Source organism: Nicotiana sylvestris, chromosome 6 (assembly GCF_000393655.2).
Source record: "Nicotiana sylvestris chromosome 6, ASM39365v2, whole genome shotgun sequence".
In the NCBI taxonomy this organism is placed as follows: Eukaryota; Viridiplantae; Streptophyta; class Magnoliopsida; order Solanales; family Solanaceae; genus Nicotiana; species Nicotiana sylvestris.
The window spans coordinates 209,370,822-209,442,485 of record NC_091062.1 but is presented as its reverse complement, the minus strand read 5'-3'; the positions used below and the strand labels follow the sequence as shown (position 1 = coordinate 209,442,485).

The following is a 71,664-nucleotide window of genomic DNA, read 5'->3' as shown; positions in this document are numbered from 1 at the left end:
TCTTAAACCGCCTTAGTGGGCCCCATAGAGAGGTGCTTGGCGCAGTCTCGCGAAAACGCGAATATCTCTCTACTCCGAGATCGTATCGATGAACGGTTTAATGCGTTGGAAACTAGACTCATAGATATTTAATTTGGTTGGTTGATCACCCCGTAATTCCTTGTAAATTATGAGAAAAGATTAGAAACATTTGACCTAATGTTTAAGTAAAATTATGAACCTAAGTTGCGACAACTTTTGTCGACTTTTGTTTCATAACTCGTTTGACTTCAAGACTTATGATACGGATATTATATGATTAAAATACCTTAATAAATGACCTCTTGAGTGTATTAAGCACCGCTAGATTACCTGAAAATACGAGTTACAACATCCTTGATTCGTTTAACTTCTAATACTGGTTAATCACCCTTATACACTCTTGTATCACTTAAGACCAATAGGATTGACTTCTTATCATCTCAAAGATAATTCCTTCTTGGATTTATGTTAACTAATATATGGCATGAACTAACACATGTGGATATGGGTTGTCACAGATACAGTTATATGGAAAGTATTTATTAATTTCAGTAGCTTATTATTTTGTTGGTTGTGCAGTAAAAATGAGCAAGTTGAACCACATGTACTCACTCAATTTCCCGAAGACAACATATTAAATCAGGATCTGGCAGATGCACAGAGTGAGGAAGAGAACAGTGATTACGACAACAATGCTGATGAATTTGGAGACGAGACACCATTTGCTCGTGAGGATGGTGATGAGGAGGATGAGATGAAGGACCTGATTCGGCCAAAGAGTATGCTCCACCCCCACCCCCCAGACAAAGTGTGTACGAGTCCCAAATGTCGTTTCATTCAAGGGAGATTCCTTACCTTGATAACTACCAAGCATACCGGATGTGGAAGCTCTCACAAGGTATTTTTATGAAATTCGGACAACAATGTGGGATGAGTCTAGACCAACGGTGCTGGCAAAGGGCATGCTTTTTCCTGATAAAGAGCGCGTAAGTAGGGCTTGTTAAATGTACAACGTAAAAGAGTGTCGTGAGATAACGGTATGGGAGTCAAGTCCGGTTATATACAAGGTTGTTTGTCGCAAGTGATTTTGGCCATGTCATTGGATGTTACGTGCGAGCAAGAAGAAGACAGGTCTGTGGAAAGTGGGTAAATACATTCCTACCCACACATGCGAAATGGACACATTCAATGGGAATCACTTCAACTTGGATATTGACTTGATTTCACTTGTCCTTATTCCACACATCAAAGCGTCCATAAGGTATAAAATCACATAGTGCATTACATCAGTCCACCAGGAATATAGCCATACCATTACCAAAATAAAGGCATATCTCAGGCGCAAACGAGCGTTTTAAATAGTCTATGGTAACTGGGATAAGTCATTTGTAGCTTTGCCCAGGTACATGGCCGCACTGCAGCACTTTAACCCCGGGATGGTTGTTGAGTGGAAGCTTGAACGGAGTTCGGGTAAACTAGAATATATATTCAATTACGTGTTCTGGGTATTTAAACCAACAATTGATGGTTTTTCGCATTGTCGGCCCGTAATATCCATAGACAACACTCATGTCTATGGAAAGTACGATATCAAGCTATTGATAGTCGTGGCAGTAGATGCTAATGGACAGATATTTCCTCTAGCTTTTGCTATTTGTTCCAATAAAAGCCAAGAGACGTGGACACTATTTTTGATCCACTTGAAAGAGCACGTTGTCAAACAGCGTTCCGGTATTTGTCTAAAATCTGATCGGCACGGTGGTATCTTAAGTTTTGTGGAAAACTTGCCTGCATGGCAAGAACCTTATGCCTACCACCGTTACTATGTGAGGCACTTTAAAGCCAATTTCCAGAAGGCATATCCCAACAAGGATCTGCATGATTTGATGTGGATGGCAGCAACAGACTACCAACAGTATAAATTTCGGAGGGACATGGAATTATTAGGCAAGAAGACGAGGCAGCCTATCGTTGGTTAATGCGACATGACCCTAAAAAGTGAACTTTGCATGCGGATGGTGGCAGACGTTGGGGAACTCTGACTACAAATGTGTCAGAGTCTTTCAACGGGTTATTGAAGTCAGCAAGAGGATTGCCTGTCACGGCCATGGTGTGGATGTCGTTCAAGCAGATAGCGGAGAGGTTTGTTGAGAGGTCTGCAGCTGCAACATCATTGATGGAAAGGGGTATTGAATTTATGCCAGTGCCGATGAAGAGATTTGATAAATACAGACGGCGAGCACATTAGCATTCATTTTTGCAGTATGATAACAAAAGAAATGTTTTTGAAGTTCGCACCGCTATCCATCGAAATCGGGGGAATAATGTACATACTGTAAATGAATCTACAAAGTTATGCTCTTGTGGGAAATGGTCCATCTACCACATGCCTTGCTCACATGCCATCAAGTGTTTTCAAAAAGTTGGTTTAGGTATAACCAACTATGTTGATCAACAATATAGTGTTGCGAAGTACCTAAACACATATAGTGGGCAGTTGCAGCCAGTGGGTACTGAGCATTATTGGCCGCCTGAGCCATTTAAAATGGTGTGTAACAAGTCCTATTTGCGTCGAATACAAGTACAGAAGAGAACGCGTATACGGAACCAAATGGATGTTAGTGATACCATTTATGCGCGCAGATGTGGTATATGCTCGCAAAGAGGACACGACCATCGAAAATGTTCTTTGGGTGGTAATAGTAATCAAGCTCGTGGTGAGAGTTCTTCTATTGTGCCTAAATATCAATGAGTTTATGTTGTAATATTTAGTTGTTTTGTTTATGTTGCAAGATTTATAAAATAAAATTATGTTTGTTAATTATGAGTTGAACTTTTCCATTTCAGTTTTGTTAATGATAATTAAAAAAAATTATATATTCGGAAGAACTTGAAACAACATTGAAATTTCATAAAGCTGATTATTTAATGTTAATTATGTTTGTTATTTTATTTATATGTGTTTGTCTTGTCGAACTGAAAAAGCTGCCAAACTAACATAAAGTTGTCTCGTACCCGTCAGAACCTTTAACACGCAAAGCATAACGCGGTCAAATACTATGTTATGTGTATATATAGAGCGGTGAAATAATATGTTATATGTGTTGACTTGTCAAATTGAAAAAGCTTCCCAACTGACATAAAATTGTTTCGTACTCGTCAGAACCTTTAACACGCAAGGCATAGGCGGTCAAATACTATGTTATGCGTATATATAGAACTGTGAAATAATACGTTATATGTGTTGTCTTGTCAAACTGAAAAAGCTACCCAACTGACATAAAGTTGTTTCGTACCGTCAGAACCTTTAACACGCAAAGCATAGCGTGATCAAATACTATGTTATGTGTATATATATAAAGCGGTGAAATAATACGTTATATGTGTTGTCTTGCCTATAAATAGTGGGCTCATTCTAGTTATTTTATGCACTCAAAAATAACTAAAAGCAAGTTTTTTTTAACGCACAAATGTCTCAACCTCTTTATGTACCAAGGTGCAAGTGTGGAAAAATGCCAGATTTGAAGTTGTTGGGATAATGGTGAAGCTGGACGCCGCTACTGGGAATGTTTGAACAAGTTTTATAAGGTTCCCGGCGAACCTATTTGCGATTTTGAGGTATGGATTGATGAACCATATTATCAGGAATACTACAAAGAATTATTGAACGATCTTAATGATTTGTGTTTAAAACAGTGGGAACGTGAAAAAGAACATAAAAGAGAGGTTGTGAAGTTGAAAGCGAAACTTAAAGAGGTAGAAGAAGAAAAAAAGAAGCTGGAAGAACAATTTAAGTGGTTGGAGCAGAAAATAATGGGCGGCAGTGACTAAATATTGACATGTGTGTGTTTAGTGTATCACTTTATCTTTATGTTTCTTGTGTCGTGTATTTTTATTAGTTATATTGAATTTTAATTATGTTAAGTTGCTATGTTTGTGTTTGTATTGTAGTATTAGACTAAATTAGTTGTAATGAACTTTATTTTTATTAATTGTAGTGGAATTTAAGTGTTTGTGTTGTAGTACGAAACTAACTAATGAACGGAGAATTATAAAAGTAATGCGCATATTATATAAAAATTGTTGTTAATGTATATACAAAAATATTATTTATATCAAAAAGATAAAACAAGGAAAGAAAAGCAATGTGTCCCGCATCCAGTGTGCTCCAACGCAGCCACTGGCCTGAGGTGCATCCCATCCCGCCTGGGTACGCTATCGGGATCGTCATCATCAAGTCGCCTCCTAATAGCCGGATGCGCCGCATCATGACCATCAGTGGTGTTGACAGGATCAGTAAAAGGGGCTGCCAGTCTAGTAGAAACCTACATAAGAATAGAAAGCGCGGGATAGCAAAGTATAAAATAAGTCACAACAATTTAAATTGTCTTACCACTATATCGTTGGGCTCCTGAATGTAATCATCTATCGCAGTCATATCAGCATCGCGTTCAACCTTAAAAAGGAAATTAATAATTTTATGAAAAATAAAGACAAATTATAATTCAATACTAAGAAAATCATACATGCGCCTGTGATGATGAACCATAACTCAACCGGCGCCCACTATGTAAATCTCGGGTCTGCCGGTCCTCAGCAACAGTAGACGGGCCTGGAAAGTATGTATCCCTATCGACTCTAGAAAGGTCCGTGCCCGTGATCAATAATTGACTTGACGGGGTCACCTGCGAAGTCCCTAGAGTGAGATCCATCCCAAGGTTATATGACGGCATGTTCGTCTCATGTAGGCTACCGGCAGATCGGCAGCAACATCATTAGCAAGGGCCTCAACGCCCCCTTGCTGGGGACCACCTCCTCTCCGCCCACCGCCACGTCGTCCGGCACCCCCGCCTCGTCGGAAACCACCACCTCGTCGGGCACCACCACCTCGTGCCACACCAAGGCCTCGCTCGTACTGCTCTAGCTCCACATAATCAGGCATGTGTGTCAAGTGCTGATCCTCCCGGGCTTGCTGCAGTGTCCGGGAAGCCAACTCTACAAATCGACGGTTGTAAGTGCAAAGCGGCCGCAGGATAGCCTACATAATCCTGTATCTGCAGTCCCATCTGATAGACTATGTATGGTCCAATAGCCTGCACAACGTATAAAATATAAACTACATACATTGCACTAAGTTACAGTTATATAATTAATAATAACAGAAAATATACCAGGGTCTCGTGTCGCCCGGCATATGGAACGTACCGACCGCCAGCCTGATGAATAGGGTTCCCGATAAAAAGTCGGGTAACCTGGCGGTACCAGGACAGATACCCCTCATTAGCCACCTCCTGGATCTGTGTAGGTGGGGGCGGAATCATCCGATCCCACTGGTCCCAAATATGGATCTGCCCCGCTAACAATGCCATAAATGCGTCGTCCGCCCTGCAACGATCATCCCTCTGATAATGTCTGGGGTCCCATAGGCCCCCTCGATATATACTGCGGGCGGCCAAACTGGCGAAGTACCCGCTTCGAGGCATGATGCTCCATAATATCGAGGCATATGAGCGGGGCAGAAGTGCTTCAAATCAATCGGTCAGCCCAGCAATAAGCTGGCAAGCCATCAATCAAATCATCATTGTATGTCGTCTAGATGAACTAATCAAATAAGAACACAAAACGTGAGTATGCCCAACACTAAGTTAATCTATACCAGGTAAGTTTAGGCACATATTTACCTGTGTGCCCTCCAGCAGATCCAACACATCCCTGCAGAGGGGGAGATTATGATGAGCATCATACTCTCGAGTGTACGGCGGAGAACCCACCTCTTGGCTAGAGGGAGTTCCGAAAGTGCTATATTTGGAGGTAATTGTGGTAGAGGTGGCTGAAACTGCAAGAACCGCTCCCAGGCCCAAACCTAACATAGAAAATTAACGTTAGGTTTAAGATAAATTCTAACTAGGTAGAGTTGGAACTGATGAACAGATTATTCGAATATGTTGTCACATGTAGAAGCGGCAGACAACCACAAACATCTCTCTGAGTGCCCATGCTCGCCCGGCACATACTCCTGTACATGTAGGCGAGAACAGCAGCACCCCAACTATAATAGGGTAATTCATCTAGCAGCTGAATATGATGAAGAAATCTCAGGCTGACTAGGTTCCCCAAAGTGTTCGGGAACAAAACCCCTCCAAATAGAAGAAGCAACAACAACCTCGTATACCGGGTAATATGTACCTCCTATGTATCGTCGGTGATAATGGGGTGGAGTACCTCCAGATACTGTCTAATAGGGGTCAAAGACAACCGACTAGCACCCGACGAAAATGTCTCGTCCTGTGGCCTGAAACCCGTGAGCTCCTGCAGCATGTCTCAATAATCATTGCGTGACATAGATCTCATAGCAATAGGCAGTGAAACGGGCATGCCATCAACGGGCAGGCCATATAAAACCTCCATGTTCTGCAGCGTAATGGTGGCCTCGCCAATGGGCAGGTGAAAGGTGTGTGTCTCCGGTCGCTACCGCTTAATCAACGCCGTGATCAAAGCACAGTCGAGCTGCATCAGTCCGATCTCAATAATCCTATAAAACCCCGTATCCTGTAGGCGCTGGACTACACGTTCGTGGAGATCTCTGGGCCTCAAAAAATCCCACAGGTCGTCAACTCTCCTAGCGCGGAGAGTCTGGGACAGTAACTCCTCGTCCCATATATGGGCGGACCTATGATCGCCCTGTAGAACTAATATCTCACGAGAGTAAGGGCCAGGATGTATAGGCGGTGCGTCCATGTCGTCAACTATAAATTAAATAACATTAATTGTATGTTTAATTATTTAATTGTACAAAGTATATATACCTATTGGGTTCCATGCTCGATATTTGAGGCCCAGTAGCACCAAACTATCATTAATAATTATGTGTGTCAAATTCAATATTTTGATTATTTTGTGTGTGTTTGTTTTAAAAATTTAAATTCTTAATTTTTAATTATTTAATTGTACAAAGCATATATTTTCATCTACCAATATAAGCAATACTTAAAATAGGGATTCTATGCTAAAATACTCTACAATTTACTATGCTAACAGGTTCTACAATTTACTACGCTAATAAATAATCTAAACTAAATATAAACAACAAATACATTTTAATCACATAACATTCACAAAAATACATATAACATACTAGTTTCGCAAAAATAAAACACAAACCGGCATGGAAACAGTAATATCTAAATCCTTATATTAATAGAAAAAATTATTTCTCAATTTTACATTTTTTAGAACACTAATATTTAAGTCCGGATAAATATGACATACTAGTTTCGCAAATAAAACACAAAACGGCATGGAAACACATTCAATCAACTAATAAATATGCATTATTATATAAGTTTCAACATAAAATAAATCGAAATACCTCGATGTAGTGTTTTGTGTGAAAATTTGAGTCCAAAAGAGTGAAACCACAACAATACGATGCTCTACTACGATGTGGGACCCACGTTCTTAACATTTTCTATGACGGGTGGGGCCCACATTTTTTTTAAAGAAGACGCTAGGAGGAGGGACCAGAAATTACTTCAAAGTAAAAAAATGGGGGAGGGATCGTTTCTGGTCGGGGAAGAAGACGAAGGGGATTATTTAATTAGGGGTATAGCGTGTTGTATTTTCACGCTATATATAGCGTGAAAATACAGCACGCTATATCTGTGTCAGTAAATGTCAGTACATATAACGCAAAAATACATCACGTTATACCTTAACGGTAAAAGTTACCGTTAAAGTATAGCGTGATGTGTTTTGACGTTAGATATATAAATGTAACTTCTTCTTTATTACACTTATTTACGTATCTTTTGCCAAAAAAAGACAACAAAAAGGTTCTAGACTCCAAATAATAATACACTGACAAGACAAAGCACTTAGTGGCAGATTCTCAAAAATGTCATATCTGAAATTTGGAGACGTGACCTAAAATTACTTTTGAACTCCATTTCCACGTTATTACTAGAACTTTTCCTCTTTATAAGGGAGTTCAATGGTTTATAACAAAAAATTCTTTAAATGAGTTTGAGTTACAACGCAAAAGATAATTACATAACATTGTTTTGCAATGCGAAATATATTTACATAATCATGTTTACGCAATAAACATAAAAAGAAGTTGAATGGTTGATCAAATACATTAAATATTTAAAAAAATACTATTGTATATATAACTTAGTACATATTTTTTTTTCCTAAGATCGGATAAGAGCCAAAATCCTGGGATGAATTTCCAAGTGGTTGAACCATGGGGTCCACTTGGTTTTAAAACCGATCTCACTAACATAAAAGCCGAAATTTTCCTGATATTTTTCAACATGATTATTTGCTTTACCTCCTTAAATTATAATTACTCCGGTCCACAATAAGGGACTAATTTGCTTTTTTATTTTGATCCAAAATAAATGTCCATTTATATAATTTATTTTTCCAAAATTACATTTATGTACGTATCCCTAAAACGTCATTTACTCCTCACATTTGAGAATAGAAGTAAGTGCTACTATAACTACGCTGCAATATTTAATCAAGGATAATTTAGTCACACTAATTATTTTTATCTAGAATTTAGTATTTTCTTAATGCGTGTGCCCAAGGTAAATTGGTCACTTATTGTAGACCGGAGGGAATAACATCAACATATATGAACAATTTTAACCATATAGCTGTGGAAATAAATGCAAACATCTAAAATTGAGCGCGCCCTGGATAATTGTATTGTTATAACTTCATTGTAATTCTCTTAGTTCCATAATATTATAAGCCTCCAATTGATGATATACCACTAGACAGTCCACACCCTTGGATACATTGATGATATCTGCATTTTATAATGAGTTGATGACCCTTTGTTATCTTAAGAAGGCTCGGGTTAGCAATGGAGTTATTTAACTTAAAAGAAAGTTATCTTATAGGATTGTGGTGGAGTGGTTAGTACTCCTTCATCCTTAATTAGAGGTTTCGGGTTCAAGTCCCTATCTCCCTGGATATGAAATCGATTTGTTAGGAAGCGCTTTAACACCCAACGTGAGGCTTCCCGACACGAAATTTATGTGACTTAGTTCAACCTATGTGTTTAAGTGGCAGAATTTGACTTTTTGAAGTTGAAATATAAAGTTTGGATCATATGGTAAAATAATTCCAAGTAAAGAATAAATTGTATATAAAACTCGTTTACAGTTACCAAAAAAAAAAATTAAAAAAATTATCAGATGCTCCCATTAACCTCCATGCTCAAAAGGAAAGAGGGAAAATGACAATGTCCTGGTATTATCATGCCCAAAAGAAACATGCTCAGACCAAATATAAAATATGTATCATATCAAATAGAAACATTTTTCAGACTAAAGAGAACATCTTTTTTGTGGTCCTAGCTAGCAATTCATGTTTTTGCACATTCCATGTTATCTGTTTTTAGGTCTATATGTTATAACACATTAAAGCATATTAAGATAGAGATTACATTTTGCCCGTGTTTAAGTTTTCATATCATGTACAACAGTTAGATTATACCAACAATTAAATAGTTTTGTGGTGTTTAACCTATACATTAGAAATCATATTTCACCTTTGTTGATGACCGGTCATGCCTCCATCAACAGTATGCTCGTTTCCCTACAGCATTCTTTTCTCACCAGACAACATTATGTTCTCCAAAACAAATCCGCGCCAATTCCTTAAAATTGACAACAACAATCGACAAAGGAGGCAATATATCATCTTAATCCTTTCATTTGAGACCTATAATACCAAAAACGACAGTCATGAGTTAGCATTTCTAGAGAAACACAACAAGAAGCACAAGTAACTACGATATTTTTGTTGTTAGACAGAACTTCAAATCATATATTACCAGCAGCCAACAGCAAATTAATTCTAGGAAAAACCAAGCAACTCCCATTGTCAAGAAATTAGTTTTACATCAATTGAGGTTTAAGGGGTATCCATTAAGGCCCCATTCTCTGGGATGTAGAAGGTTGTTAGGTGGATTAGTCGAGATATGTGCAAGAAAACTCGGTTGGACAAATCATATTAAATAGGAGTAATTGTTTTAAGAAAGTCTCCACTATTTACATTAACCCTTACTTCGATTTATTAGTTTCTTCTAAACTAGAAAAGGTGGAACTGTTTTGACATGAAAGACAGTTAATTCAAGTTGTACCATGAATTTTCACCTCGGATCCTTTCTATCTCTTAATTAAATTACGCTGGGTATAGGATACTTGAAATCATGTTTGAAAGATATAAAGTAACTAATAGATTATCCTAGTTGATAACTTCAAACTGATTCTTTCACATTCCTGCAACTAGAAATAAAGGCTCTCCTAATCTTCACGTAGATCTCTATTTCTCAAAGGTACACTAGTCCACCTAAGCATGCACTGCAAAAGCTTCATTTTTCTAGTTCACTATCATGTATAATGGTCCTTGAGCCGAGGATCTATCGAAAACAACATTTCTATCTTCTTACAGTAGGGATAAGGTCGGCGTTGGGATTACACTGAGTTTGTTGTTGTCATTGTACTGTCATGGATAATGGATACAACTTTGCAGCAGTACAGTACATTTCTGCTAAAGATGAGACCAACACTCATAACAAACATATGCAGAATATTCCAGCAAAAAAGGACTCATCAAAGATGACTTTTGACAAAAGCTGTTTGCAGTTTCAGACTACTGGAATATTCAATTATCCTCCTACTCTCCCATTGCATAAAAGCTCATCAAAAGCAACAGCATAATTACAGAGAAATTAGATATTTCAAAATCATGTTATATATAAGAATCTCAATGAGTTCTAAATCATTCATAGGAGTCATACATGCTACTAAATGGCAGTCTGGTGCACTAAGCTCCCGCTATACGAGGGGTTCGGGAAAGTCCCGGACCACAAGGGTCTACTGTACACAGTCTTACCCTGCATTTCTGCAATAGACTGTTTTCACGACTCGAATTGTGACCTCCCGATCACGTGGCAGCAACTCCCCTTCAAGAGTCATACATGCTACTCATTCATTTAAAAGAAAAACGTAATATTAAAAACAGAAATTGAAAAACATTGAGAAAATCTTGGGGGAAAAAAGAAAATTTGATAATGAATGCCGATAAAAAATTACCAATTTACAGGAGCAGACCAATGCAAATGCAGAAACCAACATTTCAGCTGAATCCTTAATCCTTTTACTCCGTTTAATGCCATGTTAAAAATCGGAATCAATAAGGCTAACTGCAATTAACATGCTCCGCCGCCAAAAGAGAATCATATACTAAAAGAGAATGGGAGCTGATATACACATCATATACAAATATCCCTTCAAAATCTACTACTATGAGCCTTTAACAACTGCCTTCTCTTGATTATCAAGAACGCCAGCACACACACTTGCAATATCACAGCAACACCCGCAAACATTAACCCCAATTTCTTCCCCAAATTTAACTTTTTTTGCCTTATAGGTGGAGGCAATTTCCCGCTAGATTAATGGTGGTGGTTTTTACCGTGGTTAGAGTTTTTACCGTCGGAGGTAGTCTTTTTTGGAGGTGGTGGAGGACGGCGACTTTGGTGGGGTGGTGGAGGAGGCCGTGGTGATAAAGGAGAAGGCGGCGGCGGCGGCGGTGGAGATTGGTGAGACGGCGGAGGAGGAGGCGGAGGACTTGATTGTACGGCAAGAATAAGGAAACAAATACAGAAACCCAACGTTAAAATCAACAAAGAGGGATCCATTTAAAGCTAATTCGGGTCAACTATATGAATATTCAATACCCACTTTGCTTCATTTGAACCCGTTTCATCCCAATCAACTCTTTTACCAAAAAATCGGAGCTTTAACAATTGGGCATAACGAATTAGGGTCCGGAAAATTTCAAAGACTTTCAGTAGTAGAGGCGCCCAGCTATTGTTTCTGATATTGAAGAATCAACGAAATGGGCCCCAAAATGGAATGGTCCCAAAATGTTGAAATCAAAAGGAACTGTACAGATGATGATGCCCCCAAGAACTAGGGCATCATGTAACGGAGACCGGGTGATGTTGCAGAGAAACGGGTCGGATAGGGGTTAAAATCGGGTCTTCAAAGAGAGGGAGAGAGAGAGAGAGAGGTTCATGTTAATTTTGGAAATTAATAAAGATCATTTCGGACCCAAAAAGAAAAAAGGAAAAATCCATGATGTCCATAATTTTTTTCCTTTTTTTTTTTCAAAAGTGTACTTTGTAAGTTTTTGAAAAAATATCGAAAATAAATTTTTAAAAACCAAAAAATAAGTTTTGATCATTTTTTAAAATTTTCAGAAAAAAAAAATTTCCAACTCACAAAACTACCAAAAAAAATATGTTTAAACATCGTTCAAATTCCAAATATTATTTTTCAACTTAACTTCAAATACTTCTTCTTTTTTTTTTCAAAAATTATAATTTTTATGTTCCAAACGCCTTCTTAATGTACCAAACCTTAATGGTTTAACTAATTTATTTTTGTGCTGCTACTATTAAGTTTTAGCGAGACGCAGAATCTCATTCATCCCACTACATACCTTACTGTAATATTGGTAAGATTTATTTTCTTTGGTCTTGCTGTTGAATGTGATTTTCGTATTAGCTTTTCAAGATTTCGAAAGAAACAATTCAATTGTCGTTTAGAGCCCGTTTGGATTGGCTTAAAAAAAGTGACTTTTAAGCACAAACGACTTTTAAGTGCGGAAGCTTATTTTATAAATAAACAGTTAAATGTTTGGATAAAAGTGTTGAAGCTTAAAAAAAGTCGTTGAAGTGTTTGGCAAACAAGTATTGATAAGCACTTTTCTTATTAAAAAGACAAAAATATCCTTAAAGATGTTAACATTATAAAGGAGCTTATTACTACAATATATTTAATTATAAATTAATGCAAATAAAAAATAATTTATATTTTAATTTAATTTCAATTTAATTGTATTACTTTAGATAATTTTTATAAATATAATTCTTGAATGCTCATTTTTCACCATTTTCAATCAAGTAAACTTCCATAAAAATTTCAACCTATTTAAAATACCAAATTATTTTGTATAGGAAAAAACAGGAACTTAAAAGAACAAAAATATGTATAAACACTATTCTTTTCATTCAAGTTTATGAGCCTATTTTTGTTGATGGCGTTAAGGAAAAAAGGGATGAGCCTTTGAGCTATATCGTAGAAATTGATGGGAGCAATTATCTTGATATATACATGGAAAGTGTTGAACTGGGCATGGTTTTGTTGAATTCCTCTTCCCTTTTTGTCCATTTACTCTCGACAAATTAAAGATGCAGTTACATCCATTGTATTTTTCTTCCTCTTTTTGTCCATTTCCACTGAATTGCTTGAAGAAAAGTGCAGAAAAAATGAAGATGACTTAAAGATGAAGAGGAAAGAAGGGGAACGGCAGAGTGAAGGAAATAGGAGGAGTACAATATTTTAGGATTTCTTTAACGGAGGGTAATTTTGGTATTATAAAAACTTATAAGGGACGAGAGAGTAATTTTATTGGTCAAACCAAAATGGTTTTTGAGCCAAAATCGAAAAAGTTGGGGTCAGCCAACTTGTTGCTTTTGGCTTTTTCTAAAGCATTTTTTAAACTTTTTTTAGGCAACTTTTTTTTGCCAAACACTCCAAAAAATAAAAAAAATACTTAAAAGCTGGTTTGCACATCCAAACACCCTCTTAATTGTGTCAATTAAACTATCGAGTTCCTGCTAAGCCACCTCTTGTCCTCATCCTAAACCACTCTAAATAAGGCTGCTTAATTATTGCTGAATATATAATTATATAAATAAAGCATACTTTATTTTTAAATTAAATTTTAAATGAGATAATCATACATTTTAATTGATGCCCGCAACCACTTACTTTTAAGAGCTACAAGAAATTCTTAATCCCTCCGGTCCACTTTAAGTGATTTTTTTGTTTTTTTCGCACAACTTTTAACATTAACTAACAATGAAATTGATCATATTAATCTTAATTTGCTTATTGAAAATATAACAAACTGCTCCTAGACTCTTTACTCCAAGGACAACTTTGGAAAAAAAAAGTTAACTCTTTTTTTATCTTTAAAAAAATTAAATATTATGGACCACAAAAAAGATTAAAAAAATCACATAAAATGGATCAAAGGGAGGGAGTATTTGATAAGTGATAACGTTTTAGGGGTTCTACATTTAAATTGATACCCGCAACCACTTACTTTTAAGAGTCCACTTTAAGTGATTTTTTGGCTCTTTTCGCACATATTAAGGAATTCACCTTTTAATATTAACTAACAATAAAATTGATTCATGCATATGCAATGTTAGAGTAGCTACCCGAGCTAAGAGTTACATACAACATTTTTGGCTAGGAACAGAGTAGATCCATTAGTTTTATTTGTAAATAGGTATGCTTTGTTTGTTTTTTCAGCTTTGAGATAGTTAGCTGAGTTAGCTTGGCTATGGTGATTAATACAAAAGAAAGTTAATTACCAAAAAAAACAATAAAATTGATTATATTAACCTTAATTTTCTCAATGAAAATATAACAAACTACACCTAGACATTTTATTCTAATGACAACTTTGGAAAGAAGAAGTTAATTCCTTAATATCTAAAAAAAATTAAATATTGTGAATGTCACACCTTCTTTTTTACCACCCGAGGGGGATATAAGGGAGTTTTTCCAATTAAAGTAACACAAACCGAAATGAGATTATTTTATTTATTTTTCAGAGTCGCCACTTGATTTAGTTTATTTGGTGTCCCAAGTCAACGGTTTATTTTACAATCCCAAATCGAGGAAATTTCGACTTTATTTTTTAAAAGTCTGCGAACCAGAAATTCTAGATAAGGAATTATGTTAACCCTGGAAAAGGTGTTAGGCATTCCCGGATTTCGTGGTTCTAGCACGGTCGCTTAAACTATTATTAATTGGCCTAATTATCTGATTTATTACGTGTTTAAAGCCTATTGTGCATTTTTAAACTTTTTAAACCGTTTTTAATTAATTATTGCTTTAAGGATTTATAGAATTATTTCTTAAGTTGTACACTTGTCCTTTCGGTACACATTACAAACTGCGTCACGTGAAACGCACCCGCGATTTACAACATGTTTATTTTTAATCATTATTTGAAGTTATGGTCGATTCACGTGAAACGCACATTCGAATTCGGGATTATGTATCACGACTATGCTACGGGAACTATACTCATAGTCACGATAATTATTATTAATCGCACCTAAAGCGACTAGCGCATTTGTAATTATTCTTACTAAATTTGAGATTATCAAGAGACCAAAGTTATAGGTAAGAAATAATTGTAATGAAATAATGTGGTTTAATTATTAAAGTTATTAAAAAAAAGCATGTGGTAGATGACAATTATTGAATTATTCAACTAATTTAACATATGATTTTTTTAAAAAAAAATACATATTCAACCCCTAAATCTTTCTATCTTTGACCAATCTAATATTATAAATTTAAGATAATAAATATGTGAAAAACACAAGCAATAGTATAAATAAAAAATAAACTTCATGAATCATATAAGATCTAAAACACAAATAAACTCGTAACCCTACCAAAAAAATGTCCCCACCAAATTAACACAAATTTTTTTAAATATAGCTACAATATATATATATATATATATATATATATATATATATTAAGGCTTCAAAATCAATTACTAAGTAGTATAATATGAAAATATTCAAAGAATAATACAACTTAACTTATAACTTGCAAAACACAATTTAAATAGAACAATATTCATTAAAGAAGTGTGAATTTATTCATGCAAGTACACAAAAATGACAAAGTTTAGAACATACCTTTGCTCAATATTTTTCAAATGTAAAAATCCAAATCGAGTTGATCACAACAAGCTATTGACTGATCTTTGAACCGGTAACCTTGACGGATTGAATTTTATTACTCGACTGCAACTAAACCCGAAGGAAAAGGGGTTCATGCCACTAAATCTCATGGTTATTTTGGGGCTAATTTTGAGGTGTTTAAAGAGCTAATTTTTGGTTGGTTTTTGGTTTTAAAAAGGTAATGAATTGCCATATTTTATTTTATTTTGAAATAAATAGGAAGAAAGAATGAAACTAGTAGAAATTCTCTTTAGCATAGAAGAAGAAAATTTGTTTTCTCTCAATTTCCTCCCCTAATTTTCTCCTCTCTTTCTTCTCAAATTTTCTCTGCTATTTATAGCAACAAAAAAAATTCGAAATGTTTCAGATTTGTTTTTAAAAATAATATTTTATTATTTTTTAATTAAAAGAAATCCCACTTACAATTTACTTTTATTTTTTTTATAAAATAAATTCCCACCTTTATTTACTTTACTTTTTTTAAATTCCAACTTTAATTACTTTTATCTTATTTAAAATCCCACTTTTATACTTTTCTTTTTTATTTTTCCACTTATTTTACTTTTCTTTAAAATAAATCCACTTTCTTTTACTTTTCTTTTAAAAATTCTAATTTCTTTTACTTTTGTTTTTTTTGAATTTTCAGCCATCTTTACTTTTATTTTTAATTCCAACTTTCTTTTACTTTTAATTTTTAAATTTCCACAAAACTTTACTTTTATTTTTTTCCACTTTTTTTTTTACTTTTTTAAAAGAGAATTCCACCTACTTTACTTTTGTTTTATTTTTTTAATTCCCTACTTCCCTTTTTTCCTATTTTTTAATCTCTCCCGAAATAAAAAAATAATTAATATTTTCGGATTTTTTAATTTTTTTTATTTTAAAATAAAAATAAAATAATATTAATAGTATTAACACCTTTTATACTTTCGTATTTTTACCCTATAATAAAAATTGTAACAAAGCTAAAAACTGTAGGTTAAAACTCCTAAAAATATTTACATAGAAGAAGTGACAAAAATTAAATATTGTCAAAAATTAGGTGCTCGCAGCTGCCCCTCTTTGCTTGGAAACATAAAGAGTTTTCAAGCAAAGATAAGGTGAGCCATGTGACTAAATTTTGAACATATCTTTATTCAAAAGGAAAGAAATAAGGATAAGAGAAAAGAGAAATGGTGCAACCGAGTCTTGATTTTGGATAGCCTACATATCCCGGGTTATAGGGGAATCAGATCGCGTGTAGTTCAAAAAAAATGATGGAACGATGAGTTGAGGAGTCGAGTGAGGTTCCGTCAAGGCTCCGGTCCGTGATCCTCTTATTATATCAAAAATAAAAAAAGAAACTAAACAAGCATATCAACTATGAGTTACAAGATTCCTATCTATGAGCCTTCTGAAGATTGATCTTGAGTCTTGGATGGTTCTTCCTGCAGACTCTGATATGAATCTTGATGCTTGTTAGCTGCAACCACTGGTTCATTCTTTTTCAGCTTTTCGGATCAAGGCGGGACATGCAAAACTTGTGACTTCAATCATATCTTGGGTAGTCTGCATCTTTTCACTGCTTCTACACTTAGAGTTCAACTTCTTTTCTTGTTCTTCTTTTCTTTTATTAGGATTGAGACTTCTTCTTTCGATCGCCTCAAAACTTGTGCCTTAAGGTAAAAAAAACCTATTCAAGCACCAAAACAAACAACGAACGAAATTTTTCTGCCCCAGTTTTCACTGAAAAAATTTCGCGAGTTATTGTAACTACCACTTTATTGAAAATAATAAAAACAAGATTGTGCATCCTTGGGAAAAGAGATTAGAGAGTGGAGCCCTATATCTATAATGAAATCAACTAGGGATCGGGGGCCCTTACTTGGAAAGATTACCAGGTTATGCTAGAAAAATAACCGGGTTATGCCGGGGAAGGTCATTGGGTTATGCCGAAAAAGAAAAAGGTACTCGGGTTATGCTGGGGAGGTCCACGGGGTATGCCGGGAAAGTCATCAAGTTATGCCGGAAAGAGGTCCTCGGGTTATGTCGGGGAAGTCCACGGGTTATGCCAGAAAAGTCATTGGGTTATTCCGAAAAAAGAAAAAAGGTCCTCGGGTTATGCCAGGGAGGTCCACGGGTTATGCCGAGAAAGTCATCGGGTTATACCGAAAAAAGAAAAAGGTCATCGGGTTATGCCGGGGAGGTCCACGGGTTATGCTAGGAAAGTCATCGGGTTATGCCGGAAAAGATCCTCGGGTTATGCCGGGAGGTCCACGAGTTATGTCAAAAAAGGCATCGGGTTATGCCTGAAAGAGAAAAAGGTCCTCAAGTTATGCCGGGGCGGTCCACGGGTTATGCCGGGAAAGTCATCGGGTTATGTCGGAAAAAGGTCCTCGGGTTATGCTGGGGAGGTCCACGGGTTATGCCAGGAAAGCCATCGGGTTATGCCCAAAAGAGAAAAAGGTCCTCCGATTATGCCGGGGAGGTCCATGGGTTATGCCAGAAAGAGGTCCTCGGGTTATGCCAGGATGGTCTACGGGTTATGCCGGGAAAGACATCGGGTTATGCCCAAAAGAGAAAAAGGTCCTCGGGTTATGCCGAGGAAGGTCATCGGGTTATGCTGGAAAAGAAAAAGGTCATCGGGTTATGCCGGGGAAGTCCACGAGTTATGCCGGAAAGAGGTCCTCGGGTTATGCCGGGAAGGTCCACGGGTTATGCCAGGAAAGTCATCGGGTTATGCCCGAAAGAGAAAAAGGTCCTCGGGTTATGCTGGAGAGGTCCACGGGTTATGCCGGAAAGAACTCCTCGGGTTATGCTGGGTGGTCCACGGGTTATGCCAGAAAAGTCATCGAGTTATACCCGAAAGAGATAAAGGTCCTCGGGTTATGCCGGGGAGGTCCACGGGTTATGCCGGGAAAGTCATTGGATTATGCCGGAAAAAGGTCCTCGGGTTATGCTGGGGTGGTCTACGGGTTATGCCAGAAAAGTCATCGGGTTATGCCGGAAAAGAAAAAGGTCCTCGGATTATGCCGGAGAGGTCCACGGGTTATGCCGAAAAAGTCATCGGGATATGCCGGAAAAGAAAAAGGTCCTCGGGTTATGCCGGAAAATAAAAAGGTCCTCGGGTTATGCCGGGGAGGTCCACGGGTTATGCAGGAAAAGTCATCGAGTTATGCTGGAAAAGAAAAGAGTCCTCGGGTTATGCCGGGGAGGTCCATGGTTATGCTGGGAAAGTCATTGGGTTATGCCGGAAAAGAAAAGGGTCCTCGTGTTATGCCGGAAAAGTCATCGGGTTATGCTGGAAAAGAAAAAGGTTCTCGGGTTATGCCGGAAAAAAAAAAAGATCATCGGGTTATGCCGGGGAGGTCCACGGGTTATGCCAGGAATTAACTAGAGAGTGGAAACCTATAATGGAAAAGACTACCAGGTTATGGTGGGAGCGACTAGGGAATGGGACTCTGTAATGGAAAAGACTACCAGGTTATGCTGGGAGCGACTAGGGAATGAGATCTTATGTTGGAAAAGACGCAGCTAGGGATTGGAGACCCTATACTACCATGATTTTGAACTTTTCTTCTTCTCTTTTTTCATTTTCATCATTTTTCTTCTTCTTCTTTTTTCATTTTTATCATAGAATGAGTAAATGTGGGGAGACTTCCCTTTTTTGGGTTGTTACTGCAACGTTGTTTCTAGCCCTTGCGTAGTTTCTTCTTGGCAGCACCTGCTTCTTGTAAGGTTGCTTCTGGATTGCACCTGTTTTCTCTTCTTCTTTTTTTCAATAAAGAAAAATTTGTCAGTTTGAAATGGTGGTTGGTTTTGTGGCCATGATTAGTTCAACCACTTGATCTCGGCCTCTTTCATCTGCAACTGGTTATTTCTTGAATACCGATTGCATATCTGACCCTGAAGAAAACTCTGGCTTTTCCAGACTTTGCCATTGTGGTTGGTCACGTGGGACTTCAGCTTTCAACTTTATTTCGCCTTTGTGGGCCTTTCCTTTCTCACTTGTTGCCTTTTCTTTCTTTTTTCTTTTTTTTCTTTTTCTCCTTCTTCTTTTCTTTTTTAACTTCGGAGCATTGGGGAACTTTTTGCTCCTCATACTTTGTCGCAACGGTTAGTCGCATGGAACTTAACCTTTTCCAACTTTATTTCGCCTTCGTAGGCCTTTTATTTTTGGCTTCTTTCTTCCAACTTTAATTTCAGAGCATTTGGGGTATCTTGGCTTTTCAAACCTTGCCGAGACGGTTAGCCACATGGGACTCAACCTTTTCAACTTCATTTGCCTTTATAGGCGCTTCAATTTGATTTTCTCCTTCCAAGAGTTTTGATTTCGAAGCATCGCCGCCATGGCCAATCGGGGTCGATTTGATGCCCCTAATGAGGCTGGGTGCCCTTTTTGCATATTAGCTTGTATCAAATGAGAACCCTGTAAATCAGTCTTGTCATCCCTTCTATGTCTCAATTTCGGAATAGAGTTAGACCGAAAGAGATTCAAAGAAAAACAAATAATAGAATGGACAATAAATTTAAACAAAAGGTATCCCTTTCGGAGAAAGAACAGAAGGAATTATCTGGAGTACATGCGGACTTCAATGAACATGACATGCTTTTTGGACTGGATGCCTGATCTATGCAAACCGTCCGATTCTCAGAAATTCATCACAACTTTTGCCTCGAAACTGAGAAACCTTGCCCAGGATTGTGTCAATGCCAGTGACTGAAGATCCTTTTTTTTTTATCAATGGTGCCCTTTGCGGGTTTTCACGAGCTAACCTCTCTTATTTCTTTTCTCACCATCACCTTGTAGTGCTCTTGCGAGTTTCACTAACAAGACTTTCTTATTTTAGTTTCTCTATTTACTGTCGCCTCACGTTGCCCGTGTGGGTTTTCACCAATAAGACTCGCTCATTTTATTTTATTTTCACTTTGATTGTAACAGATCCAAGTAGTTGTATTCTCTGATCCTTGAACATTCTCACCGATTGATCGGAAGGACTTGAAAGGATTTGGGTAAAAATAATTTGGACTAAATTACCACTTTGGAACCATTCAGGCGGGATCATCGCCGAACCATTATAACATCTGCCCAGTTTCACTTTTGGGGGAATTTGAATTTTTATTTTGGTGTGACTGAACCCCAGAGAGGGGCCGCCTACGTATCCTTTCTAAATCAAGTCGAACGTAGTTCAGACAAACTTTGTTTTTGATTTTCTTTTGTTTTTCTGTTTTGTTTTGTTTTCTTTTCTCTTTCCTTTCCTTTTCCACTTCTCTTCTTTTTTGTGTTTTTCATTCATTTTTTCATTTTCTTTGTCTTTTCTTCCCCCCTTTTTTTGTATCTTTCTTTTTCTTCTCTTTCATCAATTTTTTTTTCATTTCGTTTTTTTTCGATTTTTATTTTTTCAATAACACTTTCATGTTCCAAAGAGGGTAATCAAAGAAGAGTAACCGGCTCAAATAGTTTACAAAAGGGTTAATGGTGTTTGAATAGCGAGAATGAAAGTCTTCATCATCCCAACCGGAGAATATTAATACTATATGGAGGATCAAATATATTACCATTTGACTGTACCTGCATTGACAGTTGTTTCATGGACATTTCCTTTGATGTTTCTTAGGTACAACGCCCTCTTTTGGCAGTACTCTTGTTACCATGTATGGATCTTTCAAATCTGGAGCCAATTTTCCTTTAGTTGTTCCAATTCTTTGTTTTATTTCCTTAAACTTATTGTCAATGCAATCTAATTCTTGATTCATTATTTCGAGGTCTGACAGTGTTTCAGGATTTGGGCATGAAGTCCGCAAGCATGTCATATTATTGAAATCTGCATTTAATAGAACTGAAAAAAGAATAAGAAAAATGACAAGATTAAGAAAAGAGATATTCCTGGGCAATAAAATATTAATTTCATTTAATTTTTTGATTTTTTTTTTCAATTTTGAAGATAGAAGGGTTTACATCGAAAAGTAAGACAATAAAGTAAAACATCTGGATCACACCCTGAGATAATACGGATGCAGAAAGGATAGCAAGACTGGCTATTAAGACTCCCGTCTGATGGGGAACTTTCATGCTTGGCGACCGTCTTTCGGCTTTTCTTCTGTTTCGGCAATGGCTGTAATAGCCTTCAGTGCCAGATCAAATTTCTCATCTTCACAAATCATTCCGACTATTGGCCCGGCATTGTGAGCAGGTAACAGATTGTTCATCACACCAGGAACTTCTTCGTCCTGAAAAATAATTCTTTTAGCTTCAATCAAATCTCCAGCTGCCTTTTTGAGGGTCCACAGTCCTCTGTACTGTGTCTCACTGCTCCAGAGTGGTATTCACATCCAGTATCAGCTCGGTGCAAGGGGGACTCGGGGTTTGGCCGGTTTGGGGCCCCTGGCTGCAGCAGACCTCGCCTGACTAGCTTTTGAAACAAGCCTGAGTATAATTCACCAATAGGAGTGAACAGATTCCTTTTGAAAGACTCTCTTAGGCGAAGATTGTACTGGGGAACATTTGATTGGGGATTATATGGAGTTTGGTAAGGATGAGCATTTTTGGGAGGTGGAGTTCGGTTTTGTGTTAATGTTGTGGCCGCGTGCAAGGTTGCGCTTCATCACCGCATACCAACAAAACCAACCACCTAAACGGAACCTGGCTAATTTGCTCACACCACAACCTTGTTAGTTTTGAGACATTTAACATATAGGAAATTACATGTTGGGATGCAATGCACCTAACAGTTAAATGCTTCTACCATGTGTCTGAACGGTTGCATGTTTCATCCCGGCCTTAACTAACTCTATCAGTATGTACCTCTTTTCTTTTATTTCTACCTCTCTTGAATCACTCTTGATTTTTTTTCATTCAATTTTTGCCGCTCTTTTATTTTTTGGCACTCTCTTTTCTTTCTTTTTTGTTTTTGTTTTTGTCACTCTCTTTTTTTTTTCTTTTTTTTCCACTCAATTTTTCTTTTCTTTTTTCAGTTTATTTTCTACTTAGTTAATTTTATGGCTATGATCGAATCCGATGGGGATTGCCTACCTATCATGATGTCGCATTAATCAAATCTTGCGTAGTTCAGAAAGATTGAGAATTAAGTAAATAAGCTAAAAAAATTACTTTTTATAAAATTCAGATCATGAAAGCTTTAAGGCAAAAGAAAAATATTTTTTTTCAATTTTTTTTGTTTTGCCTTTTTTTTTTAATTTTCGAAAAAAATGCTTTAAAAGAAGAAAGGAAATATTTTTTTTTTGGATTTTTTATTTTGATTTTTTTTGAAAGAAAGACTTCTAAATTTTTTTTTCTTTTGATTTGAATTTTGGGAATTTCAAAAGTAAAAAAAAATATTTTTTTTTGATTTTTTATTTGTTTTCACTTTTTCTAAAGAAGAAAGAAAGTATTTTTGGACTTTGGATGTTGCCTCTTAATTTTCGAAAGAGGAACTTTTAAGAAAATATTTTGTATTTCTGAGTTTTTATTTATTTACAAAAGTATTTCTAAAGAAAAGCGAAAATATTTTTGGACTTTAATTTTTTATTTTTTTTTGACATTTACGAAAGAAAGACTTTTAAACAAGGAAAAGAATTTTTTTTTAATTCTTTTTTTTTTTGGAAAAAATACTTCAAAATAAAGGAAACACGTATTTTGGATTTTGATTTTGTTTATTGATTTTTCTTTTTATTTCTTTTTTTCGTATGAAAGACTTCAAAAAGAAGGAAACTACTTTTTTTCTTTATCTTTTTGTTTTTGAATTTTCTAAGGAATGATTTCTAAAGAAGGAACTAAAGGAAAATATTTTTCTAGATTTTTGAAAATTGGGGTCGAAACTGATGAGTTTTGCCTACATATCTCACATCCGGTGAGAAACAAACCCGCATAGTTCGGTCTGTTTTGACGGAACAAAGGAAACATGGCACTTGAAAATTTTAGCCCATTTTGAAATGACTTTTCTTTTTTCAAAATTTCGGTAGAGTTTCAGAATTTTCTAAATACCTACCTCTCACTTTTTTTTTTTGATTTTTTTTTCTTTCCCTATTCTAGAAGCCGGTCAACATGCAAGCCGAAATAAACAGGTACGCAAGTAGCACGCAAGATGTATCATGAAAGTCTTTTGATTTCGGGTGCACCTGTCCTAGACGGACTCAACCCCTGTGTTGAGTCCCCAAAGTCAAATGCACGTGATGCAAACAAGCGTTCCTACTAGGGATCCGACATGAGGCTATGTTATTCAAGGTTTAAAGACCTGGGTGTATTGTTCTAGACCTGGCTTACCCGAGTGAACAACTCGAGCCGGGGGAGGGGGGAGGAGGCAGCGTACCGGGAATACAGAAGCTTCACCGGCTTTGCAACTTGTCCGAATCTCGTTCAACAATTAGGATATGACTCTAATAGAAAAGAAGTCACACGAAGTGCACACTTCCCAGATGATTTAGAAGACTCAGAGAAAAGAAGGGTTTCGTAACAGATTATATACAGTTCACACAATATCAAAGCGGTAAAAAGCGGCATTTAGCACATTAGGCTTGAACACGTAAAAATCAGATAATAAATAAAAGCCAACTATAACAGTTATTCTAAGCTCGAATTCTGAATTCTGAACCAGAAGTTCTAGGTTCTTGTCCCCAGCAGAGTCGCCAGAGTTGTCACACCTCCTTTTTACCACCCGAGGGGGATATAAGGGAGTTTTTCAAATTAAAGTAACATAAATCGAAATGGGATTATTTTATTTATTTTTTAGAGTCGCCACTTAGAATAGTTTATTTGGTGTCCCAAGTCACTGGTTTATTTTACAATCCCAAATCGAGGAAATTTCGACTTTATTTTTTAAAAGTCTACGAACCAGAAATTCTAGATAAGGAATTCTGTTAACCCGAGAGAAGGTGTTAGGCATTTCCGGATTCGGTGGTTCTAGCACGGTCAGTTAAACTATTATTAATTGGCCTAATTATCTGATTTATTACGCGTTTAAAGCCTATTGTGCATTTTTAAACTTTTTAAACCGCTTTTAATTAATTATTGCTTTAAGGATTTATAGAATTATTTCTTAAGTCATACACTTATCGTTTCGGTACACATTGCAAACTGCGTCACATAAAAACGCACCCGCGATTTACAACATATTTATTTTTAATTATTATTTGAAGTTATGGTCTAGTCACGTGAAACGCACACTCGAATTCGGGAGTATGTATCACGAATATGCCACGAAAATCGTACCCATAATCACGATAATTATTATTAATCGCGCCTAAAGCGACTAGCGCATTTGTGATTATTCTTACTAGATTTGAGATTATCAAGAGACTAAAGTTATAGGTAAGAAATAATTGTAATGAAATAATGTGGTTTAATTATTAAACTTATTAAAAAAAAGCATGTGGTAGATGACAATTATTGAATTATTCAACTAATTTAGCATATGATTTAATATATATATATATATATATATATATATATATATATATATATATATTCAACCCCTAAATCTTTCTATCTTTGACCAATCTAATATTATAAATTTAAGATAATAAATATGTGAAAAACACAAGCAATAGTATAAATAAAAAATAAACTTCATGAATCATATAAGATCTAAAACACAAATAAACTCGTAACCCTACCAAAAAAATGTCCCCACCAAATTAACACAAATTTATATATATATATATATATATATATATATATAGCTTCAAAATCAATTACTAAGTAGGATAACATGAAAATATTCAAAGATAATACAACTTAACATATAACTTGAAAAACACAATTTTAATAGAATAATATTCATTAAAGAAGTGTGAATTTATTCATGTACACAAAAATGACAAAGTTTAGAACATACCTTTGCTCAATATTTTTAAAATGTAAAAATTCAAATAGAGTTGATCACAACAAGCTATTGACTGATCTTTGAACTGGTAATCTTGACAGATTGAATTTCGTTACTCGACTGCAACTAAAACCCAAAGGAAAAGGGGTTCATGCCACAAAATCTCATGGTTATTTTGGAGCTAATTTTGAGGTGTTTAAAGAGCTAATTTTTGGTTTCTTTTTGGTCTTAAACAAGGTAATGAATTTCTATTTTTTTTTGAAAGAAATAGAAAGAAAGAATGAAACTAGTACAAATTCTTTTTAGCATAGAAAAAGAAAATTTGTTTTCTCTCAATTTCCTCTCTATTTTTTCTCTCCTTTCTCATCTCTTTCATCTCAAATTTTCTCTTCTATTTATAGCAAAAAATAAAATTCAAAATTTTTCAGGTTTTGTTTCTAAAAAATATTTTATTATTTTATTATTTTTTTTAATTAAAAGAAATCTCACTTAAAATTTGCTTTTCTTTTTAAAAAAAAAAAAATAAATTCCCACCTTTCTTTACTTTTATTTTTTAAATTTCCAACTTTAATTACTTTTATCTTATTAAAAATCCCTCTCTTTTACTTTTCTTTTTTTCTTTTTCCACTTATTTTACTTTTCTTAAAAATAAATCCACTTTCTTTAACTTTTCTTTTAAAATTTCTAGTTTCTTTTACTTTTGTTTTTTTATAATTTTCAGCCATCTTTACTTTTATTTTTTAATTCCAACTTTCTTTTATTTTTTATTTTTAAAATTTCCAGAAAACTTTACTTTTATTTTTTTCCACTTTTTTTTTACTTTTTCAAAAGAGAATTCCACCTACTTTTAATTTTATTTTTCTTAATTCCCTGCTTCCCTTTTTCTTATTTTTTCAATCTCCCCCGAAATAAAAAAAATTAATTAATATTTACGGATTTTGTTTTATTTCGGGAGAGATTAAAAAAATAAGAAAAAGGGAAGTAGGGAATTAAAAAAAATAAAAGTAAAAGTAGTTGAAATTATCATTTTAAAAAAGTAAAAAAAAAGTGGAAAATTAAAAAAAAATAAAAGCAAAGTTTTGCGGAAATTTAAAAAATAAAAAGTAAAAGAAAGTTGCAATTAAAAAATAAAAGTAAAGAAGGCTGAAAATTTAAAAAAACAACAGTAAAAGAAATTAGAATTTTTAAAAGAAAAGTAAAAGAAAGTGGATTTATTTTAACGAAAAGTAAAATAAGTGGAAAAATAAAAAAGAAAAGTTTAAAAAGTGAGATTTTAAATAAGATAAAAGTAATTAAAGTTGAAATTTAAAATATACAAGTAAATAAAGGTGGGAATTTATTTTAAAAAAAAAAGAAAAGAAAAGTAAATTGTAAAAGGGATTTTTTTAATTAAAAAATAATAAAATAATGTAATGTTTTTAAAAAAAAATCTGAAAATTTTCGATTTTTTTGCTATAAATAGAAAGGGGAGGAAATTGAGAGAAAACAAATTTTCTTCTTCTATTCTAAAGAGAATTTCTACTAGTTTCATTCTTTCTTCCTATTTTTTTCAAAAAGAAAATATATAGTAATTCATTACCTTGTTTAAGACCGAAAAGCAACCAAAAATTAGCCCCAAAATAACCATGAAATTGTGTGGCATGAACCCCTTTTCCTTCGGGTTTTAGTTGCAGTCGAGTAACGAAATTCAATCCGTCAAGGTTACCGGTTCAAAGATCAGTCAATAGCTTGTTGTGATCAACTCGATTTGGATTTTTACATTTGAAAAAATATTGAGCAAATGTATGTTCTAAACTTTGTCATTTTTGTGTACTTGCATGAATAAGTTCACACTTCTTTAATGAATATTGTTCTATTTAAATTGTGTTTTTCAAGTTATATGTTAAGTTGTATTATTCTTTGAATATTTTCATGTTATCCTACTTAGTAATTGGTTTTGAAGCCTATATATATATAATCTTAAATTTATAATATTAGATTGGTCCAAGATAGAAAGATTTAGGGGTTGAATATGTATTTTTTTTTTAAAAAAAATCATATGTTAAATTAGTCTAATAATTCAATAATTGTCATCTACCACATATTTTTTTTAATATCTTTAATAATTAAACCACATTATCTCATTATAATTATTTCTTACCTATAACTTCGGTCTCTTTATAATCTCAAATCTAGTAAGAATAATCACAAATGTGCTAGTCGTTTTAGGCGCGATTAATAATAATTATCGTGACTATGGGTACGGTTCCCGTAGTATAGTCGTGATACATAATCCCAAATTCGAGTGTGTGTTTCACGTGACTCGACCATAACTTCAAATAATGATTAAAATAAACATGTTGTAAATTACGGGTGCGTTTCACGTGACGCAGTTTGCAATGTGTACCGAAACGGCAAGTGTACGACAATCGTAACTTGTTCAAAGAAATAATTTTATAAATCCTAAAAAGCAGTTAAAATGATTAAAAAGTGGTTATAAAGCTAAAAATGCACAATAGGTTTAAAACATGTAGTAAATCAGATAATAGGCCAATTATTAATAGTTTGAGTGACCGTGCTAAGACCACGGAACCCGGGAATGCCTAACACCTTCTCCCGAGTTAACAGAATTCCTTATCTAGAATTTATGGTTCACGGACTTATAAAGTAAAGTCGAAATTTCCTCGATTTGGGATTTTAAAATAAACCGGTGACTTGGGACATCATAATAAACTATTCCAAGTGGCGACTCTGAAAAATAAATAAAATAATCACATTTCGATTTATGTCACTTTAATTGGAAAAATACCCATATACCCTCGGGTGTGTAAAAAGGAGGTGTGACAACTCCTTTTTGGGTTCGGTCCCCAGTAGAGTTGCTAAAGCTATCACACCTCATTTTTTACCACCCAAGTGGGATATCCCAAATCGAGGAAATTTCGACTTTATTTTTTAAAAGTCTGCGAACCAGAAATTCTAGATAAGGAATTTTGTTAACCCGGGAGAAGATGTTATGCATTCCCGGATTCCGTAGTTCTAGAACGGTCGCTTAAACTATTATTAATTGGCCATATTATCTGATTTATTACGTGTTTAAAGCCTATTGTGCATTTTTAAACTTTATATACCGCTTTTAATTAATTATTGCTTTAAGAATTTACAGAATTATTTCTTAAGTCATACACTTATCGTTTCGGTACACATTGCAAACTGCGTCACGTGAAACGCACCCGCGATTTACAACATATTTTTTTTAATCATTATTTGAAGTTATGGTCGAGTCATGTGAAACGCACACTCAAATTCGAGATTATGTATCACGACTATGCCACAGAAACCGTACTCATAGTCACGATGATTATTATTAATCGCGCCTAAAGCGACTAGCGCATTGGTGATTATTCTTACTAGATTTTAGATTATCGAGAGACCAAAGTTATAGGTAAGAAATAATTGTAATGAAATAATGTGGTTTAATTATTAAAGTTATTAAAAAAAGCATGTGGTAGATGACAATTATTGAATTATTCAACTAATTTAACATATGATTTTTAAAAAAAAATACATATTCAACCCCTAAATCTTTCTATCTTTGATCAATCTAATACTAAAACTTTAAGATAATAAATATGTGAAAAACACAAGCAATAGTATACATAAAAAATAATCTTCATGAATCATATAAGATCTAAAACACAAATAAACTCGTAACCCTACAAAAAAAAATGTCCCCACCAAATTAACACAATATATATATATATATATATATTAGGCTTCAAAATCAATTACTAAGTAGGATAACATGAAAATATTCAAAGAATAATACAACTTAACATATAACTTGCAAAACACAATTTAAATAGAACAATATTCATTAAATAAGTGTGAATTTATTCATGCAAGTACACAAAAATGACAAAGTTTAGAACTTACCTTTTCTCAATATTTTTCAAATGTAAAAATCCAAATCGAGTTGATCACAACAAGCTATTGACTGATCTTTGAACCGGTAACCTTGACGGATCGAATTTCGTTACTCGACTGCAACTAAAACCCGAAGGAAAAGGGGTTCATGCCACAAAATCTCATGATTATTTTAGGGCTAATTTTGAGGTGTTTAAAGAGCTAATTTTGGTTGCTTTTTGGTCTTAAATAAGGTAACGAATTGCTATATTTTTTTTTGAAAGAAATAGGAAGAAAGAATGAAACTAGTAGAAATTCTCTTTAGCATAGAAAAAGAAAATTTGTTTTCTCTCAATTTCCTCCTTTATTTTTTCTCTCCGTTCTCCTCTCTTTCTTCTCAAATTTTCTCTTCTATATATAGCAAAAAAAAAAATCGAAAATTTTCAGATTTTTTTAAAAATATTTATTATTTTATTATTTGTTAATTAAAAGAAATCCCACTTACAATTTGCTTTTCTGTTGTTTATAAAATAAATTCCCACCTTTCTTTCCTTTTATTTTTTTAAATTCCAACTTTAATTAGTTTTATCTTATTTAAAATCCCACTTTTTTTACTTTTCTTTTTTTATTTTTCCACTTTTTTTACTTTTCTTTAAAATAAATTCACTTTCTTTTATTTTTCTTTTAAAAATTCTACTTTCTTTTACTTTTGTTTTTTTTAATTTTCAGCCATCTTTACTTTCATTTTTTAGTTCCAACTTTCTTTTACTTTTTATTTTTTAAATTTCCACAAAACTTTACTATTATTTTTTTCACTTTTTTTTTACCCTTTTAAAAGAGAATTCCACCTACTTTTACTTTTATTTTTTTAATTCCCTACTTCCCTTTTTCTTATTTTTTTAATCTCTCCTGAAATAAAAAAATATAATTAATATTTTCGGATTTTTTATTTAAAAATAAAAATAAAAATAAAATAATATTAATAGTAATAATTCACCTTTTAAAATTTTGTATTTTTACCCTATAATAAAAAGTGTAACAAAGCTAAAAATTGTAGGTTAAGACCCCTAAAAATATTTACATAAAAGAAGTTACAAAAATTAAATATTATCAAAAATTAGGTGTCAATAAATCACTTGGTGGTCTACTATATGATGGTTGACAGCATTGTAAAAAGGATTTTAATGTTGGAGAATTTTGGACCTCGTAGATCAATGATGCCCCACGGTGGCGGATGCAGCTTATAACCTACGGGTTCAACTGAACCCATAACTTTCGACGCGAAGTAAAAATTTGTATGTAAATATTTATTAAAATTGTAAAAATAGTAGATATGAACCCATAAATTTAAAAAATACAATGGGTTCAATGTTAAAAGCCTTAAAATTGAACCCATAAGATTTAAATCCTGGATCCGCCTCTGATCTTTATTACGTACTATGATACAATTGTTGACGTTTGAGAATCTGCCCATAGATCTTATGAATTAAAGTAGTTCTATGAATTTAACTCCAAAACAAAGTCAAAACACTCTCCGTGGTATTTGCCTGGGAATCCAAGGTTTCCACCTACATACTATACAACAACAACAACAATCCAGTGTAATTTCACAAATGGGGTCTGGGAAGGATAATATGTACGCAGACCTTACCTCTACCCCGAGGGGCAGAGAGGCTGTTTCCACGTTCCACCTACATACTATGGCATATTTAATTCTCATAGTTTACATCTATTTCTTTCTTTTTAGCCCTTTGATTAAATTGTAGTTCTCTGTTGGAAATAATAATCCTTGTATTTCCATTTTTGGTGAATTCAGAAATTGAAGGCACTGAACATGAAATGTGTCCGATTTCTACGTCTTCAAATGTGCAAAATTAAAACCCCTTCAAATTAAAGAGCTCTGATATTCTCCACAAATGTGCAACAAATAAAATAAAAATACCCAACCAAAGTCTGCAATCAGAGTTGAAAGCTCGCTCAGTTGGTGAGCTTCCTGCCTTTCATGGTTGAGGTGAAGGGCACAGACTCCAACGCAGCGTATCATGTCCTCATAGGGTTGCTTCTCGGGCAGAAAATTACGCTGAACGGTTCGACTTATCAATTATCGACTTTTAAATATACTAATATGTTAGCCAATCGATAAGATGTGGGTCGGTTCGGTATCATATTAGCAATTATCGAGCAATGTATCAGCTAAATCTAAGATTAAGGGATTGTTTGGTACATGAAATAAGGATAATAATCCCGAAATAAAGTTTGGGATTAAATTTATTCCATATTTGGTTTGGGGTATTAGTAAATTTCGGGATAAACTTAACACTAAAATGGTGGGATTAGTTATCCCATATAGAAGGAAGGTGGGATACTAATCCCGTGGGATATCCCACCATGTACCAAACGACCCCCGAGAGACAATGAAAATTAAAAGCACATGTAGTCCAAGTCCAACTTCTACCGGCGAAATTAAAATAACTCAGGGCTCGTTTGGTATGAGGGATGATGGATAATCGATCTCGGGATTAAATATAAGAAGAGTTTATCCCATATTTGATTGAGATAAAATTGCGAGATAATTAATTATCCGTGGATTGTAGTTTTTTTTTTAATTCTCATGAAAGGGTGAAATAACTAATCCGGAGATAACTAATCTCGGAAAAACTAATCCCGGAATAACTTCTTTCCAACCATACGACCCCTTACAATTCTTTTGTACAACTGCTTTTGCAAAGATTTGGGTTAAATCAACTTAATTTTGTTTATTCATGTTTTTGGATTACCAGAAAAGTGAAGCGCATTAAGCACATCCAGAAAGCACAACATAGGCGAAAGGAGTTGTGCACTATCAACTATGCAAAAGGAAATCAAGAGATTTAAAGTTTTTTTTCAGAAAAAAAAAAAAAAAAGAAGCCAAATACCAAGATTAAGAGATTAAGACAAGTGAGGTCTGCTCAGTTGGTAAAAGCACCTCCACCTATGACCGTTAGGTCTTGGGTTCGAGTCACCATGGAGGGGAAGTGTGGAAACACTATAGATCCTCCTAATTTGGGAGGGGTTTAAAAAAAAAAAAAAAAGAGATACGAACAAAATAGTCTAAGATCCTTTTAAATTTTTATGTAACAATAATTTGGTGCAACGGTCTAATCTAACTATTACCGTATTTCAAAGAAATATTTAGATACTTTATACACATAGGGGTAAAAATTTTAGATATAAATTTTTTTAACGGATTAACAATTAATCCGATAAGGAAATTGATTATTCCGTCCCCAAACCGATAAGTCGTTAATCCATTCACCAACCATTACTCCGATAACCTGATACCAATAAGTCAATAAGCCAATTTTGCGATTCAATTAACGATTACAGTTCAGTTTTGAACAACCTTATCCCCTCCCCCTACCCTAATGTAATAAAACCTTTTTTCTAGAATTATTAATAATAAAAAATCCGCAATCCCACATCAATCCAATAGGGATTCAGGTTTTTCTTTTTGCACACTTCATGTTGTATTCAGCTATAGTATGATGTTGACTTAAGGAGGTGGCAAAAGGAATGAAAAAAAAAAGGCATAATGGGAGAACAACCATTCAAATAACATAAACGGGCATGCAAATTCAAAACAGGCTATGTTTAAGTTCTTCAGTCAGACAAGCAAAACTAAAGTTGACCTCATTCTAGAAGAAGTATTTATTACAGTGAAGTGAGGGGTATACCAAATTCCAGGGACATCAGAACCTCATTTACTGTCGCATTATATCTGACCATTTGACTGTGAAACCGATTGCTCCGCACTTTGTGGTCCGACTATGTCACTCGAACCAACATGGTCATCCAGCCCCGGACTGATGGTTTCGTCACTGCTACTACTTGTACTTGCTTCAGCTGGTGAGGCCTCCATCATGGTGTATATCTGAGTCAAGTATCAAGATTACGATATTATACACTTAGAACAAAGGCACATCGTGTTATCACAAAAGAACTCCAACTCACCATTTCCGAACGCTCTTTGTGGAGATCACTTGGTGACTGCACAAAAGTTAGAAACATGATGTCATAGAAACAGACTGAATTTTTACTCAGCTTAAAGTTACTACAGTCATTGGCCCAGAAAGAGATCAATAAGTACATATAATACTATGAGTGGACTGGAATCAGAAGCTAAAATTACAATAAACAAAACTAAGGCCAAAAAAAAATAATTGAGGTTTTATTTTCTCTTTAAATAATAAATAGGTTATCGGGTACTTTAGAGAGTCATAGATCATGTGTCATGTTTAGCTATGCATCATAACTCCAAAAAGCCAGTATAAAACCCAAGTTAAGAGAGGAAGAGGAGCTTACATATTCTGAATCGTGTATCTTATCCTCAGTTGAATAGCCAGGAACAGTCAAATGCCAATTTTTCTCTGTAAATCATCACATGTAAATTAGGCCAATACCTCAATTTTTCCTTTCTTAATCAAATTATGTTAAAACATCATAAGCAATGATGAACCGTAGGAAAACATTCTTAACAGACTACTGAGTTGATGAGAATTGAGATCATGAAGAAGCCTTTCCTTCAAAATTAGCCTTTTCCCCAAAGCAAAATGTATTTTTGAAGGAAAAGCATCTTCATGATCTGTGTTCAAACTGTGTTTATCAAAGTATTGGCCAGTAACTCCTGATGCATACTTATGAGGTGGTGGAATACAAATTCTAGTATTTGGCTGTGTGTAGCTTGAAAGCTTAAGAGCAAAAGAAAGTTAAGTAGATAGTAATGGTAAAAGTTGGTGTCGAGGAGAAAAAAACTAGTGCTAATCCAACAATTAAATCATTAGAAAAGAGCAGCTATTAGCAAAAGATTAACTGCCGACTGAAAGGAACAACCATGAAAACTAAGTTTGGTCCCAATTTGTGTCAATTGGAATATGGGCTCAAATTTTGTGACTCTAATTAGATCCAGAGAGAAAAGATGTTAGCATACTAAATGCAGACGATCTCACCATATAATCTTGTAAAGAACGCACTCATAAATAGAAAGCAATAAAATTATCTAGTTACAAACAACTGTGATCATTAATTTATACAATTTTATTAACTTTGATAAAGTCTATAATGATTTATCTTACGGTCGCCAATTCTAACAAGTCAATAATTGCATGTTTTTTTTAAAAAAAACAAAACAAACTAAACAAAACTGCCTCTTTTGCAGTTGTTGGCACAAACCTAAATGTAGCAATACATCCTTGGACTCCAGAGTTGAAGATTTCCGATGTTTTGCCAAATTGCAAGCAAACGTAGTAACCTACAGAGAGGAATGAAACATGAGACGTCACAAAGAAAATGACAAATTATCCATCCTAAGTACGTCTATCACATATGTTGACTTTCATGAATGATTTTCGCAGAAAGTATTTCAAAAGGAAGCTATTCATTGACTGATTCATGCATCAAAGTAAATTGATAACCTTAAATTGACTTCCCAGCAACATTTATTTATTTTTATTTATCCAACTCTTCTAAAAAATGTTCCTCGCCTCGCCTTCTAACTTTTTTTAGCATCACAACCCAAAATGCCCCCCCCCCCCACTAAAAAAAAGGGATTCTCGGGTTCTTCTTTTAATATTTTTTAAAACTTTTTGGTTTTTATTATTTGTTTTAATTAGAGTGAGGGGGGAGGTGGGTGAGGACAATAGCAGAATCAGCGGATGATGACCCTTAAAGAAAAAGTCCCCTTTAACTGGCTTTGTCAATGTGTTCAACCACGGAGTGTGAGAAGCTAAATTGAACCCAAAAGAATGAGAAAGGCAGACATGAAAAACATGATGAAAGATAATGATAACAAGGAATAAATCATTCTTATGCCTCACCGAATCAATAAAGTCATCAGCAATCTCTAAAAGAAGATCTTCAACTTCAGGATCAAGCTTGCCCCGCGAATCCACCTGAAACATTAACACAGTATGTGGAAAGCCATTAAAAAGTTGCAAAGTTAAAAAAGTTGAAACTGAAAAGACAACTCTATGCTGTGATTTGAAATAAATTGTAAGCTTCTATTGGAACTTGGGGTTAGTGTGAAAGGAGTGTAAGGGAAGCTCACTTTATATGTTTTCCACCCAAATAAAATTAAAGTTGATTGTGAGGGGAAAAAAAACAGAACTTAAAATGGATAACCGGCAGTTTGCTTGACTAACCAACAAGGACAACAGAAAAGTTTTGGAGATTAACAAGGTGAAGGGAAAACCTGTAAAACTAAATCATGTATCTTTCTCTTCCCAAGAAGCTGATTGCTTGCCTCATTCCCCTGGCTTGAGCTACCCCCAGAAGTCGTCATTCCAGATCCAGTGTCGGGTTCTGATCCAGTCAAACTCAGAGACTTCAAGCCAGTAGTGATAGCCATTGTTGGAGAAGACTGCTGCTGATGCAAAAACTGCTGAGGCTGTTGGTGCTGCTGCTGATGCATCTCAGGATGCCTCAGTTGCTGCTGCTGCTGTACACTTTGGGATAACTGTAGTGGGTTCAAACCCATTGAATTATGACGCAATTGTTGGATGAAGCTAATTATTGCTGCCCAAGCATTTGGTGCTGCCTCTGCTGTTGAAGATGATAGGAGGAGGTATTTGGAGAAGAAATTCTAGGCGTTTTCTTCAACCACTGCAGCTGTTGTGATGAAGCATTCTGAATTAAAGCAAATTGCCCATTCTAGTTCAACCCGGGTAACCAAGTGTTCACGAATGATGTCCTTCTACAGAAAGTTACAACGTTAAAGTTAGCAGAAAAGAACAAATTGCCACAACGGAATAGAGAAGGCGACATGAACTACCGATAAGACATTAAATTCAACAAGATTATACATGATCTGCCCAAAAGGAGAAAGCAAATTTGAACAAGTGAAGATAACCACGTAATAAAGACAGCCCTTAATGGCTCTCAGTTTCACCGCCCATGCAAAAGCGTGTCAAACATAACTTTAATTACAATCACATACGGACATTTTTGTTCCAGAACTACATTTCAATGTTAGCAAGATGCAAGCATGACGCAAACTTTGAGAATTAACAAGAAAGCCCAAAAGTATACAAACGAACCTAAGTACAACACTTGAAATGACCTTTAATTGACATCATTTTTCTTAATAAAGGATTTACAGCTCTGAGGCATCTTTATTTCCAAGGACGACTAGTAGTAACCGTCATCCTATATACAAAGCAAGTCTAAGATATAGGGAGAAGTAATTGCACTTGATTTTATCTTAAGTAGACCTACTAAAGGAGCAAATGGGCTCCATAGCAAAATGCTTAGCCTCCTTTAGCTTGTCGCACTAAATAATAGGCATTATGCATCCTAAGCCGATAGGAGGCAAGCAAATTATCGCAGGCATTACAAGCCAATTGTAAAATATATTCCTGCAGCAACCTTGTCCAGTTTGGAAATTACCAAAAGAACAAAAAATCAAAGGATTCTCTTTAGCTTGATGGCTTTAACTACTAATTAAATTTATGCCCTAATTGAGTTGTAAAACAAAGCTATGACAACCTTTTTGGAGGACACCACCTAAGCTCAAATAACAACAATAACAACAACATACCCAGTATATTTCCACATTGTGGATCTGGGAGGGTAATGTGTATGCAGACCTTACCCCTCCCTTGTGGAGGTAGAGAGGTTATTTCTGATAGATCCTCGGCTCAAGTCTCAAGAAAAAAGGCACCACCTCAGCTCAAATGTAAGAATAAATACACTTAAGGGTCATTTGGTTCACTTACTAGTTATGCGGGGATTATAATGCAAGAATTGTTTAAGCGGTCATTAATAATGGAAATATTGTTAAACAGTAATTAATGATGAAGGAATCGCAATACATGAATTACTTACTTTAAAAGAGCATTTTTGTTTTAAAATAGTTTAATCCCCGCATTGATAATACATATATTCTTATTCCACATTCTATCTCGCATAAAATAATATATAGGCTCCCCGCTCCCGCATAATTTAATACAAATCATATTTAATACTGCCAACCAAATGTTGTATTAGTTATGCGACGGTTCTTTTTCTTATACATCCAGCTAAGTATTGCATTATAGTTTGTGGGGTTTTATGCTTGATTCATTGCTCCAGTACCACAACAAAACGACCCCTAAATAATCTAAGGAGGTCATATCCATGGAAACTACAGTGTCAAGTGAAAAAATCAGCAGAAAAAATGGACAGGGTTCGATTTACAGTCGAATATATATTGCTGGAGCTATCAAAAATTGTCACCTGACTGTTGGCGAATGAAGTTTGCCAGACAACTTCTGCCTTAGTTGACCTTGGTTCATCCTTTGTTGGGCATATGCAAGGGCCCCATTTGCTCTCAGTTAGGACTTAGGAGCTCAAATTGAGAGATTCCATTATTCCCATTGCCTGCATTCCCTGAAAAGGCTGTCAATGGGAATTCCCACGATGAAACTGAGAACCCGGGATTAGTCCTGTCTTCTACTTGGCTGTGCCCCGCTACAACAAAATTTCATTTACTTACTCTCTCAGTTGCAATTTATATGACAATTCCTATTTCGGGCAATTGCGAAATGTACTGTTCTATTTCAAACAACTTTCACATCTTCAAGAGTTCTAGTTCATTCAACTATTCAAATTTCAAATTTTGATGTCATGTTTTCCCTATTAAACTAACTTTTCAACAATGATGTTAGTGTTTTCTTCCATTGCCACAAAAATAATTTTTAAGTCATATTAACATATTAAACTCAGTTCCTAACCAAATATTGTCATATGAAAAGTGTTTGACCAAAAAGTGATAAACCTTTTAGTTAAACTAATTAATGAAGAAATGGAGGGTAAATCTTAGTCAAACTAATTAACTCTAGCATATTGAATATGAGAATCGAAAGAGACTGAGCTTATATAGCATTCCTTAAGATGATTAACAGACATCAAATGTAAATGATAAACTTACATCTTTGATATATTGTTTCGTACTTGTAAGAGCAAATAAGGAAAAGAGGGAAAGTTGTTGATAACTATGAAATCTATCTTTATTGATTCAACAATGATGATTACAAAGGGTTGTAACAAAAATCTGGGCTTTTGGTTTGTTGTTGGAGGTCCCCTCCTGTTGAGGACCAAAATCTGAGAATTATGAAATCTCGGATTGGAAAAAAAAACCCTTTCTTGCTCTCTTCTCTCACATATCTATTACCAATTTTCCCCTTTATCCAACAGTCTTTAACCAGCGTAATCTCTCATGACTGTACTCTTCCTTACTCGCCCAAGTATTACGACATATGTTCTGCTGTGTAAGCCTTCTGATGGCTTGATCTCGGCAGTGGCCGAGATACTCGTTACTATTATGCCTCGTGGGCACGACTATGGCTTGGTCGACCTCTTACCATTCCTCATTTTGTGATAACCATCTTGCGGTCAGATTTTGACCCATACAAAAAGGAATAGGGATATATATATATATTTTTCTTTAAAGATATACTTTATCCAAACAGTGCATTAAATCATCAGGAATGAATATGAGAAAAGATATTAGTATTCAAATTTTAATCTGTTATAGAACACCTTATGTTAGCAATCCTAGGAGTTGCTGAAGTGAAACTAAGTAGACATTACCGAAGCCAAAAGTTGAGATTGCAAATTAAAATTGGCAGTGGCTGTAATAGCTTGAGCATACAACATAGGCAGCTGGCCAATCTGTCCCATTAACTGACTAGTTGTTACTGCTGCTATTGAATCTGCATTTGGGTGCTGTTGCTGCTGAATTTCCTGCTGTTGTAGAGATAAGGTAAATGGGATGTCAAATTCTTCGGCATTGTTATTAGAATGGTGATTCCAGTGTTGGAAAATGAAGCGGTGGCAGCTGATTGTAGCTGTTGGTTTGTAGGTTCGATTATAGGGTTGGTTGATTGGATTGTTTGGGATGAAAATGATGATTTTCCCCCGTTTTCGTTAGCTATTTATTCACTGTGATTGAACAAATTCACTGGAGACTTAAATTTTTGTCGGAGTTGGGATTCTGAAACTCCGTAAAGAGAAAACACGCAGAGCTCTCGCGGTTATGGAGGTCCGACATTGACACAACCCTATTCAGCTGACATCGCTGGGAAATGAAAAGGGGGGAAATTTCTTCCAAAAAACAGGTGAAAGATTTCTCTGAAAAAACAATTTACAAAAGAAATGTTGTAAATATTTAAAGAAATTCAAAATGTTTCTCAATCAAATGCCCCTATATAAAAAAGTTGGAATAGTTAGTAGTTACACAAATAGCCTATCCGATTAATTGTTTATTTTTTAGCTGGTATATATAAATTAGTTAATAAATATATTATATATGAATTATACGTATATTATATATTTATTAGCTATTATTAATTTAAAGTGATTGGATGAATGATTATTTCAATTAATTCTTCCTTGATTTTTTTTTTTTTGGGGGGGGGGGGGGCAAGTGTTGAACAACTTTCTTTAGTGGTATTTGGTTGAAATATTTTTTGGTAAAGTTGAAGAAGCTGTTCAACAAAAAAAAAACATTTTGAAAACAAATTCCTCATATGCCCAATTAGATTTATGGACATAGATATTCATGGGTTGTGATAAGATTAGTTATCCTACCTTTCGAGATAGCTATTTTTACTATCTTAGTACAAAATAATTTTCAGAACTAATTGATAATTGATATTCATAACCAAATGCTGGATAAAATAATTGATATTCCCTCGCTCTACAATAAGTAATCAATTTGCCTTAGGCACACCTATTAATGAAATACTAAATTCTAGACAAAAATAGTTAGTGCGACTAAATTACCCTTAATTAAATGTTGCTGCATAATTCAATGTGAGGAGTAAAAGACTTTTTTTTGGAATACATACATAAGGGTAATTTTGAAAAAATAAATTGAATTTTTTTTATTATATAAATGAATACTTATTTTGAACCAAAATAAAAAGATAAATTGGTCATTTATTGTGGACCGGAGTGAAATTGATACCCATAACCATACCATGGATAACATAACCTCGCATTATATCCCGCCAACCAAACCCCGAGGTCAAGTGTATACAGTCAATACCCGTCTATCAATTGTATTTTATTCAGGTCAAGAATTATCATTAAATTATTTACGTTGATCAAGATAGTAGTGTACCAACAAGTGGAGTAGATGAATTTTGCTACTTCTAAAACTAGGCTAAAAAGTTGATAAGCATATTACAATCCAAAATAACCACTCCAAAATTAACAGGGTAGACACAAACATGGTGGATATTATTGTCCTTATAATCCTTCGCAATCAACACAAATATGAAAATGCAGTTTCATAAATTAAATTAAAGTAGGTAGATATATTAACATGAGCTACGTTTCATGTGATTCGCAATTTTCTTCATTAACAATATCATTGCACTCTCAAACAACCCTCGTTTCTAAAAAAAAATTCACCCACGTAAAATCCTAAAAGCACTAGTTAAAAGAGAAAGAAAACAAGTCAGAGGAACACTAGGATTGATGTCAAAGAAAGGAGCATAGAGACACCAATTATGGTTATGGATGAATTTAAATTTGAACTCCAAATTATGTCCTAAATCACAAGTACTGTTCTTGGATCCTTGATCTGTTCTCTTCCCACCACAACCTGGCATGCATTTCTCCGAATTTTTCACGACTGCATAAAAAGCTCATTCCGTGTCAGAAAAGAGCGTAGAGTGTACTTAATCTTTCAATCATGATATACAGCTATAAACAAGATGTTATTTAATCAGAAGTATATCTCTTTTTCTTGAATTTTTAATGGAGCGCAAAGATAAGGAGAAGATTCACTTTCAGGGTTCATTGAAGCAGTACACAGCTTTACAGATTAATGTATCCCAAGTTCAAAAGGATCTCAATTCTCAATCAAAAGCATGGAAAGCACCAGAAAACATTCCAAATATAGACATCCAGATGGATGCTAGCATGACAAAGAATACAGTAATTCAGCCGTCAGATGGTTTTGAGTAAAAAACGAGTGTCTTTCTGAATCAGGGAACAGTGAGACACAAATTTCATTCTTGTATCGACCATAAATGATTCAGTTGAGAGGATAACAACATTAACGATTCATTACCCTCCATCCCCACTGAAATTCCTTGGAGCAGAACTCATGCACACAAGAGTAGAGGTTGGTGCAGAAGAAGATACACAAGAGTAGAGGTTGGTGCAGAAGAAGATGGATTAGTTTGTCAAGTACTGCTTTCACTATTCTATTCATCAGATTTATTTAGTGAGAATCTTTTGCTTATTCCATTTTAATCAGTTCGAGAATATGAAGAGAGAGCAAGAGGTTTGTTGTAGAATTCCAGATAAAAAGTTATAGTAGATGCCAGTAAAATGCAAGACGAATCTAAATAGATTAAAGACAGATTTAACTCTTCTGATATTGCCCTCTGTTATAACGTAGGAGCTGATATATGCATAAAAAAATTACTAACCTGAACCTGACTCTTCTAAGCTCTCGAGTACCACCAGGCAATGCTCGAATCGTGATATAGACTCCAGGCTCATCTTCTTCCACCCATTCAGTCTCAACATCGCTGGCATTGCTAACGGACAGCTCTCCGGAGCGATCAGCCTCCCTTGAAGAACTAGACCGTGCAGAAGCGTCCATTGATGGTCTCTCACTTTTTGACGCACTGATGCTAGAGAGCTTAGGGGTCGAAGTGAGACCACCTGCATCATAATAATGATGAGATTGCAATGGATCTCCTTCAATAGAGCCTGACGACAAGTGGCCCACCCCTGTTGAACGATGAAAGTGGCTAGGGAGACGTTCTTTGGTTAGTGGAGGTGTTACGGGGCTACTCTCAGCATATTCAAGCTTTAAGTTCTGAAAGAAAAGAGTACATATAATGAATAAACATACAACACATACATGCACTTGTAAAAACAAAAGAGCAAGGCCGCACAAAAGAATGCTGCTCCAAGCAATTTAATAGGATTGGTAGCAACAGTTTTATAAAAAGAGGATAAAACAAAGGCTCACCTCATCTTCAGACTTCGGAGGAGTTGGCAAGGGTACTGCTTGTTGATTGAACCTACGGACATTGTATAGTTCCATGACCTTGTCATAATTCTCAGCCCACCACCGTTGGGCTTGCCACTTGTTAAATATCTCACGGCTGACAAAAACATCAGTAAGATTTTAAAACTCCCAACCAGTTTACCAACTATGACCAAGATGGGGGGAAGGTGGAAGATGTATTCAATCATAAAAGATGCATAAAAATATGCTCATGAAAAAGCTGGGACAATCGCTATTCATATAGAAAGGCCAAGTGTTGCATCACTGCTTCTCCATCAGTTAGTAATGATCGTCAGAAGAAGTAGTGACATAATGGAGTTGACAGCTCAAAAAGACGATCAATCATGTCTGCAACTTCAACCAGGTTTTATTCTAAACGAAAGAAGCATCTTATCGAGATGATCTTCCAATTGAAGATTCCAAAACTCAGAACTTGACTGGCTATTCGTGATTACAGCAGTCCAGAGTAGCATAGATTCTAATTTTGGAGCTATAACAGAGTAAGCAAAAAGTGCTGGAACACGAGGAGCAAGATTCCAATTCTTTTAATTCATCACAGACAATTTGTTAGACACAATTTGGTGCAGTTCATTTCAGTTGCTGCTCACGCACGATGCAGAAGCTAATTAGTAAACTTTGTATAATACTATAATTACTGGTAGAAGAAGGAAGCACTCTATGATAGGAAGATGGAAAAGCACAATAACATACTCAAAAATTGCAATTTGACCTAGGAAGGAAAATATATGTTATAGTTTTATTGAGAAGAAAAGAAACAAGATCAAATGTTGTCAGCAAGAAACATTAATTTATTTTTTCCGCAACATTGTTAAAGACACATGCATAATAGAAACGAGACAGCGGGAATATGATATGTCCATGGAGAATTTTTCTGCTTATGCCAGATGGTAGCTTTCATTAAGATCATCAGATATTAGATTTGAGAACAAGTGACTCGTATGCAGCCATGTGGAACAGACAACTGGTCCGCTCAACCCTGTTATATATGTACAAGTCTTCAATAATTTGCTATGTAAGAGGGGACACCCAGTCACCCTGCCAGTAGAACATGAGACCCTCCAAAAACTTGATCCATATGATACTGACAAGAGTGGAACTCTCCAACTATGTCACGCTTAAATAAGCCGATCATTATGTATACCAAAATCATAACTTCATCCCAGTCAACTAAATCATCCCTTTAACCCTGCCAGTCAACATGAAAACTGAAGCCCAAAGCTCGACGACATAACAAGAATGGTTAAGCTTGTTTTACCTATAAGTAAAGCAAGATATATCCATCAAGAATGGCAAGGCATGTTAATTTTTAAGGCTTACTAATAGGATTTGGAAGCCTGAATATTGTTATGCTTCTTTTGTACCTTTTTAATATTCAATTTGTAAGGTCGCCAAGCCAATATTTTATGTCTTGGCAAAAAAGACCCACTATTGGGCCACTCCATAATTTCGGGCATAGTGCAGCACAATTAGATACACAAAAGTCCATTCAGTCCAACTACATTACTGTACAATTAAAAATCACATTCTAGAAAACGACCCATCAAAAAGTCATTCGGCCACGCACAGAAAAAAGCAGAAAAAATTGTAACAGTAACCACTCCCAAACAAACAAGAACTTTCGAAGAACAGATCAAAGCAGAGAGAAGAGAAGCAAATGGAACAGATCAATACCTGAATCGAATTCGTTTCAGATCATTTCCACCCTCAGGCAGGGAAACAAACGTTATTAGAACACCGGGTTCCACTTGAGCAACCCACTCTTTTGACTCATCATCATCTTCCATACCGACAACTGATTCGCTCCGGCCACTTACTGAGACCGGCGTACTTTCGCCACTAGATAGCACTTTCAATCTCCCTTTCATTTTTGGCGTCGAATTTGAACTCCCAGCCCTTTTATAAGAGTAATGAAATCTTTCGGACACAGACCCAGTTTCAGAATCAGCATAGTTAGGGTTCTGGTTGTGATTTGAACCCCCTGAACATGGCTTACAGTTCTTATATGCACCTGAAGCTTTAGCAGCCATATCCTTGATCTAAAAAATCATCAAAATAACATATAAACAAACAGACATTTGAACTTAATAACATATATTGCAACGTAATTAAGACTTATTTTTTAAGAGAATAAGGAGAATGAACCTGAGCAGTAAGGGCTTTAATGGCTTGCTTTTTGCTGGGTGTAGCAGCCGTGTCATCTTCTTCTGGTTCACGTAGAGATCCAGTGTTGAGCTGCTTTGAACATGCTATACAAGTCAACATTCTCGAATTATCAACTTCAATCTCCGAGCAAGATACCCACTGAGAACAAATATCCAATTAGCAATAGAATGACAAAATTAAAGTTAATTACTATCAGTTAGTTAAGAACTAAGCACTTATCACTTTAAGAAGAGTAATTTTTACCTACGATTAATTAATCCAGCAAACAAGCCCGTGTTCGAAAATAAGGCTTTTCAGCATTGAAGACAGATGTATATCTGAAACCAAACAAACAAATCCTAGTCTTCGGATCAATCAATCTCTTAGTGTTCAAAAAATACCAATGACAACTCAATTAAAATCCTACAATGACAGAGATGGAGAATAAAAAGGAGAAAAAGAGTAGAATAGTAAGTTGGTTGGAGTAACCGAGGCGTTAAAGACGGAAATAGCGCTTAGGTTGGGTCGATTAGATGAGATCACGAGAAGGAGCTGGATCTCACTCACTTGCTTTCATTACTCAAATACTACATTATTCAACTACTATTACTCATTTTCCATTCTCGTTACTCAGTAATCTCTCTCTCAAACTTGCTCAGTTACAGGTAGAAAGTGAAACAGAGAGAGAGAGAAGCTCTGCCATGTAAACTGGTGGAGTAATAACAGAGAGAGAGAGAGAGAAGGGAGGGATACGATCAGAAAAGGCTGTTGAGATTTGTGGGGTTTTCGATGCAATAGCTAGGGCCAAGTATGACAAGACGGGTTGCTCTAATGGTAAGCAACCCCACTTCCAACCGAGAGGTTGTGATTTCGAGTGCAACAACAGTAACATTGCAGTCCAACGGTAGTCCCAGCTACCAAAATTTCTCGAACTACATTGACCTGATTCCTGTTTAGCCCAGGATATGTAGGAAACCTTTGAAGCAAAGGTTCGGTCAAATCTTTTTCAAAAAATGCTTCAACGGAGTACTCGGATGGGCAAAAATCGCTCGCTTTATCTTTGCACGAAAACCCTTCGTGTCTTCGGGCAAAGAGGGGCAGCTGTAAGCACGTGATTTTTGCCCTATATGAGAATTACTCCCAAAAAATTCAAAAATAAAATGATTTTTCTTTGGTGTGTAATTTTGTGATATTTTGTGATATTTTGAAGAATTATTTGTATTTTTCTGTGCGTGTTTATTCGCTAAATTAATAAAAAAATACAAAAATATGTCGCATTTTGCATGTAGTATTTAATTCTACAATTGTTAGTAATTAAAATTGTTTTACAAAAATTAAAAATTACAAAAATAGGCATCGTTTGCATTTTTAGCATTTAATGTCCAAATATACAATTTTATGCTTAATTAATACTTAATTGTGCGTTAATTGTTATTGGGAGTTAATTTGCGCTTTTATAACTTAATTTAGTTTTAATAATAGTTTAAGTATTTTTATAATTTAGTTTTAGAAAAAATAAAAGAAGAAAAGAGAGCGAAAATATAAAGAAAGTCGGAATTAGGCCTCTTCTTCAATTTCAAGACATAGGCCCAAAAAATGGCCCAATCTTCCCTACGACCCAGTCCATTTCGAACTGGGTCGACCCAGTCCATAACCCAAAAGACCCAATACCCCTATCTTGCATTTCAAAGACACAAAACAAAACAAAAAAAAAAAAATCCTAAAAATGACCTAAGTCATCCGCCCCCCCTATCATTCTTCTTCTTCTTTTCTTCTTTCTTCTCCAAACTCTAAAACACACATCCATGGCTGCCATGGCTAAGCTCCAGCAGCTTAATCTCCTTCGACACAAGCGCACACACCACCAAGAAGCCCATCTTCTCCATGTCAAGCTCAAAAGGCTCGTCCATGGCTGCGTCTTCGTCGTCAACCCATCGCCATGTTTGTTGCTTTTTCTTGCTGCCTCTGCGTCGTCCATGGCTTCCCGAACTGCTGCTCCATTTTCTCCATAAGCTGCTGAACGCAGCAGCAGTAGACGACCAGCTGCTGCCCGTGTCCAGCTGCGACGAGCAGCCATGGCTGTCCGCGACGCTGCCGCTGCTCCTCCTTCCTCCGCCGCTGCTTCTACTTCTTCTTCGTCTTCGTCGTCCTTCGTTCGAGCTTTGGTCGAGGCTTGGACAGATTTGTTTACAATCAAAGTTCGTCGTTGATTCATCTCCGGTTAGTTGTTTTTGAGTTTTATTTTTGTTCATATTTTGTTTGATATTTTCCGGATCCAAAATCGTTAAATGATTTAATCCTTGTTTTGTTCGTTGTTCATCTTTGAAATAATTTTCTATTGTGTTCATGTTGTTTGTTAAATTAATTTTCAGATTTCAAAATAGAAGTTTAATTAGTTGTTTTCATGTTTATTTCATGTTTGTATTATTGTTTAAGTAAGTATTTGTTAGTTTGATGTTTGTTAGATTCAAATTGAAATTTAATCAACTATTTCTTCAATTTGTTTCATGTGTTTATGTATTGTTAGAAATTGTTAATATTGTTAAGTTCAAGTTTAAGTTCATAATTGTTTCTTCGTCGATCTTGTTATTTGTTTAAAGAATTTAGTTGTATTAAAGGAATATATTGTTTTAATCGTTTAATCCGTCATGTTTGTTGTCTTAAAATAGATTCATTCATGTTCATACTTTGTTTGGATGATCTTGAATCCGAATTTTATATAGTTTGATTTCTTATTTACCATTTATGATTATTGCTTGAATTGTTCTCATAATCTTGTTTTAAGTTTAATATAAGAATTGTTTGTTGTAATGTTGTTAGAGTTGATTTTAAGTTCAATATGATTGAATTTAGAAATCTTCATACTTTGATTGTTGTTGTTGTTGAATCCGAAAATAGGATTGTTTGTTGCTAAAATATTGTTCAATCAAATTTTAGTTGTTCTTTGTTGTTCAATTCGTGTTCATGTGATTTGTTGTTGAAATGTTGTTAAAATCGTGTTCATGTGATATTGTTGTTATGATGTTCATCCATGTTCATATTGTTGTTTGAACATTGTTAGAAATTGATCATATTGTCTATATTTTGGTTAAGTTTGATTAATTGATGTGTTATAGCTGATGGGTAGTTTGGTAAATTTGTAGTACGTTTAGGGGTAGTTTGGTAATTTCAGTAAGGTCGGAAGGGGTAGTTTAGGAATTGTACATTTTGAAATTGTTTATTTGAAGCATGGGGGACAAAATGAAATGGGGTGGGTTGTGATATGATTATTTAATATAAAGGGGGGACAAGATTTAAATTAAAGGGAATCTTGCATTATTTTAAATAAAGCATGGAGGACAAAATATAATGGGGTGGTGTGATATGTTTATTTAATGTAATGGGGATGAGTGGAAAGATAATGGGTTAGGTAGAGAAAAAGTATTGATTTAATTGATTAAAAGGTTTATGAGATGTGTTATATATGTGAAGTCTTGAAGAAGAAAGAACAAGAATACAGATAGAGAAATACACAGACAGAAAAAAAAACGGGAGAGAGAAACAAATCTGAAAATAAGAGAGAGAAAAGGGCTGAACATTTAAGAGATAGAAAATTCCGAAAAATATTTAAGCTTTCAAATATAAAAAAAAAACTAAAAAAAAAATATTCTGTTTTCTTTTGTTGTTTCATAAAAGCTGGAAGCTTTTGTTTTTTTTTGGATTACTACTCCACCGGTCTGTTACTGGGTTGTTACTGTTGCTGGGCTATTGTTGCTGTGTTGTACTGATTTTACTGCTGTTGCTGATTCTCATATTCATTTTCTTTTGCTTCCAATATCAGGTACACAACTGAAAAGCTGTTTATTGTAATCCGAAATATGAAGCGTGAATACATATGAAGAATGAAAATTTGAAGTTTTAATTTCGTTTTTATTTCTTTGTTCCTTTTGTTGATTGTATTTAAGCTATTTCATGAATTACTAAATAATAACTGGAATAAGAAAATAATATCATAAGTTAGTCTGTAATAAATCAGTTCGGCAAAATAGGTTAATTCACTAGTTATGAAGGCTTCAAGATTATAGGTTGATCATGAACAAGTAGCTAAATTTAGCTAAGACACGAATTTAAATTAAACATCGTAAATTAGGCATTAAGGCATGACTTGAGCTTAAGCAAGATTAAGAGAACGTTTAAGTCTAATAAACTTTCTAATAAGCTTTAGTAATTATGGTTAAATCTAGTTTCAAATGATTGTGAATAATTAATCTCAATAATTTTTTTTAAAAAAAATAACAATGCTGAGTTTTAATCTAGCTATATTTGTTTATTTTGAATATTAGTTGTTGAATTTTTATTTTATTTATAATTTCGAAATTAAGAGTGAAATTCCTTTTTCATCAATATTTGTATTAATCAAGCAATTAGCATGTCATGTCTTCTTAAAATAATAAAAGCTAGTAATAAATTAGGATTTTCTTTCTTTATTTTAGAGACTCATTTTTATAGAAAAATGTAGTCGTTTTAAGATTTGTCCAAATAAATGAGATGAGCCTCGCTTAATGAAATGTATAGATTGCGGGGCCCTCAATAAATGTACATTTAATCGCTTAGAATTAGGGAGGAGCTGTTTTAGCAAATTTCACGGCCCTACCCAAAATAATGATACGCTAGACTCTTTAGGCGCGATTTAATTAATTTTACCTTCTTAAACTCGGATGCGCATTTCATGCGACCCAAATCTAAATCCTAAAACATTGAATAAAAATGTGTTCTGGATTGCGGGTGCATTTCATGTGACGTAATCCAAAGACATGTTTTAAACGATGTTCACAATTTTAATTTTTTATTTTTTATTTTTTTTTAAAAAAAATATTAATAATAATAAAGTGATAAAAAGTTAAGATTGACACACCGGTTCATAATTGTATTAAAATCAGATAAATAAGCTAAATATGACAATTGAGCGACCGTGCTAGAACCACGGAACTCGGGAATGCCTAACACCTTCTCCCGGGTTAACAGAATTCCTTATCCGGATTTCTGGTACGCATACTGTAATATGGAGTCATTCTTTTCCTCGATTCGGGATTAAAATTGGTGACTTGGGACACCCTAAATCTCCCAAGTGGCGACTCTGAAATAAATAAATAAATCCCGTTTTGATTGTCCTTTAATTGGAAAAAACTCCTACGCCCTCGCGGGGTCGGAAAAAGGAGGTGTGACAGCTCTGGCGACTCTGCTGGGGACTTAACCCAGAACCAGTGGTTCAGGGTTAGAAATTCGAGCTCATATAAATTGTTATATTTGGTTTTATCTGATTTTTACATGTTTGAGCCTAATGTGCTAAATGCTGCTTTTACCGCTTTGATATTACGTGAACTGTGTATAAACTGTGCCGAAACCCATCTCCTCTCTGAGTCTTCTAAATCATGAAGAAGGGTGTACTTCGTACGACTTCTTTTCTGTATAGTGTAAAATCCCAATTTAGAACGAGGTTCGGACAAGTTGCTAAGCCGGTGAAGCTTCTGTATTCCCGGTACGCTACCCCCCCTCGGCTCGAGCTGTCCGCTTGGGTAAGCCAGGTCTAGAACAAACACCCAGGTTCTGAACCTAGTATAACAAAGCCACATGCCGGATCCCTAGTAGGAACGTTTGTTTGCATCACGTGCATCTGACTTTGGAGGCTCAACACAGGGGTTGGGTCTGTCTAGGACAGGTGCACCAAAAATGAAAATGACCATCCTGATGCATCTTACTTGTTACTACTTGCGCATTAATTTGATACGGACTTGTGTGTTGACTGACTTGTGAATATCAGGAATAATATTTTGAAAAAAAAAAGAAATAGCGGTTAGGGAATTGATTGTTTATTTTGAAAAGAAAACAAATGCCCAAATACTGTCAAAACTCTGCCGAAATTTTGAGAAAATGAAAAAAAAATGTCTTATTAGTTTGTTTTATTAAAAGCTAAGAAAAGAAAAAAAAAGAGTCGTTGTTCTGTTTTGTTTTTCAAAAAATAAAAATAGAAAAAAATATATAGTTTGTCTTGCCATGAAAATGAAAATGAAAATGAAAAAGAGTCTTATTTTTAAAATGGTTTTTTTATTATTTATTTGCTTATGAAAATGCAAAAAAATAAAAAAAATAAAAAAAAAACTTTCATTATTTGTCGCAAATATATATATATATAAATCTGAAAAGTTTTTTTTTATTTCCAAAAAATATATATATCTTTATTTGTTGCAAAGAGTATTTGTCTTGCCAAGAAAATTCAAAGTAAAATTCCAAAAAAGATATGTCTTGCAAAAAATAATATAAATATCTTTATTTTCCATTGTTGATAAAACAAAAATAATAAAAATGTTTTTTTATAAAAAAAAAAATCCGAAAATATTTTGATACTTCTTTTAAAATTGAAAAGAAAATTCAAAATTCAAAAAATATTTTTTAGAAGCATTTCTTTTATCAAAAGTAAAATTCCAAAAATATTTTCTTTTTTTTTCTTTAGAATAAGAAAAAAAAACAAATGGAAATTCAAAAAAAAAAAAAACTTCCTTTTACTTTTGAAATTCTCAAAGTTCAAATCAAAAGAAAAGGAATTTTTACAAGTCTTTCTTTCAAAAAGAAATCAATCAAAATATATATATATATATATATATATATATATATATACTTCCTTTATTCTTTTGAAGCAGTTCTTTCACAGTTCTAATTAAACAAAATATATTAGTTCATTTACTTATTCGCGAGGCCCGAACTACGCGGGTTTGATTCTCACCGGATGTGAGATACGTAGGCAACCCTCATCGGGTCCAACCCCCTTTTTGCTAAAATAGTCAAAAACCAAAAAAATAAATAAAAAACGTATCAAAATTTTTTATTTTGTCATAAATAAGTCTAGTGGTGTCCAACCTTCCCTTTTGCTAAAATAGCCAAAAAAAAAAACATGTCAAAATTTTAATTTTGTCATAGAGAAGTCAGGTGACGCTGTTTTATGAAGACATAGCCGAATGTTCCCGAAAGGGACGCCGGGAGGCTGACTTTGCATAAACAGCCACCTTTGGGTCATTTTTAAGATTTTGACCAGTTGACCCACACAGCCTTAAAAATCTTCGTCCCCGAGGCGTTGAAAGGCCGTGTTTGCAATATTGACTTTTCTAATTCGAAAAATGATAAAAAGAGTCATAAATAAGTCGGGTGATGATGTTTTGTCAAAAATAGCCGAATGTTCCCGAGAGAGACGCCGGAAGGCTGACTTTGCATAAACAACCACTTTTTTTTTTTTGGGTCCTGTTTAGGATTTTGGTCTAGTTGACCCACACAGCCCTATAAATCTTCGTCCCCAGGCGCTGAAGGGCCGTGTTTGCAACATCAGGTTTTTAGTATAATTTGAAAAGAAAAAAAAAGAGTCAGCGGTCAGGTGAATACCGTTTGGATTTTTTTTAGTCAAAATAACCCGAGCCAACTTCGGCCGCGTCTTGAACCGTTCTTGCCGAAATAACCTTAGAGTATCTGTCAGTTGTCGAAAGGTTATTTTCGTAAAAGAATGGACAAGTGTGTAAAGTGTCATAAAATAATCCTCCTCAGCCTCAAATTCATGAAAGTTGGAAGGGGCCACATTTGCAAAAATAACCGTTTGGTTGCATTTGTCAAACAGGGAAAGAAATTGGCCATTTGTAAATCTTTTAATTAGAATATGTGGGTTGTTTGATTTTCCAGCTTGTAGGTCATCTTCAAACCTTTGAAACTCAGTTTGTTTTAACATGAAAATTGAAAAAAAAATGTTTAGCATTGTTTATCTTTTATTGGGTCCGAACTACGCTCGGTCTGATTCATGCGGGGTCATGATACGTAGGCAATCTCCATAAGATTCGACCACCACCAAAATAAAAAAAATATAAAAAAATATAATAATAAATAAATAAAAGAGAGTGTGGAAGATTTTCAGGGGGCACAATTGTCTAACTGCTTAGGTACATTGTATCTCTGATACATGATTGTCTGTCTAATGCCCTAACACTAACGTGATGGCTTCCCTTTGATGTGTCCATATATAGAAAGTGGTTGGTTGTGGTAACTCCTCCCTGCAAAGCAAAATCAAAGGACAATGGCTCAGAACCGCAGAACCGAGTGGATCGGTACTGATGACCGACAACAATTGGTCGAACAGAACAACAGGTTGGTAGAAGAAGTGAAAAATGCTGAGACAGCATGTGGCAGACATGTATCAGGCATGGATAACGGGAAAAGCACCACCCCCTCCACCGCCAAGCCTCTTGAACTCGGTCATTTCCCAAGCACCCAACACCATAATGGAAGATTCTCCATACTCTCCATCCCAACCCATTTATGGCAGCTTTCCCAGCTATCCGAGTAGCTCCATCACTCTTCAATGTTTCTCCGCTCCCCAACACCACTTCTTTCCCCGTGACCTCAAAAGCCATACCTCACTTCCCAGGTACCCGACTCCACGAAATGCTTACCCACCCATACAAGCCTACCAAAAGCCATCTGGATCAGGTTTCCGGCCCTGTCAACATGCAAGAATGAAGAGGTTGCTGAAACGAGAAAAGGCTCTCACCCCTATCGGGGTATCTTATGCCAGTCTGTTTGAAAGGCTAAGGCATGCTGGCTCGATTGAACCACTCCCCGCATGTACTCCAAATCCACTTGCAAGGAGCTTTGATCCGGCAGCGCGATGCGCCTACCACTCCAATGTCATAGGGCACAACATTGAGAGCTGTCATAGTTGGAGAAGGGAAGTAGAGAAAATGATCCGAGAAGGGCGGGTTGTGATTAATAACAGTGACATGGAGCACTCGAACCCCCTCGAGAACTTGCCGACGGAGGTTGATGAGATTGAAGCTGGTAATGGTCTCGGCAGTATTGATGCAAAGCTCAGTGGCTAAAATGCCAATTTTGATAAAGTGGGAGGACGTTTCGTTCCTTGGTCAGCAAGAGAGAAGCTTGTGGTGGCTCATTTTGTTGTCATTTCTGTTGTTCGGATTATTAGGGTTATAAGTCGGATGTTGTCTTGTCCAGTTTGTTTTAGGATTTTGTTCTGGATTATTTTGTTTGTTTTGTTATTTAAACCATTTCACCGGTAGTCTAATACAAAATCCGGTCTTTTATTATTTCCAGTCATCTTTTTGTTTAGTCCTTTTATCATTTTTGTTCAATGCCGATTCTAGGGACATGACATGCGCACCCAGTTTGGGCCTAGTCTTAAAAGTTAATCATAAAACCCTGAGAAGGTGATCAAAGCATTTAAAGGAAATAAGAATGGTTTGAGATTATTTGGAGCCCGAGTCATGTGGAACTGGGGCAAACACAAAGAAAACCGTTAAATAAAGATTCGCCTAAATTGGCATGAGGGTCGTTCATAATAAAAGAGAATGAGAGTGTCGCCCAACGGTGCTTTAGAAGTGACAAATGAACAAACATATGTTTAACATAATTGTCAAGCCCAGCACCGTCGGAAGAGACTATAAATCTATTGTTTGTTGTGTTGTTTGCATTTGGCATGTTTTGAAGACTGGAATGACGAAGGCATTTTGTTCTACTACCTAAACACTTTATCCTTCGTTACCCCTTTTTGAGCCTTACTTATTTTTCTTTCATACCCCTCGTTCGGAATCAGTAAAAACGACTAGAAAACGCGAGCATGGCATGAAAACATGAAAAAAAAAAACAACAAAACGAAAAAGAAAAGAAAAGAAAAGAAAAATGGTAACAAAAAAAAAATGTCAAATGAAAAAAGAGGAATTGGGAACTACGTTTGACCTGATTCCTCAAAGAGGATACGTAGGCGCTTCACGGCTCGGTCATAGTTTTGAAAATATATAAATCAATCAAGTAAAATATCCCCAAGCAAGAAACTGGGGCAAAAGTTGCGTTTGTGGTAAATAAATCTAGTTCCGAAAGTTGTAACTAATAACCCAGAATTAATGCTTTTTTGAGCCTTTAATACCTTTTTTTTCTAGCCCTATCCAAAACCCACATTACGGTCCAAAGAAAGACCTTCTGACCAGTCTTCAAAAGATGCCAAGTCAGACAAATGAGAGTCTTACCGGCGAACATAACATTCTGTTCCACAGCAGAAAGGACTCTAATCTCCAGCAGAGAGAGTCATACCGGCAACACTCCAAATCCCCAGCTGGAAAGTGATACAAATGAGAGAGTCATATCGGTGAAAACCTTCACAGGCACCATAAGGCGATGAAAGCTGAGAGAAGAACAAAAAATGAGAGAGACTTGATAGTGAAAACCCTTTGGGCACTACAAGTCGAATAAGATTAAGAATCCAATGGGGAATCGCCAATTGAAGATCTTGAAAAATGATTGACGGTAGAGGATAGGCCACATACGCATGTCATGGCCATTAGAGTCGGTATCTGCGTTTGATAGGTTTTTATTTATAGTTTCTTTTGTAAAAGAGTCATCATTTCCTTTGTCTTTTATTTTGTTTCTTTTATCTTTCTCCTTTCATAGAAAAACTCCCCAATAGAGTCTGTCTGGTCATAACAAGTGTGAATTGACTTCAAAATATGTCATCAGCTTCCCAATTATACAAAATGAGATCTGACTAGTGCATCCAAATGGTGTAGTCAGCGAGGAACAAGCGCGAGGCCAGTGTCAAGAAAATATCCCCAGCAAAAGGGAATTGACAAAAGGATTGACGAGTGTCAAAAGGGATATCCTTGCCAAAACCAAAGTTATAAACCTCAAGGCCAAAGCCAGTGGGCAAATCAAGGAGAGCAATGAGCATGATTTGGGAAATTCATACTAGGACTAAAAGGTCGGGGAAATGTCAGCTTCCGAGTTATGTCACAAAAGAAGACGGATATCCCCAGCAGGAAGGGATTATCCCCAGCACATAATATCATCCCCAACAAGCTGTGGAACGCAGAGCAAGGAAGGAGAAAGGGAAAAGCCATCCCAGTAGGGGTATCACAACCAACCACCATGTTTTAAACTAACAAATTTTGTTTGATTTGAAACAGGTAAAGGAAATGGCATTGATGCCAGAAATGCATGCCGCAAGGGATATTATCAAACTGGGGCAGAAAATTTTCCTTCCGCTTAGAAAATTTTCTGGAAGTCAGGTACCCATGCGGGAAAGAATAAAGATAACGCCAGTCTCAAGGGAAGTGGTCTTAGAACCAGTGTTGCCCCCAACATAATAAGTTCTATGGAGGAAGTTGTTCCCCAGCAAAGGGATGAAACTTGAGCTCAGTGAAGCACTAGTTCTGAAAGAATCAGAATCCCCCAACAGTGTTATCCTCGACAGCGTTATCCCCAGCTGATAACATTTTACCCCCCAACAGGTAAGTAAATAATTCCCCAACAGTGTTATCCCCAGCAAGTATTCGAGGTAAGACATTTTCAAGTCTTAAGGATATTTTGGGTTCATCCGCCCTCAAATAGGATATTTTGGGTTCATCCGCCCTCGAACAGGATATTTTGGGTTCATCCGCCCTCGAACAGGATATTTTGGGTTCATCCGCCCTCGAATAGGATATTTTGGGTTCATCCGCCCTTGAATAGGATATTTTGGGTTCATCCGCCCTCGAATAGGATATTTTGGGTTCATCCGCCCTCGAATAGGATATTGTGGGTTCATCCGCCCTCGAATAGGATATTGTGGGTTCATCCGCCCTCGAATAGGATATTTTGGGTTCATCCGCCCTCGAATAGGATATTTTGGGTTCATCCGCCCTCGAACAGGATATTTTGGGTTCATCCGCCCTCGAATAGGATATTTTGGGTTCATCCGCCCTCGAATAGGATATTTTGGGTTCATCCGCCCTCGAATAGGATATTTTGGGTTCATCCGCCCTCGAACAGGATATTTTGGGTTCATCCGCCCTCGAATAGGATATTTTGGGTTCATCCGCCCTCGAATAGGATTTTATTTTCAAAGTTGTTGTTGAAGCCAGGCGCCCACCTGAATAACGAAAGGAATACTTTTCTTGTCTGTCCATTGCATATTTTAGGTGCCCACCTGTATAACAAGGGAATACATTCCACACCTTTGCCAATAGGAGACGCACTTCCTAAGTCTAGTTCTGCCAATAGGAGACGCACTTCCTAAGTTAGTTTCACCCATAGGAGACGCATTTCCTCCTAAGTTTAGTTTTACCCATAGGAGACGCATTTCCTCCTAAGTTTAGTTTTACCCACAGGAGACGCATTTCCTCCTAAGTTTAGTTTTACCCATAGGAGACGCATTTCCTCCTAAATTTAGTTTACCCATAGGAGACGCATTTCCTCCTAAGTTTAGTTTACCCATAGGAGACGTATTTCCTCCTAAATTTACTTTTACCCATAGGAGACGCATTTCCTCCTAAGTTTAGTTTACCCATAGGAGACGCATTTCCTCCTAAGTTAGCATTGAAGTTGGGAGCCCGCCCATATAATAGAGGCATACATTTCTGTCATTTTACTTTCAGTTCTAGGTCGCCCACCAGTAAAATGCGGGAATACATTTCAGTTCTAGGTCGCCCACCAGTAAAATGCGGGAATACATTTCAGTTCTAGGTCGCCCACCAGTAAAATGCGGGAATACTTTCTGTTCTAGGTCGCCCACCAGTAAAATGCGGGAATACATTTCAGTTCTAGGTCGCCCACCAGTAGAATGCGGGAATACATTTCAGTTCTAGGTCGCCCACCAGTAAAATGCGGGAATACATTTCAGTTCTAGGTCGCCCACCAGTAGAATGCGGGAATACATTTCAGTTCTAGGTCGCCCACCAGTAAAATGCGGGAATACATTTCAGTTCTAGGTCGCCCACCAGTAGAATGCGGGAATACTTTCTGTTCTAGGTCGCCCACCAGTAAAATGCGGGAATACATTTCAGTTCTAGGTCGCCCACCAGTAAAATGCGGGAATACTTTCTGTTCTAGGTCGCCCACCAGTAAAATGCGGGAATACATTTCAGTTCTAGGTCGCCCACCAGTAGAATGCGGGAATACTTTTAAGTTCTAGGTTGCCCACCAGTATAATGCGGGAATACTTTCTGTTCTAGGTCGCCCACCAGTAAAATGCGGGAATACATTTCAGTTCTAGGTCGCCCACCAGTAAAATGCGGGAATACTTTCTGTTCTAGGTCGCCCACCAGTAAAATGCGGGAATACATTTCAGTTCTAGGTCGCCCACTAGTAAAATGCGGGAATACATTTCAGTTCTAGGTCGCCCACCAGTAGAATGCGGGAATACTTTTAAGTTCTAGGTCGCCCACCAGTATAATGCGGGAATACATTTCAGTTCTAGGTCGCCCACCAGTAAAATGCGGGAATACTTTCTGTTCTAGGTCGCCCACCAGTAAAATGCGGGAATACATTTCAGTTCTAGGTCGCCCACCAGTAAAATGCGGGAATACATTTCAGTTCTAGGTCGCCCACCAGTAAAATGCGGGAATACTTTCTGTTCTAGGTCGCCCACCAGTAAAATGCGGGAATACATTTCAGTTCTAGGTCGCCCACCAGTAGAATGCGGGAATACATTTCAGTTCTAGGTCGCCCACCAGTAAAATGCGGGAATACATTTCAGTTCTAGGTCGCCCACCAGTAGAATGCGGGAATACATTTCAGTTCTAGGTCGCCCACCAGTAAAATGCGGGAATACATTTCAGTTCTAGGTCGCCCACCAGTAGAATGCGGGAATACTTTTATGTTCTAGGTCGCCCACCAGTATAATGCGGGAATACATTTCAGTTCTAGGTCACCCACCAGTAAAATGTGGGAATACTTTCTGTTCTAGGTCGCCCACCAGTAAAATGCGGGAATACATTTCAGTTCTAGGTCGCCCACCAGTAAAATGCGGGAATACATTTCAGTTCTAGGTCGCCCACCAGTAGAATGCGGGAATACATTTCAGTTCTAGGTCGCCCACCAGTAAAATGCGGGAATACATTTCAGTTCTAGGTCGCCCACCAGTAAAATGCGGGAATACATTTCAGTTCTAGGTCGCCCACCAGTAGAATGCGGGAATACTTTTAAGTTCTAGGTCGCCCACCAGTATAATGCGGGAATACTTTCTGTTCTAGGTCGCCCACCAGTAGAATGCGGGAATACATTTCAGTTCTAGGTCGCCCACCAGTAAAATGCGGGAATACATTTCAGTTCTAGGTCGCCCACCAGTAAAATGCGGGAATACATTTCAGTTCTAGGTCGCCCACCAGTAGAATGCGGGAATACTTTTAAGTTCTAGGTCGCCCACCAGTATAATGCGGGAATACTTTCTGTTCTAGGTCGCCCACCAGTAAAATGCGGGAATACATTTCAGTTCTAGGTCGCCCACCAGTAAAATGCGGGAATACTTTCTGTTCTAGGTCGCCCACCAGTAAAATGCGGGAATACATTTCAGTTCTAGGTCGCCCACCAGTAGAATGCGGGAATACTTTTAAGTTCTAGGTTGCCCACCAGTATAATGCGGGAATACTTTCTGTTCTAGGTCGCCCACCAGTAAAATGCGGGAATACATTTCAGTTCTAGGTCGCCCACCAGTAAAATGCGGGAATACTTTCTGTTCTAGGTCGCCCACTAGTAAAATGCGGGAATACATTTCAGTTCTAGGTCGCCCACTAGTAAAATGCGGGAATACATTTCAGTTCTAGGTCGCCCACCAGTAGAATGCGGGAATACTTTTAAGTTCTAGGTCGCCCACCAGTATAATGCGGGAATACATTTCAGTTCTAGGTCGCCCACCAGTAAAATGCGGGAATACTTTCTGTTCTAGGTCGCCCACCAGTAAAATGCGGGAATACATTTCAGTTCTAGGTCGCCCACCAGTAAAATGTGGGAATACATTTCAGTTCTAGGTCGCCCACCAGTAAAATGCGGGAATACATTCATGTTCTAGGTCGCCCACCAGTAAAATGCGGGAATACTTTCAGCTCTAGGTCGCCCACCAGTATAATGCGGGCATACATTTCATAATTTTGCATTGAAGCAACTTTTTAGTCTTGTATTACAGAGTTTGGAATCAGTAACCCCACCGGAAGGCGGAAGGTTACAACAGGAATCCCCAGCAGTAAACAATAAAATCCCCAGCACCGGGAAGCAGAAGGTTGCAACAAGAGGTCCCAGCATAAACTCAAGTCCATGTGTCAAAAGGAAGAAAAGTATCGGAAGAAAAGCACCGGAGGAAACACAAGCCGACAAGAAAGCAAGGCAACAAGAACAAATTTTAGTCTAGCCTAGCTTCTTGTTTTCTTTTAAGCACGGTGTAACAAGGAGATCGGTAAGCAGTAGTAATAGCATGCAACAACAGTAACAGTGCAGTCCAACGGTAGTCCCAGCTACCAAAGTTTTCCGAACTACATTGACCTGATTCCTATTTAGCCCAGGATATGTAGGAAACCTTTGAAGCAAAGGTTCGGTCAAATCTTTTTCAAAAAATGCTTCAACGGAGTACTCGAATGGGCAAAAAATCGCTCGCTTTATCTTTGCACGAAAACCCTTCGTGTCTTCGGGCAAAGAGGGGCAGCTGTAAGCACGTGATTTTTGCCCTATATGAGAATTACTCCCAAAAAATTCAAAAATAAAATGATTTTTCTTTGGTGTGTAATTTTGTGATATTTTGTGATATTTTGAAGAATTATTTGTATTTTTCTGTGCGTGTTTATTCGCTAAATTAATAAAAAAATACAAAAATATGTCGCATTTTGCATGTAGTATTTAATTCTACAATTGTTAGTAATTAAAATTGTTTTACAAAAATTAAAAATTACAAAAATAGGCATCGTTTGCATTTTTAGCATTTAATGTCCAAATATACAATTTTATGCTTAATTAATACTTAATTGTGCGTTAATTGTTATTGGGAGTTAATTTGCGCTTTTATAACTTAATTTAGTTTTAATAATAGTTTAAGTATTTTTATAATTTAGTTTTAGAAAAAATAAAAGAAGAAAAGAGAGCGAAAATATAAAGAAAGTCGGAATTAGGCCTCTTCTTCAATTTCAAGACATAGGCCCAAAAAATGGCCCAATCTTCCCTACGACCCAGTCCATTTCGAACTGGGTCGACCCAGTCCATAACCCAAAAGACCCAATACCCCTATCTTGCATTTCAAAGACACAAAACAAAACAAAAAATAAAAGGAAAACCCTAAAAATGACCTAAGTCATCCGCCCCCCCTATCATTCTTCTTCTTCTTTTCTTCTTTCTTCTCCAAACTCTAAAACACACATCCATGGCTGCCATGGCTAAGCTCCAGCAGCTTAATCTCCTTCGACACAAGCGCACACACCACCAAGAAGCCCATCTTCTCCATGTCAAGCTCAAAAGGCTCGTCCATGGCTGCGTCTTCGTCGTCAACCCATCGCCATGTTTGTTGCTTTTTCTTGCTGCCTCTGCGTCGTCCATGGCTTCCCGAACTGCTGCTCCATTTTCTCCATAAGCTGCTGAACGCAGCAGCAGTAGACGACCAGCTGCTGCCCGTGTCCAGCTGCGACGAGCAGCCATGGCTGTCCGCGACGCTGCCGCTGCTCCTCCTTCCTCCGCCGCTGCTTCTACTTCTTCTTCGTCTTCGTCGTCCTTCGTTCGAGCTTTGGTCGAGGCTTGGACAGATTTGTTTACAATCAAAGTTCGTCGTTGATTCATCTCCGGTTAGTTGTTTTTGAGTTTTATTTTTGTTCATATTTTGTTTGATATTTTCCGGATCCAAAATCGTTAAATGATTTAATCCTTGTTTTGTTCGTTGTTCATCTTTGAAATAATTTTCTATTGTGTTCATGTTGTTTGTTAAATTAATTTTCAGATTTCAAAATAGAAGTTTAATTAGTTGTTTTCATGTTTATTTCATGTTTGTATTATTGTTTAAGTAAGTATTTGTTAGTTTGATGTTTGTTAGATTCAAATTGAAATTTAATCAACTATTTCTTCAATTTGTTTCATGTGTTTATGTATTGTTAGAAATTGTTAATATTGTTAAGTTCAAGTTTAAGTTCATAATTGTTTCTTCGTCGATCTTGTTATTTGTTTAAAGAATTTAGTTGTATTAAAGGAATATATTGTTTTAATCGTTTAATCCGTCATGTTTGTTGTCTTAAAATAGATTCATTCATGTTCATACTTTGTTTGGATGATCTTGAATCCGAATTTTATATAGTTTGATTTCTTATTTACCATTTATGATTATTGCTTGAATTGTTCTCATAATCTTGTTTTAAGTTTAATATAAGAATTGTTTGTTGTAATGTTGTTAGAGTTGATTTTAAGTTCAATATGATTGAATTTAGAAATCTTCATACTTTGATTGTTGTTGTTGTTGAATCCGAAAATAGGATTGTTTGTTGCTAAAATATTGTTCAATCAAATTTTAGTTGTTCTTTGTTGTTCAATTCGTGTTCATGTGATTTGTTGTTGAAATGTTGTTAAAATCGTGTTCATGTGATATTGTTGTTATGATGTTCATCCATGTTCATATTGTTGTTTGAACATTGTTAGAAATTGATCATATTGTCTATATTTTGGTTAAGTTTGATTAATTGATGTGTTATAGCTGATGGGTAGTTTGGTAAATTTGTAGTACGTTTAGGGGTAGTTTGGTAATTTCAGTAAGGTCGGAAGGGGTAGTTTAGGAATTGTACATTTTGAAATTGTTTATTTGAAGCATGGGGGACAAAATGAAATGGGGTGGGTTGTGATATGATTATTTAATATAAAGGGGGGACAAGATTTAAATTAAAGGGAATCTTGCATTATTTTAAATAAAGCATGGAGGACAAAATATAATGGGGTGGTGTGATATGTTTATTTAATGTAATGGGGATGAGTGGAAAGATAATGGGTTAGGTAGAGAAAAAGTATTGATTTAATTGATTAAAAGGTTTATGAGATGTGTTATATATGTGAAGTCTTGAAGAAGAAAGAACAAGAATACAGATAGAGAAATACACAGACAGAAAAAAAACGGGAGAGAGAAACAAATCTGAAAATAAGAGAGAGAAAAGGGCTGAACATTTAAGAGATAGAAAATTCCGAAAAATATTTAAGCTTTCAAATATAAAAAAAAAAACTAAATAAAAATATTCTGTTTTCTTTTGTTGTTTCATAAAAGCTGGAAGCTTTTGTTTTTTTTTGGATTACTACTCCACCGGTCTGTTACTGGGTTGTTACTGTTGCTGGGCTATTGTTGCTGTGTTGTACTGATTTTACTGCTGTTGCTGATTCTCATATTCATTTTCTTTTGCTTCCAATATCAGGTACACAACTGAAAAGCTGTTTATTGTAATCCGAAATATGAAGCGTGAATACATATGAAGAATGAAAATTTGAAGTTTTAATTTCGTTTTTATTTCTTTGTTCCTTTTGTTGATTGTATTTAAGCTATTTCATGAATTACTAAATAATAACTGGAATAAGAAAATAATATCATAAGTTAGTCTGTAATAAATCAGTTCGGCAAAATAGGTTAATTCACTAGTTATGAAGGCTTCAAGATTATAGGTTGATCATGAACAAGTAGCTAAATTTAGCTAAGACACGAATTTAAATTAAACATCGTAAATTAGGCATTAAGGCATGACTTGAGCTTAAGCAAGATTAAGAGAACGTTTAAGTCTAATAAACTTTCTAATAAGCTTTAGTAATTATGGTTAAATCTAGTTTCAAATGATTGTGAATAATTAATCTCAATAATTTTTTTTTAAAAAAAAATAACAATGCTGAGTTTTAATCTAGCTATATTTGTTTATTTTGAATATTAGTTGTTGAATTTTTATTTTATTTATAATTTCGAAATTAAGAGTGAAATTCCTTTTTCATCAATATTTGTATTAATCAAGCAATTAGCATGTCATGTCTTCTTAAAATAATAAAAGCTAGTAATAAATTAGGATTTTCTTTCTTTATTTTAGAGACTCATTTTTATAGAAAAATGTAGTCGTTTTAAGATTTGTCCAAATAAATGAGATGAGCCTCGCTTAATGAAATGTATAGATTGCGGGGCCCTCAATAAATGTACATTTAATCGCTTAGAATTAGGGAGGAGCTGTTTTAGCAAATTTCACGGCCCTACCCAAAATAATGATACGCTAGACTCTTTAGGCGCGATTTAATTAATTTTACCTTCTTAAACTCGGATGCGCATTTCATGCGACCCAAATCTAAATCCTAAAACATTGAATAAAAATGTGTTCTGGATTGCGGGTGCATTTCATGTGACGTAATCCAAAGACATGTTTTAAACGATGTTCACAATTTTAATTTTTTATTTTTTATTTTTTTTTTAAAAAAAATATTAATAATAATAAAGTGATAAAAAGTTAAGATTGACACACCGGTTCATAATTGTATTAAAATCAGATAAATAAGCTAAATATGACAATTGAGCGACCGTGCTAGAACCACGGAACTCGGGAATGCCTAACACCTTCTCCCGGGTTAACAGAATTCCTTATCCGGATTTCTGGTACGCATACTGTAATATGGAGTCATTCTTTTCCTCGATTCGGGATTAAAATTGGTGACTTGGGACACCCTAAATCTCCCAAGTGGCGACTCTGAAATAAATAAATAAATCCCGTTTTGATTGTCCTTTAATTGGAAAAAACTCCTTGTACCCTCGCGGGGTCGGAAAAAGGAGGTGTGACACCTTCAAATTTTTCCAGATTTCAAGAATGGATTAATTTTTTCAGATTTCAAGAATGGATTAATTATTTTTTTTCTACATCGTCCTTAGAGTAAATAGCGTTGGAATATATATTAGGAGCGTTTATGTGAGTAGTAAAGGTTAATATGATCAATTCCATTGTTAATTAATGTTAAAAGATGGATTTATTAATCTGTGGGACAACATCCAAAAAATCACTTATTTTGGACCGGAGGGAGTAATTTTTTTTGATTGTTTTCACACATATTAAGAAATACACCTTTTAACATTAATTATTAATGAAATTGATCATATTAATCTTTATTATCTCTTTACATAAATACTCCTAACGCATACTTTAACATTAATTACTCCAAGGCTAATGTGGGAAAAAAATAATTAATTCATTCTTGCAATCTAAAAAATCACTAATTTTGGACCACAAGAAAAAAAAAAACAAATCACGTATTTTGGACCGGAGGAAGTATATGTTTAGTCTATACTTTTTTTAATCATTTTTAATGTGAATTCAATTTGGTGACTAGTAGCCTATTGGAATATAGCCCGTTTTGGACATAAGAATTTTTAATTTTTTTCAAATCTTTCTTATACTTTTTATCGAAATCAACGCTTGTTCCTAATACACAAAACTTCAAAAACAGTCCAAAATTATATTCATATCCAAACACAATTCTAAATTTCAAATATCATTTTCATTTGAAAAAGAAATCCCCCTATTTTAAAATTTTACGATTCTTATGTCCAAACGCCCACTAAACTTCTCAAATCATCTTATTTTAAACTATTTTTTTCATAAAATACTGTTAAAAAGGTTTTTTCTTGAGAAACAATTTGTGTTTGACCAATTAATTTTAAAAATACTTTAAACAGTATTAATTAGTAATTGGTCAAATTTTTGAAAAGTGTTTCCAAGTAGATTTTTCTCAAAAAGTATTATTTTTGGGTGAATTTTTTTTTGTTTCTCAAAACTGCTTCTGCTTTTACTCAAAAATATTTTTTTTCTTTCTAAAATCTTGGTCAAATACTTTAACTTTGGAATAAAGTGCTTTTGGAAGAAAGAAAAAAACTTAGCAAAATAGACTATAATTCAGATTCATTCAGCATAAAATACACTAGTTTTTTTATTTTAGGGATCAAATATGAGATCTCTAATAAGAGTGAAAAAGTATCATTGATCCCATCACGTTCAAGTTGGTACGTTCCATTTTGCCATTTATCCCATCACGTTCAAGTTGGTACGTTCCATTTTGTTTTAAAGTAAGTAGTATTACTTATACCATGTGGTTCGGCCCTTTACCGGATCCCGCACATAGCGAGAACTTAGTGTAGTGGGCTGAACTTTTTTAGTACTTACTTAGATGATTTTATATTTTTATTCTTTTTATTTTTTATTTCCCCAAATTTTATCAATTGTTATATTTTATTTTATCTTAAAATACTTGTACGTATTCGATATTTAAGGGCAGCTCGGTGCACTAAGCTTCCGCTATATGCGGGGTCCCATTTCTGCAATAGGTTGTTTCCACAGCTTGAACCCGTGACCTCCTGGTCACATGTCAGCAACTTTACCAGTTACTCCAAGACTCCTCTTACGTATTCGATATTTGTATCAAATTATTCAAATTAATTTGTAAGAGTCATAATCAGGGGCGGATTTAGGGGGACGCAAGGGGGTTCACACGAATCCCCTTCGTCGAAAAATTACACTGTATATATAAGGCAAAATCTATTTTTACCTCTATTATTAAGTTTTGAACCCCCTTAACACAATCCAAAAGTGTAGTTTAGTGGTCAAGTGGATTCAAAATCTACATAAGGTCATGGGTTCAATTTCCACTAGCTACAAAAAAAAAATTGAACGCCCTTCGTGGAGATTCTGCCTCCGCCACTGGTCATAAGTGAGAAAAATTCATATACTGAATGAGTAGTGGTGATTTGCTGATCCTGATCAGAAATAGGCGTTATGTGCACGGGTATTTGTCCTTAGGAGCATCGCATTTGAGCGTGCGGGCGCAGCAGTGCATGCGCCATCCTATTCCTATAGTTTGTCGCTCTCAGAACTCAAAAGCAAAAAAGGCCTATTTGGCTATTTGCTTGCTATATGTAATCGGTCATCGTCCCTCTTTGAACAGTAAATTCTTTGCTTGCGGATTTGTGATGTCTTTTGTCATCTCGCTCTTCTCTACAATTAAGAAAAGTCCCATTGGTTTTGCCTTTTCCGTTTTTCCACGATATGAACTAACTTTGTGAAAGTTTGTGGTCCTCCTCCCTATTTTTTTTAGAGTCCAAAACGCTTTTGATGTTTTTTTGGACAAAAATCACTTTTGTACTGCTTAAAAAAAAAGTTACATAAATGAGTAAAACGCAGTACTATATTGCGAACTACTTTAACGGAATTAGTCCGTTAAAGTAAAACGCAATACCATACTGCATTTTACTTTAATTATTTTTTTTGTAATTCACAGTATTGTACTGCGTTTTACTTCAATTTTTTTTTTGTAATTCGCAGTATAATACTGCGTTTTATAAAGTTGTTCGCAGTATTATACTGCGTTTTACCTAAAACGCAGCCCCTTCTTCTTCCTTGGACCACTGAACGCAACCCCTTCTCCTTTAAAAATTTCGATTGTTCTGGTCCCCCCCTCCCCCACCCCGCGACAAACTTAAAAAAAAATAAAAATTCGGCCCCACCCGTCACCTAAAGAGCAAGGAGTGTAGGTCCCACATACAAGATAAGCTTTGGATTCCTTCTTTCGGGTGCAAAAATTCGATTTCAATCAAATTCAAAAAACTTAAACCAAGGTATTTCGATTTTGTTTATGTTGAAACTCGTATAGTACATGCATATTTGTATTGTTTAATGTGTTTCCATGTTAATTTGTGTTATGTTTGTGTTTAAATTTGTATCTTATTTATACCCGGACTGATTTATTAGCTTTGGTACAAAAAATTGTTAAAATTTGATAAATTATTTGTATTGTTAATAAATTAATATTATTTATTTTGTTTGTTGTTCATATTTGTATTTTATGTTAGTTGTTTTTATATGTAATATTGACCTTTTAGCGTAGTAAAATATGGAGTTTTTTAGTGTAATAAAATATAGAGCTTTTTAGTGTAGTAAAATATAGAGTCTTTTAGTGTTGTAAAATATAGAGTCTTTTAGCGTAGTAAAATATAGAGTCTTTTAGCGTAGAGTCTATGTAGTTTAAGTATGTAGTAACTCCAATTACACTTTACGAAATTAATTATTTAATTTATAACAATAAACTTACAAAAGTAACAAATTAATATGTGTTGTAAAATTAATTCAAATATCGAGCCTGGAACTCATACATAATTAATCAGTCCAATTTTAAACATAATTAATTATTTAATTTATTAAGCTAACAGACACAATTCTAAAAATGTTGAAATTAACACGCATAATAATTAAGGATAACTCGGTGCTACCGGGCCTCAAATATCGATCCTGGAACCTATACATAATTATTCAGTCTAATTTTAAACATAATTAATTATTTAATCTATTAAGCTAACAGCACAATTCTAAAAATGTTGAAATTAACACGCATAATAATTAAGGATAACTCGGTGCTACCGGGCCTCAACTATCAAGCCTGGAACCCGTACATAATTATTCAATCCAATTTTAAATATAATTAATTATTTAATTTATTAGGCTAATACACACAATTCTAAAAATGTTGAAATTAACACGCATAATAATTAAGGATAACTCGGTGCTACCGGGCCTCAAATATCGAGCCTGGAACTCATACATAATTATTCAGTCCAATTTTAAACATAATTAATTATTTAATTTATTAAGCTAACACACACAATTAATTTTGTTTAAATTATAGTAGACGACATGGACTTTCCTCTGCCTGCGCATCATGGACCTGCCGAGGATCAACTACTAGTGTTGCAGGGCGACCATAGGTCCTCATTTGTATGGGAGGGACAGCTATCGATGCAACCTCTCCGCCCCAGGAGACCTGATGATTTGTGGGAGTTCATCGGGGAGCATCCTTTCCATGCCCGCGTAGTCGAGCGTCTACAGGCTACGGGCTTCTATACGATTTTTGAGCTTGGACGGATGCAGCTTGATTGGTCTTTCATCACGGCCTTGGTAGAGCGGTGGCGACCGGAGACGCACACTTTTCACTTGCCCACTGGAGAGGTCATCATCACGCTGGAGGATGTTCAAGTTTTGTACGGGCTGCGCGTAGATGGACGGGCCGTAGCACTGCCCCAGTACATTAGATCCATGACGCGTGCACAATTTTTGGATATGATGATGCATTTTACTGGTTATAGACCTCAGGGTGACGTTGGGGGCAGTCGTGTTGCTTTGTCAGCCATCAGAGATCATATGGCGTTTTTGCATCCAGACATTACCGGCAAGACAGAGGATCTCCATATTGAGAGGTACACGCGGTTGGCGCTACTCCTGCTTTTCGGGTGTGTCTTATTCCCGAACACTTCGGGGAGTAAAGTGAGTATGCGCTTTCTCCATCATTTTCAGGAGTTGGATGGTTTACCCCAGTACAGTTGGGGTGTTGTTGTTCTCGCATACCTATATAGGAGCATGCGCCGGGCGAGCATGGGTCCAATGGTGGACATATGTGATTTTCTGCCTCTTCTACAGGTGTCAACATTTTCGAATACTCTGTTCATTTCTCCGAATTCTATATGGTCGAAATGACTTATAAATTTTACATCAACCTTTTATCTTAGGTTTGGGCCTGGCAGCGGATCATGGCGTTGTAGCCACCTCTACCAGCACTTGCGCCTGGTGAGGCTTATCCGTTTCTCCCTCTAGCTTCTAGGTGGATTCTCCGGCGTGGGAACTACCGAGGGACCGATGCTCATCATAATCTCCCCCTTATCAGGGATGTGCTAGATGTCACACCTCCTTTTTGCGCGCCCGTCCCCGAAGGGTTAAATGCGCGAGGTTTTTTTTTCAATTTAAGTGACAATATTCGAAATGAGATTATTTATTTAATTCAGAGTCGCCACTTGGGAAAGGTTTGGCTTTTGGTGTCCCAAGTCACCGGTTTATCTTGAATCCCAAATCGAGGAAATTTTCGACTTTTCCAAATGAAGTCTGCGAACCAGAAATTCTAAGTAAGGAATTCTGTTAACCCGAGGGAAGGTGTTAGGCACCCTCGAATCCCGTGGTTCTAGCACGGTCGCTTAAATTGTTATAATGACTAAATATCTGATTTAAATACATGTTATGACTTACGTGCTTATGTTGAGTTTAAACCGCTTTTATTATTGTCATTTATTTTTATAGAATTGCAACGTCGTGAAAATGCATCTCGAACCACGTCACAGTCAATGCACCCGTAATTGTTAACACATTTCGGCTCCGTTGAGATTGGGATTTGGGTCACATCAATGCGCACCCGAATTTAAGGATGTAATTTAATTAAACCGCTCCTAAAGAGTCTAACGCGTTATTGTCTTTGGAGAAGGCGGGGAAATTCACTAGACAGCCCATCCCAAATTCTAAATATTTATTATAATTAATTATTAAGGGCCCCGCAATGTGTATCTTTATTTGCACGAGGCTCATCTCATTATTTTTAAAAGGGATATCCTAAAGTGGCTACATTTCTATTATATTTGTCTCTAAAAAATAGAAAGGAAAAGGTACGTGCTAATTCAATTGCATGCTTTTTAGCCAAATCCAGATTTCCTGTTAATCATCTGGTTAGTTGTCTACAAGATGAAGAATGTCATACCTCGTGGAGCCTGCTTTTAATTTGGTAAAAATTTACATACAAGCTGATGAAACGCTACACTTACATCCAAACATTTTTTGAATTGAATTTAACTAAACTTATTTAGGCTAGATTAAAGGAATTGACTACTAGGCATTGTTACTAATGGGGATTCGAACGTGATCCTATATACTGCTTAACGAAATCCGATAAAAGAACTATAATAAAACAGAACAGCATTGTATAAAGTTGAAGTGTTCTCTACTTTGCATATCATTATAGCTGAAAAGGAATTTGGTCAGTCATTATGTCAATTATCCGTGCATTCTGTGTACTGTACAATTACATACCTTGTACCAATGAACAACTATAAACTAAAACACAAGAGACTAAAACTCAGTTAAGTATCAATTAACTATCCTTTCATGCTATTGGATTACAAACCAAATCAATTATACGAGCCCATCAATATACCATGAGTATTACAACAAATACTTAAACTTCTTCAACATCTTTCATTTCATGCTTTCAACTGTTTCAGTTACACCAATATGGGACTCGAAATGTGTACCTGGAATGTTGAAAAATGCAGAGGAGAAGAAGAAAGAGATAAGGAAAATCAGCAGCAGCAGGGCACAAAGTAACAGCAGCAAACAGAACAACACAGCAGAACAGGCTTGAGTGCAGGAATGCAACTATGGCCGATAGAAAAGGTAGCCAAATGACAGCAGCCCACAGTGGAATAGAATTAAAACTCTAGGCAGATCAGAACCAGCAATAAACCAATGAAAACACTCAACCAGTAGACTCAATTGGAACTTCAAAGAATCAGAATTGTTTGAACAAGTTGAAAAACAAATGAAACCCAGACAACAATAGGAAGAAACAGTTTCTGATTGTTGACTGTATGCTTTCTATCTCTTAACCTCTCTCTCTATCTGTGTTTTCCTAAAATCAGTTCTATCCTTTTTCAATCCTCTCTGTATGTATATCCAATCCCCCAATGTGTATGCCTTCCTTCCTTTATCTTTCTGTCTATCTATTCTCCTAAAATCCCTCAAAAATCCAGTCTCATCCCCCTCTTTTCTCCTAAGTCAGTCTCTCTTTTTATAGCCTAACATCAGCTATTCACAGCCTGTTAAAATACATCAGAACCCCCTATCTTTCTTGCTGTTTTTCCACTCAAAATTTTAAAATATGAAACCCCTCTCATGAGATTCCTGACAACCCTTTTAATTAGCTTATTAAACTAAAAGCAAACAATGGGCAGCAAGAATATAATCTGACAGCATATGCCGTCAAACTATTTTAATCTTAACAAAGGCCTTTATGCACATGTTATGCACAAGTGCACATGCCCTCAATTCAGACTGCAGTTACAGACCAAGACCCTTAAATTTCTGATTCAAGTACAACAACTATAAGTAGTTAAACTCAATTCCTAATTTGATTTAAGTAGGATTTCAACAGAAAAACCAATCAAATTATTATCATTCAAAGCTTTGAACTTATTGACGATGTGTATCGACTCGACTATACTAATT

General features: G+C 35.6%; 4 protein-coding genes across 7 annotated transcripts; 1 reads left to right on the top strand and 3 right to left on the bottom strand.

The window, feature by feature from the left end:
• Nucleotides 1-4,136: 4,136 nt before the first annotated feature.
• Nucleotides 4,137-12,130, bottom strand: LOC104249959 (uncharacterized). The gene is made up of 7 exons (XM_009806494.2): nt 11,136-12,130; nt 9,587-9,759; nt 5,703-5,884; nt 5,227-5,622; nt 4,548-5,114; nt 4,415-4,477; nt 4,137-4,346 (listed from the first exon to the last, which is right to left on the bottom strand). Exons 5-7 carry the CDS (start codon nt 4,752-4,754, stop codon nt 4,137-4,139), a joined length of 480 nt encoding a protein of 159 aa, XP_009804796.2. The 5' UTR covers nt 4,755-5,114; nt 5,227-5,622; nt 5,703-5,884; nt 9,587-9,759; nt 11,136-12,130.
• A 21,010-nt stretch (nt 12,131-33,140) lies between these two features.
• LOC104249957 (transcription initiation factor TFIID subunit 12b-like) lies at nt 33,141-39,738 on the bottom strand. 2 transcript variants are annotated; one of them, XM_009806491.2, is made up of 8 exons: nt 39,175-39,738; nt 37,819-38,052; nt 35,798-36,298; nt 35,424-35,498; nt 34,780-34,858; nt 33,913-33,977; nt 33,562-33,597; nt 33,141-33,481 (listed from the first exon to the last, which is right to left on the bottom strand). In XM_009806491.2, the coding sequence occupies exons 3-8, from the start codon at nt 36,080-36,082 to the stop codon at nt 33,323-33,325; spliced, it is 699 nt and encodes a 232-aa protein (XP_009804793.1). In that variant the 5' UTR covers nt 36,083-36,298; nt 37,819-38,052; nt 39,175-39,738; the 3' UTR covers nt 33,141-33,322. The 2 variants fall into 2 exon arrangements, with proteins under 2 accessions (XP_009804793.1, XP_009804794.1); XM_009806492.2 differs by having other exon boundaries at nt 37,819-38,042.
• A 1,114-nt stretch (nt 39,739-40,852) lies between these two features.
• LOC104249956 (protein Brevis radix-like 2) lies at nt 40,853-45,562 on the bottom strand. Of its 3 annotated transcripts, none has more exons than XM_009806489.2 (7): nt 45,272-45,518; nt 45,047-45,120; nt 44,783-44,941; nt 44,312-44,676; nt 42,581-42,716; nt 42,030-42,424; nt 40,853-41,224 (listed from the first exon to the last, which is right to left on the bottom strand). In XM_009806489.2, exons 3-7 carry the CDS (start codon nt 44,900-44,902, stop codon nt 41,146-41,148), a joined length of 1,095 nt encoding a protein of 364 aa, XP_009804791.1. In that variant the 5' UTR covers nt 44,903-44,941; nt 45,047-45,120; nt 45,272-45,518; the 3' UTR covers nt 40,853-41,145. The 3 variants fall into 3 exon arrangements, with proteins under 3 accessions (XP_009804791.1, XP_009804792.1, XP_009804790.1); XM_009806490.2 differs by having other exon boundaries at nt 45,350-45,439; XM_009806488.2 differs by having other exon boundaries at nt 45,047-45,562.
• A 22,697-nt stretch (nt 45,563-68,259) lies between these two features.
• On the top strand, nt 68,260-70,801 carry LOC138872001 (serine/threonine-protein phosphatase 7 long form homolog). Its single transcript, XM_070149932.1, has 2 exons — nt 68,260-68,926; nt 70,662-70,801. The coding sequence occupies exons 1-2, from the start codon at nt 68,260-68,262 to the stop codon at nt 70,799-70,801; spliced, it is 807 nt and encodes a 268-aa protein (XP_070006033.1).
• Nucleotides 70,802-71,664: the final 863 nt, after the last annotated feature.

What these genes read in the sequence shown, in the direction of transcription:
- LOC104249959 (XM_009806494.2), bottom strand. Translation starts at nt 4,754, where the DNA reads ATGCCGTCATATAACCTTGGGATGGATCTCACTCTAGGGACTTCGCAG. An exon ending in GTTCATCATCACAGGCGCAT is followed by an intron (nt 4,478 to 4,547) that starts GTATGATTTTCT and finishes TTCCTTTTTAAG; the next exon opens with GTTGAACGCGATGCTGATAT. An exon ending in AGGAGCCCAACGATATAGTG is followed by an intron (nt 4,347 to 4,414) that starts GTAAGACAATTT and finishes ATTCTTATGTAG; the next exon opens with GTTTCTACTAGACTGGCAGC.
- LOC104249957 (XM_009806491.2), bottom strand. Translation starts at nt 36,082, where the DNA reads ATGGGTTTGAACCCACTACAGTTATCCCAAAGTGTACAGCAGCAGCAG. An exon ending in TACATGATTTAGTTTTACAG is followed by an intron (nt 35,499 to 35,797) that starts GTTTTCCCTTCA and finishes TTAATGTTTCAG; the next exon opens with GTGGATTCGCGGGGCAAGCT. An exon ending in ACAAAGAGCGTTCGGAAATG is followed by an intron (nt 33,482 to 33,561) that starts GTGAGTTGGAGT and finishes TACTTGACTCAG; the next exon opens with ATATACACCATGATGGAGGC.
- LOC104249956 (XM_009806488.2), bottom strand. Translation starts at nt 44,902, where the DNA reads ATGTTGACTTGTATAGCATGTTCAAAGCAGCTCAACACTGGATCTCTA. An exon ending in CTGAAACGAATTCGATTCAG is followed by an intron (nt 42,717 to 44,311) that starts GTATTGATCTGT and finishes TGTTTTTGTCAG; the next exon opens with CCGTGAGATATTTAACAAGT. An exon ending in CTTAGAAGAGTCAGGTTCAG is followed by an intron (nt 41,225 to 42,029) that starts GTTAGTAATTTT and finishes CTTTTTATGCAG; the next exon opens with TCGTGAAAAATTCGGAGAAA.
- LOC138872001 (XM_070149932.1), top strand. Translation starts at nt 68,260, where the DNA reads ATGGACTTTCCTCTGCCTGCGCATCATGGACCTGCCGAGGATCAACTA. An exon ending in TCATTTTCAGGAGTTGGATG is followed by an intron (nt 68,927 to 70,661) that starts GTTTACCCCAGT and finishes CAACTGTTTCAG; the next exon opens with TTACACCAATATGGGACTCG.